Source organism: Pongo pygmaeus, chromosome 2, assembly GCF_028885625.2.
Source record: "Pongo pygmaeus isolate AG05252 chromosome 2, NHGRI_mPonPyg2-v2.0_pri, whole genome shotgun sequence".
Taxonomy (NCBI): domain Eukaryota; kingdom Metazoa; phylum Chordata; class Mammalia; order Primates; family Hominidae; genus Pongo; species Pongo pygmaeus.
Genome location: NC_085930.1, coordinates 185,259,724 through 185,331,812, shown reverse-complemented (window position 1 = coordinate 185,331,812; position 72,089 = coordinate 185,259,724). Strand labels below are relative to the sequence as shown.

The 72,089-nt window shown below is 35.5% G+C and overlaps 1 long non-coding RNA gene and 1 pseudogene across 1 annotated transcript; one reads left to right on the top strand and one right to left on the bottom strand.

The window, feature by feature from the left end:
• Positions 1–12,425: 12,425 nt before the first annotated feature.
• On the bottom strand, positions 12,426–38,560 carry LOC129033430 (uncharacterized). Its single transcript, XR_008501583.1, has 3 exons — positions 38,452–38,560; positions 17,641–17,759; positions 12,426–12,770 (listed from the first exon to the last, which is right to left on the bottom strand). It is a non-coding gene; the product is annotated as an uncharacterized LOC129033430 (long non-coding RNA).
• An 8,693-nt stretch (positions 38,561–47,253) lies between these two features.
• Positions 47,254–48,109, top strand: LOC129034214 (trimeric intracellular cation channel type B-like; annotated as a pseudogene).
• Positions 48,110–72,089: the final 23,980 nt, after the last annotated feature.

Here is a 72,089-nt window from a genome sequence, read left to right as displayed (position 1 = left end):
TTTCCTCCTTCCTTGGAGCATGTTTATTCTGTCATGAACTGCTATAATATGTTGAGTTGGTTGGTCTTCTGCCAGGAGGTGGAGCTTTCAAGAGAGCACTAGCTGCAATAGTAGAAGTGGGATATAAGTTTGCCCTAAGTTGGCCAGGATAAGTGTTGGGTTTCTCAGGCAAGGGTGGTGTCATTAAACCCCCAAGAGTTTATGTCTTTTGTGAATGGCTACTGGGGTGGGGAGAGCAATACCAACAGGTAGGGGAAGTGTTAGGTGGGTCTGAGCTCAGACTGTCCTTTGGTGGGGTTTGCTGCAGCCACTGTTGGGGATGTGAGCATAGTTCTGGGGCCAAATGGGTTATGTTCCATAGGGTTTTGTGGTGCGTTTGTTGTCAGGGAAGTGGGGGAAAGCGGTAATGATAGGCCTCACCCAGCTCCCACACAGTTGGTGAGGCTGGTCTAGCTCTAGCCATGCATAGAGCTTATCTCCAGGCAGCTTGTGTCTTGGACTCTGACCTAGCCCCAGGCTATATGTTTCCTCACGAAGAAAGCAAGCGTGGCTTCCAGGCCATGCCCCTTCCTGTCTTCCCACACTTTCTGGGGCTCCTGCTCTCCTTTCTGCAGCAGTTCCTGTTCGTCTCTCTATTCTGCCTGAAAGTTTACTCCCAGTGAAAATTATTACAAAGTTCAGTTGGAAGCTCCTTTCACCTTGTGACCCCTCCCAAATTCTGACAGTGACCTTCTCCAAGAGCCCCTCTGTGTGATACAGTCAGGGATGGCTTCCCTGAGCTCCAGCTGGAGAATGCGAGTGCCTAGAAGCCTCTTCCCACCGCTGCTTCTACCTTTACATTTCACACTAAATTCATTTCAGCTCTAGATAGAGTTTAAGGTTAAATCCTTCTCTCGTAATCTGGACTTTTGGGTTCCCCAGTGGAGATGTGTGTTCAGAGGCAGGTTATCCCCCTCACACTTTGGGAACTCACAATTTTTTGCCTTTCTCATGGAATTTGCAGTGGCGTACTCTTGTTTCGAAGGATCTGTGAATTCTTTCAGTTTTCCTGGCATGCTCCTGTGGTGGTTCCTGGAACAAAAGTCCATAGTGTAAGTCTCCAGAAACTGCTCTGTCCAGTCAAGTGGGAACTGCATATCTGCCCTCGTATTTGCCATCTTCCTCCTGCTACAAATGGATTATTTTCTTACGTCAGTAAATTCAGCCTAGCAATTTTATGCTCTAATTCTTTTAGTAAAAATCATCGATACTGTCTAATTTGTAATCTCAGTCTCAGAATTTTCTTTCCTAATGACTATTTTCCTTTTTGTTTCAACTCCACCTCTTAGGAGGGCCTCTGCATTTTTGAGTCATGGCCAGTCTCAAGAAAGGGGAAGTTCTTTCTTGTTTCTTTTTCTTCCCACTCTCAACCACTATTTATGTAAACATATTTTCTACTCCTGGTATTTGGTGGCATTGAAGAAGGGGACTTGTCTTCTTCCATTTGGTACAAAAAACAAGTGATATTTGCCTATCTGGCCTTTACAGTTTTCTTGGGCAACATCCAATTTGAGTTCATCAGTTTGTAAGGACCTGCACAGGACAGACTCATCTCCCTTCATCCCCTGCCAGTACTCCTTCTCCATGTCACGTCACCTTCCCAGGTTCAGTGCCCACATGTGGCTAAGTGAACATCAGGGCAAATCAAAGTTCCTTCTTCAACTACCTCCATGTTCCCTCTTGTATAGTCAAAGGATTCAACTGTGTGTTCCTCAGTGGGAAGTAGGTTAGAAAGTGCATCTCGACTATCAAGAAGAGTAACCTGTTTCACTGAGCGTTCTATGATACCATTTCATCACAAATAGGTTGGATACAACCCCATTTTTCAAGTTTAATGAAATGCTGCTTTTGTTGTTCATACTGGAAGGCTGCAACATTTAGACGGCAGAGAATGTAAAGAAAGAAAAGCATTTTGGTAACTTTTTGGTTTTTTTTAGATGGGGTTTCACTCTTGTTCCCCAGGCTGGAGTGCAATGGTGCTATCTTGACTCACCGCAACCTCTGCCTCCTAGGTTCAAGCGATTCTCCTGCCTCAGCCTTCCGAGTAGCTGGGATTACAGGGATGCGCCACCACACTCAGCTAATTTTTTTTTTTTTTTTTAGTAGAGATGGAGTGTCTCCATGTTGGTCAGGCTGGTCTTGAACTCCTAACCTCAGGTGACCCTCCCACCTCGGCCTCCCAAAGTGCTGGGATTACAGGTGTGAGCCACTGTGCCCAGCCGCACCACGTTATAAATGCTTAAGGAATCAGTGTATATCCAGCTATGTTCTTCATTCATGTAATCTAAAATTATACTAAAATTATTTTCGATTTCTTTAATAGATCATTACATTTCTCGGGTATAAATCATTGCTATGATTTTCACAAATCTGCACTTTACATTAGTTGAAAAGATATAGCCATCAGTTTTCCAGCTTCCTAACTACATATATTTTAAAGTTCATTCTGGGTGCCTGCCAAGTTATTTTCGAGATTCTGATTATTAGTTCACATTTGAATTTATATTACCCTTCAACCTGAACTTTGCCATAAGAAGCAGCTCTGATTTGGAGATGTGTGGTTTGTTAAGTCTCATTTTTTCTTCTTTAATATCTCAGAAAGATATTGCTTCCTACAAATTGGCAATCTTACTTTTGGAAAGAGATGCAAAGGATCCAAGGTCACCTTGAGGGCTTTAAAATAAGTTGTCTGATAATTTGCCAGGGGAAATTTCAAATACCCATGGTTCACACTGCTAAGTACATGACCTTTTCATCAGTTTTTGCTCCTGTAATTATGTTGTTGAATTCCTCATTTATAAATTATATATACTTATATCCCATGGTAGATACATATTTGTGTGTATGTGTGTCTGTGTGTGTAATTTATAGTAATATCCTTTCAAATTAGTAATGAAAGGAATTTTTAAGTAATTTCATCATCTCAGAAAAGGAGATTTTTAAACCTGATTTCAATATAATTCATTATTTGAATCAATTTAAAAATTATAAGATTTGTCTGCTCAGATGATCATTAGCATTTTTAGCAACAAAATACTTTAAGGTATGCACATTGTTTTCTTAAGACACAATGCTATTGCACACTTAATAGACTACTATATAATGTAAACATAACTTTTGTATGCACTGGGAAACAATAACAAAAGAAAAATATATTGTCGTCCTATATAAAGCAAATTGACAGAAGTGGGATTAGCTATTTGTGTACTTGCCACACAGGCATTTTCTCACTTCTGCCAGTCTTGAAGCCCATGACTTTAATGACTCCGTAACTGCAATCCCAGCATCAACCATCCTCAGCAAGCTGCACCTAATATCACTCACATCCCATAACAAAATGAGAAATTTGAATTGTATTGGTGCTTGGTAGTCATAGAAACTCTTAGTTCAGGTATTCTAATACTGGCTGTAAATCAGAATCCTATGTACAGTGTCTGAAAAATTATCTAAAACTGGGAAGTAAGGTAAAAAAATGGATGATACATCTTTTCAGTGTTATATAAGGGCAAAGACTACTGAAAATCATTTTGGGAAATAACCTAAATCAACCTAATAAACTTAGTTTTATTCTCTATTACTTCTGATTAAACTCTCAGATGTAGAAAAGTTACAGATTAGCTTGTAAACTTTTGTTTCAGAGAGATACAAATAATTTGTCCTGTGAAACACATAACCCTAGAGATGGTATTTCATGGCTATGGTGGACATTAACTAATTTACTAACCTGCTCAGTGACCCTGTCCTCCTATACATAGCCTAGCTTCTCAGATGCTCTTTGAATCAATAATACTATCATTAATATATAATGTTAATAAAACTCTTATTAATTAATAAGTTAAATAAAATTTTGGCATGTGTTTATATTATTTGCCTTAGAGTCATGACTTTTAAGGTATTGGACAATTATAGTTTAACAATCACTTTCAAACTATGCGGATATCTGAACCACGTCACAGGCTTCCAACATTTGCAGGACACTATCCATGAGCCCATAGATTTTCCAGAATAACATTAAGGAACACCCAGCAAAATGATGAAGTCTGTGATGCCGTGTTCTAATTTCTTTTACTCCTACCCAGTTCATGCCTCAGTCTTGTTAAAGGCTCCATCTAGCATTCCTTTCCTCATCTTCAGGACCCATTTAAATATAACCTGCTCTGAGTCTTGCTTTATTCCTAGCCACCTGTACTCCAGAAAAAGTTAATTTCACTCTTATTGCAATCTGATAGTATTTTACTTACTTTTCTATTGTATAGTAAATTTTGTTCTTTTTTTTTTTTTGTTTGTTTGTTTGTTTGTTTGTTTGAGATGGAGTCTTACTCTGTTGCCCAGGCTGGAGTGCAGTGGCTTGATCTCAGCTCACTGCAACCTCCGCCTCCTAGGTTCAAGTGATTCTCCTACCTCAGCCTTCCTAGTAACTGCGATAACAGGCATGTGCCACCACGCCCAGCTGATTTTTTTTTTTTTTTTTTTTTTTGAGACAGAGTCTCGCTCTGTTGCCCAGGCTGGAGTGCAGTGGCGTGGTGATCTCAGCTCACTGCAAACTCCACCTCCTGGGTTCATGCCATTCTCCTGCCTCAGCCTCCCAAGTAGCTGGGACTACAGGCACCCGCCACCATGCCCGCCTAATTTTTTTGTATTTTTAGTAGAGACGGGGTTTCACCATGTTAGCCAGGATGGTCTCAATCTCCTGACCTCATAATCTGCCCGCCTCGGCCTCCCAAAGTGCTGGGATTACAGGCATGAGCCACTGTGCCTGGCCGATTTTTGTATTTTTAGTAGAGACAAGGTTTCACCATGTAGGTCATGGTTGGCCAGGCGGGTCTCAAACTCCTGACCTCAGGTTATCCGCCTGCCTGGGCCTCTCAAAGTGCTGAGATTACAGGCGTGAGCCACTGTGCCCGACCTCATGTTTAGCACTGTCACTAAACAATCATTTACTTAGGTAGAAATCATGTCTTAGTCATTTCTTTTCAGCCAGCTCTTAACCCACTGGCAAGACAACGTATACAAAATGCAAGTATGCTGACAAAGTCACTCAAGGAACAAATAACAAAGGAACAAGTTGATAATCGAAAGGGTACACTCATAGTTACACTAAGGCAAATAAGTCAATCTGATAAAAAGAAAAGAGTGAGTCGTCTTGGAAAGGAGTAAGGTAGCGAATGATAAGATGGTGAATGGCCAAATCAGGAATGACCTTGCATACAGATCAGTAAAAATATTTTAATTAGAGGAACTGACTTCAGTGTCTTTATGCCAGGTTCCAAATGCTTTGCTTTTGTGAAAGTATAAAAATTTTATTTAAACAATTTGTTTCAATGGTCTAAAACTTCACCTAAATCAACGTACTATACATACAATTTTGCTAGCATTGCTTACAAACATTAAAACATGTGCAATTAAACAATAAATGTGCTCCTCATCACCTAGTGAGATTTAGTAAGAAAATAATTTTCAGCTACACTACAGTTTGAAGAGTAGGAAGAATTATATTTTTCAGTTTAACTCCTAATATGGAATAAAACATGAATTTTTTTTTCCATCTCTCTCGAGGGAATATTTCAGATTCACTGAAGAGCTATGAGATAAAAGAAACAGAAAAAGTTTTTTATAGAATTTTTTCAAAGGAAAAATTATTTTTGAAAGTAGAAGGTTTTTTCCCAAGTTCATGTGAACTGCATTTTTTTTTCTGTGTCTAAGTCCCGACCTGCTCCTGTGTTGTGCCTTGCTTTATTTCCCAGCTTTTTCTGGTTTCCTTTCATCTGTCTCCTTGTTAAGTTGTATCTTCTGTGCAGAATTAGACCTGAAGGTTTTAGTGTTTTTTTTCAGTTTTTCTTAAATCGAGTGTGGTTGCAATCAGAAAACTGTTTGGAGAGGTGAAAGGCAGCAAGAAAGGAGTATAGGGAAGGATGTGCTGAAAAGAAAGACCAAGGAGGAACAGAGTGAAGAAGGAAAACTCTGCTAGCAATTAACACAGGGTGGCCTTCTCTCATCAGGAGCTGAAGAAATATTTCATGAAGTAGAAGAAATGACTCATAAGCTACCTCTGAACTCTTTTTTATATATAGACTATACATATATTTTGTTGCATAAACACGTCTCAGTTAATGGAATAACTACATTTAGAGATTTGAACTCTGCTTTAGAAGCAATATTAACTTCACCCAAAACGTTTAGAAATAACTGGAAGAGAATGGATGAACTTCTGGAAAATTCTACAGTGAATTCCAATTAAAGAAATTTTCAAAATTCATTTGTCTAAATTGTTACAATGAACCAATAATTAGATATTAGTGTTCTAGACTAAATGTGCATCTTCATTTCTTAGTTTTCCTTCTCTAACTTATACCCAGTAATCCTCTTTTATTTAATCCAATCCTTTTGTTTGTTTGTTCATTTAATGAGAGAGGAAACTAATGCATCTAAGCTTTGCTTTGTTTGCAAAATTCAACTACTGAGCATCAACCTTCCCCATTTTCTTAAATTCTGATTGGCAGACCAGATTGCAATAATTCCTCCAGCCCTCCTCTTCAGAAAGTGGCAATTTAACTATTAATTAAAGATAAAGAATCTGATCCTTGTTTCACCTTGATAATCAGAGGCACTCTGCGAAGTCTATTAGAATTAGTTTTCAGTGGGCTGATTAGGATAATATTGAGACAGGAAATTTTAAAATGCTACACTTGGAAATGGGTCAGGAGACAGAAGAAAATATATTTCTATATTGAAGAAAACAAAAAAACAATTTAAATCAAGGCTTGTTTTTCCCGCACCTCCTGAATAATAACTTGGGACTTTCACCAGCAATTAAATACATTTAACTTTTTTTAACTTTTATGTTTGTGTTGGAAGCCTAATTCTGAAAAGCTATGTGAAAACTACCATTATACAAAAGCAATTTAATACCAGAAAGCAAACACAAAAACCGAGAAGAGTCAGGATGGTTAGAAAGTTGGTATATTATATAGAATCTTATATTTCTTCTCTCTCCCTGGGAAGATAGTTACTACCCATTGTAAAGGTTAACTGCTGAGATAGCAATTGCCTTTCAACTACCCCTGGTAGCTCTGTTCCTCATTATTATAGATAGATATAGTAGATCCTTTGATCAGGCTTAATGAAACATTTGGCTCCCCAAGATGCAGGCTGAACCTCCGTGACCAATGATAGTTTGTAATCGTCCTGGAACAAACTTAGTCTCCCCCATTATGGGCTTATTTATGAGAATAAGTTTGTGGTGAGTAATCCTAGCTGACTTTCTAGCATATGCAGCTCAGCCTGGCTCTTTTATTTCACTTGTTCTGTGTATAGTAACGTGTAGTGGTAAAATCTTATGATTTTGTGGGAATATGGACCCCCAAAAGAAAACCCACCACTTTTCCTGTATTTAAAAGTGAAGAAATCTTAAAGAAATAAAAAGAGATAGTTTTTATTTAGATGAGAGAAGTTTTAGGAATATAAAAAAGAATATTGAATTTACCATTGCTCTGATATGGAAATGACAAATTTTTCATACATTTTATATACCAACAAAAGAGAGAGAGAGTGAGAAAAAGAGAGACTGAAATTTGTGAGACTGCCTTTTACTTCAAAAATCACTATTTTTTTTAGTTAAGTAAAAAAAAAAGAAATTTGAAAAGCAAGAATGCTTGCATGATATTTATAATTTTAGTTCTACATGTATGTAACATTTAATTATCTAAAAGAATCACTTAAAATGTTCAGTTAAACTTTATGTCATACTGAAAATAATATAATTTTTAACAATGGTCTTCATAGATTTGAGACTGTAATCAGAAATATAACCTTTATGTATGCCAAGCATTTACTGTATATATATGCAAGAGTGCTTATGTTTTAATAGAAAGTAATTACATTAACTACAGATATTTGTCCTAAGATTTAAAAACATATATAGGTGACATTTCTTTGCTCAATCAGTTTCTGTTTTCGTTTTTGTTGGTTGTTCATTTGTCTTTGAGACAGGGTCTTACACTGTCACCCAGGCTGGAGGGCAGTAGCACCATCATGGTTCACTGCAGCCTCGACCTCCTGGGCTCAGATGATCCTCCTGCCTCAGCTTCCCCAGTAGCTAAGACTACAGGCACACACCTCAACACCCAGCTAATTTTTGTATTTTTTTGTAGAGATGAGGTTTCACCATGTTGCCCAGACTGGTCTCAGACTCCTGGGCTCAAGTGATCCCCCTACCTCGGCCTCCCCAAATGCTGAGATTACAGGTGTGAGTCACCGTGCCCGGTCAATCAGCTCTTTTAGAGTCTCTGATCTTCATGTATTTGCTTGATTGTCTCAGCAGCTTTTTCTTTTATTGTACGAATGCTTGCGCTAACGAATAATAAAACTACTTAAGTATTTATTGCTTGAGATGTAGCCAGTGGAAACTCCACAATGAATTTATCAATTTTGAAATAAATTTGTATCTTTATCATGATAGCAGATACATCAGCAAACAGCAGCATATTGTTCAACTGTATATTATCAAAGACTAACATCAATCAACTAAGAAAGCCATAGGCTGCTTTCAATAGTTGTTTTGCTCTCCTAGACCTTCATTGTTTTGGAAAGCAAATAAATATACAAATATGTGGCACAAATAGTGGCATTTGATTAATATAATTTGTTAGAAATTTTATGTTACCTTTCTTTTGTTTTAGTAGGGCAACTCTCCTTGCCGAATAGAAGTTGTGATTTGGTATAAATTTATATTAAAGAGCTAATGCCTATTGTGCCATAACTGTTGGAAAGCTGTGAGAATAGCAGGTGAGAGTAGCTGGTAGAGCTTTGAGCCACATTCTGAAAGATATGCACAGTGGTCATGCCATTCACCAAGAAACTTTGTTGAGTTGCTTTAATTATCTCCACAAAGTCCTTGCTGCCCAGTGAGAGGTGGTTAACCTGTCAACCCTCAACACCTAGGGTGAACTCTGCTTACTTTTCTTTCAGGATTTTTCTATTACAATTTTTTCCCCCAAAGACCCTGGAGTACTTTTTCTGACCAATCTTTAGTTGAATAAATATCCTAAGGTTTTTCTCCATAGGCTTATAACAGGATATTTATTTAGATTTATAAACAAAAAGAAAGAATTTTGAAGTCAATGTACATTTTTGTTCAAATGTAGTTATAACATTTTAAGACCTCTAAAGACAACCTTGTATAACACTATGAACACTCCATGGTACAAATTATTGTATTGCTAACCTATTAGCAATTATGGTACTGCTAATTATTGTATTGTACTGCTAACACAAATAGACTGCTTGTATGTGTTTGTGCATTTATACATACTTATTTTTATATACCATGAATAATACTGAAGTAATTGCTAAAAAAGATTTCACAATAAAATTATGTAATTCTAAATAACCAAAAAAAAAAAAATTACTGGCTACCAGAATATTTGTGGCTCCTTTCTCTGTCATTGATTTTGGTAAGAGTCCAGACAACATTTCATCAGTTGGTCTGTAATTTACTTTATAAAGCTCAAAAATGAGTTAAGGATAAGAGTGAGAGTTCTGATTAAAAAAGAATGGTAAAATAAAATATTGACAATTTGTAAAAAGAGCTGAGGATACCTGGGGATTCATATATTTTAATATCTTTTTTCTGCTAATTTTTCTATTTCTGTTTATATTTCTAAATTTCCATAATACAAAAGTATCATATTTCTCATTGACTAATTCTACACAATTTTAAGAGATAATTTTTTTGAGAGTTAGAAAAGCAACAGAGAAAATGTCTTCTCACTTTTGTATAGTGTTAGGCCTATGATCTATAAAAGTTTAGACATTGAAAAATACTTAAGTTTGAAAAATGAACAAAGTTAAAGTGTTCTGGGAGGGTGCAATGGAGGTGTCAAAAGACTAAATGGTGGATAAATCAGAAAATAGTTGAATGAATTTTAAACATCATAATATAAATATTAACATATCCTTTCATTGATTACTTGGATTGCCTCTATGGCAATGATGTTTGACCACAGCTGGTTTTTTCAGACACCACTAAAATCTTAACTTTGTCTCTAATAAAACTATTAAATATATCTAATTTCAAGTGTTGATTATAGTATTCAAACAAAAGCTTATACATAGTTTAGAGCAGAACCGGAAAAGACATCAAAATGAAAGTAGTTAAAAATTATTCTTGTATATTCCACAAAATAAAAAGTGACAAAACATTATTTATGTAAAATATACAAAGACAAAAAAGTAAAATAAAATCTTATGTAAAAACATTTATAAAAGAATAATTTTACTTATTTGAAAAGGTATTTGTTTTCTTTTAGAAAATTCACTCTATACTCAAATGATAATGCTGATATGGAATAAATATTCATCAAGAGAAAAATTGTGAAATCGCTTTATTTCACCAAATAATATTATTTTACTTGTGAAACTGAATAAGGAACACATTCATGTTAATTGCATAGCTTGCAATTTTGTACCCCACTTCCAGTAGCTTAGACACAACATTAACTTTCCAAAAAATTAACACATATATCTACTTTGATTTTCTCCAAAACACTGAGAGAACACTAATCAATTGTCTATAAATACCTTTGGAACATAGACTTGCTTGATAATTTTACTAGTACACTGTAGACCAGCTACAAAGAATTTGGATGTAAATGAAGTGCTGTATTGCCATGACCTAATCATATCAATTATAGGCAATTATAACATATTTATCTTGAACATTGAGAATTACTTACTAGAGTAATTGCCAAATACGAAATGTGTTTATTTGATGAACTAGGGCAGTAACAAGTACTACTTTGTAATCTAAATCTAGAATGTAAAGATCACATTGAATAAACCAGTCATAAAACTGACGTAAAGGATGCATTTACATCTAGGAACATGTTATCTTTGCATATTAAAATATTTTATATCTGGTAGGGAAAATTTTCTGCTTTTATTTTAAATACTCTGTTAATTTATTTAAATAAATTTCATTATTTAAAAAAAAGAGTAGTACTTTTCCAAGTTTCCATAATCAAAACAATGTAAAATAAACTTTGAAAAATCTGGTCCCACTCATATCTCATTCATCACATTTCTCCTCCCACTATGGAAAATTACTTTCTTCCCCTGTATATCTTTGCAGTGTTTCTTTATTGAGAATGCAAGTAAAGTAAATACAAGTATATATTCTTATTTCCCTTGGGTTCTTCCATACAAAATTAGCATACTATATATACTCTATTGTGACCTGTTTTACCTACTCAGCAGTTTCACATGGAGCTCTACTCATATAATTTTATAGAGAGTTTCATCACTTTTTTTTATAATTTTCTATTGTTGATGGACATTTCCCCTTCACATTGAGAAGAAAATCTGAATTCTTCAGCATGGTTTATAAATCCTACATAGTATGTATGTCCTTCCCTTATTTTTCTGATCTTATGTTATGCCAGTCTCTTCCACACCCATCAAACTTCCAGCATATCAGCATTCTTTCCATTTTGGGATTTTAATAAGCGACTTTAATCTTTATTTAATATATAAATTGCCTATGGTACTTATAAATATATAAGTAGATACACATCTTATTTTGATTCCTTTAAATATACTAATGAATACGTTATGAGCCATAATGTTGAATTTATAATGTTTCATGTTTATAATATTGAATTCGACATGCTGATTATTTAAGAATTGTATTAGTTTTCTATTGCTGCTGTAACAAATGGACACAAAGCTAGTGGCTTAAAACAATACAAAGGTATTATTTCATAATTCTGTAACTCCGAAGTCAGTCTGATATGAATCTCTTGGGTTGGAATCAAAGCGTCGGCAGGTTTGTGTTCCTTTCTGGAGAAACAACCTTCTTTTGTACTATGCCAAAAAACCTCCAACTTTATCCTAAGAACGATGCTCAGTGAATGAGTCCCTTTGCTCTCATCTTTCTCCTTACTACCTTTGCCCCATTCACTTACCTACTTAGCACTCACTTTCACACTGCAGATGGGAACCCATTCCTAGTATGGGCACCCCTCCTAGTCAGTCAGTGCCTTGGAAGCCGTCATTAAGAATTCTTTACCTTCAATTAGGAAGTCAACCTATAATCATCATGTTTTATTCAAACCTATGTATCACTGATTTTCACTATAGAGTGCAATTCCCTTTATAGCGGGAATAATCAGTCCTGGGCTTCAGATCACTTATAAAGGGAACTGAATCATATTCCATGAGGAGCCTCTTTCCTGATTCTGTGAATACTACTTCTTTCCATGTATTGTAAAAGGAATTACCAAATTATTTACCTGGAACAGTCTTCTATAGAACTTCGCAGAAGTGCAGAACAAATCAGTATGTTTATGCAAACACACACACACACACACACACACACACACACACAGAATGTGACTGCTATGATTTTATTAAGATTCAGTTCTCCTTAGTTTGAAGTTCAGCCCCACACTAAGGATATTTCTCTTAGAATTATGGACCTACAGGGCCAGAGTCCTTTTATACAAGAAAAAATGTTCAAAATAAGCCTGACAATAATAAATAATTAACCATCAATATCTTATTTTTGTTTGGTAGGTAAATATTGATTGAATATGATGGAGTTTGCTCTGCTCAATTGTAATTAATTTTTCTGTTGACTCTCCAGGCTTCTTCTTCACAATGAGAGCTTCAAAACGGAAAGGCACTTGCATGCCAGCATATTTGCCCAGCTGTGCGGTAATTGTCTTAAATGTGAACTGATGGAAGAAAAACAAACAATGAGAGACTTTGTCCTCAACCCAGACACTGACGATGAAACCATCCAAAGCAAAAATGACATTGAGAGTGAAAATAAAACCTAGCCCAACCTGAATGAGTGTTCTGTTTGTTTTTGAAATGAGATATTCTATCACAAAAACTGTTGAGGCTTACTCTGGTGTCTCCAGGTTAAGGCTTGAAATAAAATTTACAGAGAATTTCAAATGATTATTTAAAGAAATTTAACTTCTTCTATGGTCTAAATTGCTTTAATATTTACTATTTTTAATTTTTATTCTTTAGGTGAATAAATTTATACGTAATAAAAATGACTACATAATTTATATTAAATATGGAAATAAAGTAGCTGAGGTTTTTTAAGGTATACATTCTCAAAAGGTGATATGGTTTGGCTATGTCCTAACCCAAATTGCATCTTGAATTGTAGCTCCCATAATCCCCATGTGTCGTGGGAAGGACCTGGTGGGAGGTAATTGAATAATGAGGGTGTATTCTTTCCATGCTGTTCTCATGATACTGAATAAGTCTCATAAGATCTGATGGTTTTATAAAGGGCAATTTCCCTGCACATGCTCTCTTGCCTGCCATCATGTAAGACATGCCTTTATTCCTCCTTTGCCTTCTTCTGTGATTGTGAGGCCTCCCCAGCCATGTGGAACTGTGATTCCATTAAACCTCTTTTCCTTTATAAATTATACAGGCTCAGGTATTTCTTCAAAGCAGTATGAAAATGGACTAATACAAAAGGGGTGCTTAGGTCACAAAACTCAAATGACTGTTCATTTGATATCTCCAAGACTCACTTTAAGTGTTAATGCAGCAGTTTTCAACCCTGGCTGTGTATTAGAATTGACTTGGAGGTTGAAAACAAAACACATACACAAAACAAAACAAACAGGGCTGTCTGTACCCCTAACAACTCTGATTTAATAGATCTGCCATAGGGCCTAGGCATTGACCTTTTTAAGTACCCTCCCTCCACCCTTAATGATGGGTAGTATGGATGTAGAGTCACTGCTAAAGAGGGGAATCTTTTCCTAAGTTCATCCACATCTCAGCTGCTCTCCATGTTGCTCTAAACTCCTGTGCTTCTGCTTATTTAGTTGCTGGTTGTTGTTTTAAATTTCAGAATTACCACTTCTAATTGGCATTGCCAAGCTTCCCTTAGCAGAATGGTGATATACAGAAAGACCATTTTCCGTTTTTTTTTTAAATCCATCAAAACAAAGTGAGATTATTTGGAGTATCTAAAATGAATTACACTGTCAAATGAAAAAGGCAGGGTCTGTTTCCAGATGAAAGAGAATGTATAAACTACTCAGACAGAATATCTTTCTGGGCAAAGCCGAGTTCTAAACATTGCTTTTATGTGGTGACTCTATGCCCTTTCTGTACCAGAGACATAGCACTTTCCACATTTCTGGAGCATGAACATCTGTTCCCCCTTTGAAATTTCAATCTTTGTAATTAGTTTGCTCTTAGGATTTTGCAGGGATTTGCATCCTCCTGTCTCTCCTTAGGCATTCCATAGGATACAGTATTCTGCAGAGACATATTGCCCGTTACATAAATAACTCCTGAATATGACCATACATGAATACGGTAGTTATAAATAATATTGGGTGAGTAACAGAGACCTGAAATGTAGGTACTTAAATAGTCTCATTGTGTATTTCTTTCACTCATAAGTATATGGATAAATGCAATCCTGAAATGAAGTGATAGCTGTAAATTTTCCAGGGCCAAAAGAGCGTCTAGCTTTCTATACTACATTACTAGGGTATAGCCTTCAGTGCATGATCCATTACAAAGTTCCAGTTATATCCAGCAAGATAAAAGAAAAGAACATTTTCTGAAATCTGCCTGGTAGCACTTCTTATATCTAATTTTCATGAATTTGATCACATGACAACACCTATAGAAAGGCAAACTAGAAAATATAGTCTTTATTCCAGGTAATGAGGTGTTCAGCAAAAATAAAATGGGAGTGTTTTGAGGAGGAGAACAGGTGCTGAAGGTCAGTAGGTAAGGGTCTTTGCACCAGAGGATTCAGTATAACAATGTAAAGTAGGATTTGTAACTAAGGTAAGCAAAAGTGTAGAGTAGGTTTTGGTGCTGTAAAATCGGTCACCACAATGGGGTGAAAATATATGTGGTGGCTGCAATGGTACACTGCTTGTGCTCCTTTTGGGACCCAGAGACACTTTACACATTTCCCCAGCTGGTAGGAGCATTGGCTATAGATAGCTTGCAACTAAGTCCTTGGGATGTTTCTTTGGCTAAAAGGAGTTGCCTCACTGACAGTTATGTCCCATGCCCTATAGGGTAGCCAAAATCTGATAATTGTTCAATGCAGAGGGACAAAGACCTGCCACCTTGCTTTAATCCTGGACAACTCTGAAGCACTCTCTCAACTCCCGAGCTCCTGAGCAGGCCAAGGCTGTGGCTGCATCTCCATCTCAGTTCAGATTCTCCCTCTACATAATCCTGATTTCCATACTTCTTTACAGGTATTTTCCTCAAAAGCACTCATAAATATACCTTGTACATGCAGAACTCTTTCACAGAGACTGTTTTCCCACAAACCAAACCAAGGAGAGTTGATAGCAGAGGTTGTCTTAAGATACACACTTTTGAAAGGAATTGGAGCTGGATCATCAGCAGTTAGCAATGATCTCCTCATTCTTGACAAGGTAGAAAATTACTAGCCCCTAAATATGCTACAGTGCCACAATTGTTAAAGCTCTCCTCTGTGTAGAACTAGGATAGAATACCTATAGAAAGGAATGCAGTGGTGCCTGCAATGTATCACACTTTTAGGAAGTTTGGGAAAAATAGAAATTATGAAGATTATGAGATTATTATTGACATTCATTGGGTATTATCAGTGTGCTAGCGACAGACAACAAAAAGCTGAGGGCAACTGCTGGCAGATTTAAAGAGACATTTGAAAAGAAGAGGTTCTCATTAGCTGCATGTGAAAAGTTTTTTTATCTCTTGGAAAGGGAGAACAGAAAATCTGAGAACTAGGCTCAGAAATTAAATATCTAAGAGTAAAGGAAATCCAAGGACACTTGAATTTTCAACTGTATCAAGTCTTCTATCTCAAGGCCTGGCCCCTGATAGGCTGAGTCTTGGAATGGAGATACCTAGATAGATGGACTCAAGAATCTTGTAATCCCAGATATCTCAGAACTCTGGACCAGTAGAAATGTCTCAGTACCCTCTGCTAAAGGCCAGTGCCCTCCCTGGCTTGAAGACAATGCCGATGCTTCCTTAGGTTTCTGTTCTCTCTCCTTGTGGTATAGACCTCTCCTATCCTTACTTCCTCTCTTAGGGACAAAACCAATAACTGGGGTCCAATTACAACATAACCTGGAGGAGAAGTATTGGTCATTCAAGGAAGGAAGTGAAATACATGCCAAGTTTGCTAAATGTCCTAGAAAACATATATGACAAGAGCCAAGAAGAAAGAATGGGGCTGGATTATGAAAGTTCCATATTGAGGGATGTGAAGCATAAAGTTGGATAGGAAAGAGAGATTGTTCAAATGAGCAATGCCTCCTGATACAAGAATTAATAACTTTAGTTTCAAGGGAGATTGGAAAATAGTGCTAGCATGCTACTAAGGATGGCTCTTGGAAGCTTGACAAAGGGTGTGGTCCAAATAAAGTAAAGTAGAAATGCTGTATTGTTAAGTCAGATAGAGAAGAAGAGAATAAAAGGCTCAGAGAAGTATTCAGCCTGGAGTGGATACATTATTAAGGCAGGAAAACTCATCACTGGTCTCTAGTCTCTTGAAGGACCTAAAGGACACTTCATTTACCAAAGTGATAAGAAGTACACTGGCGATCAGGGTACTGGCATTGTTGAGACAACTCTTTGCTCTAGAATATGGTTGCTTGTGGGAGATGCTGTTACAGAACTGGCTCCCTGATAGCAGTGGTGGTGAGAGGCTCTAGAATTAATAGAGACCATGTTGTGGTGCTTAATCATTAGAGGCAAGGCAGTCTGTAATGGATGGCATAGTGATACTGGGAGGGCAAGCTGATTTGTGGAAAGCTTTGGAGATAATTAATAGAGTATGGTATTCTTAGAGCAATATAAGTTGGGCAGTCAACAAGGGTATCAGATGATCAACACCGAGAGTAGTTGCTCTAATAGGAATCCACAATATCTTTTCCCGTTTCTTGACCTAATATAGTTTTGTAAATCAGAAACTTCTATCTGAAGGAGAGGCAGAGTCCCATTGAGAAAGGACCTGAAAATACCACAAAAAGGTTATGAAGAAATAACCCCTCTAGACCTTCTGCAAAAGGTTCTATGACCACTTATGCAGGTAACCACAATAGGGGTCAAAACTAATGCATGCAGGATTTAAGTTGGCAATAATACTGGGGATTTGAGGCATCATCATGACCCACCTCTCACCCCTACCATTTGAATGGGGGTAGTTGGGACACAGGTAATAAATCAAGTCCTGACCATGCCTGGCTCTTAGTGAGTGTTCTGTGTCTCTGAATGTATATACAGGTCATTTTGCTGGTCTTCACATGTATAACTCAGTGGAAATAATTGGTAGTTGAAAGAAATCCCCAAAATACTTCACTAGCCTATATGACCTGTCATAGTGTGTTGGGCCAAGAAGAAACTTCTGAAACTGTTCCTCTCCTCGGAAAGATAGTACAAAAGCAGTATTAACTTCTAGAGAAAATAGAAGACATTAGCTCTGTTCTAAATTATCTACGGGATTCAGGGGTTTGGTCCTCATTATATCCCCATTTATTTCAAAATCTAGCTTCTACAGAGAAGATGGATCCTGGCAGATGACAGTGGAATATCACAAACCTGATCCAGTAGTAATCTTAATTGTAGCTGCTCTGCCAATTATGGTGTCTTTGTGAGAGCAGCTTAACTCAGTCTCAGGCATGCATCCATGATCAGGTGAAAGCATTCTCTTTTCATCCCTTTTAAGAGAAAAGATCAAAACCAGTTCTCATTTATGTGGGACAAATATAAGAACACATTTAACATTGTGCTCCAAGGCTATGCTAATTCTTCCGCCTTCTGCCTTAGTAAAATCAGAAGGGGCCTGGACCATCTGGACATTTCACAGAAGATAAAATTTGTCCACTATTTTGATGACATTAACTTAATTAAACCAGATGAGCAAGACATGGCAAATATATTGGAGGCCTTCATAAGACAAATATATTCCAGAACAGAGGTATAACACCTGTAAACTTTCAAGGCCCTAAAATTTTTAGAATGGTCTGTGCCATGTCAGGAATACCTCTCCAAAATGAAGAACAGAACACTTTGGTTGTTACCACTTTTGGCTAGTATTCATAAGGCTACTATGAACATTACTGTATCTGTTTGAGTCCCTGCTTTCAGTTCTTTTGGGTACATACCCAGAAGTGGAATTACTAGTACAGCCAAACTTTCACTTTCATTTTGCTTTTCAAAGTAATCACATTTCTTGGTTTTAAAAGTCAAACAGTTCTATACTGTTTCTAACGAAGAACGGCAGTTACCTGTCCTACCTCTCTTTGACCCGATTCCTTCCTCAGTGTCATCCACTTTAAACTCTTCAGCTGTTTGTTTTATTTACCATATTTATAAATTTCATTCTGATTTGCTGATTTTTTTACATTAGAGATTATACTTATTTCTCACTATAGAAGATAAAGACTTAACTCCTATATACCATAATGGTAAAGTGTTTGAAAACATAGCTACGGTAAGTTCTCCCATCCCTCAACAAAGTTATTTAAAGAAAAGAGAAAAAGCTAAAACATTTGAGAAATTTAATGCCAATAAAATAAAATCTGCAAAATGAGAAAATGAATCAGAGGGAGCATAAGTAAAGAAGACAGGCAAAAGAAATTCTACACACATATATTTAGACTCTAAAAAAACTAAAAATAACCAAAGAGAATTAATATTGAACATGATAATTTAAGACTATAATTCCCAATGTTGTGAAGTAAAAGAGGACATATTTTACTAGAACTAGCCAAAAGCAAGCTGAATAAGCTATGTTTAAATCGCAGAAAGTGGCCATCAAAGCAGAGAATATGAAAGGAAATATGACCATTTCATCATAATAATTAGGTCAACGTTCTTAGAAGACTTACAAATCTCAAACATGTATACACTGAACAAGAGTGCTTCAAGGTATACATGGCAAAACAGAACAGAATAGAGGAACAAGTTCGCAATTATATTCGAAGACTTTACTGCAACTATCCCAATAATGGATAGAAAAGATATAGATAATAATAGAGAAAACTTGAACACCATCAATCAAATTGGCCTTATCAACACTTTTAGAACACTCTCTTCAACAAAAAGAGAATATACATTGTTTTTCAGTGTACCTAAAATATTTTTTTAAATACCATATCCTGAGTGAAACGACAAATCACCTTAAATCACTTTAAAATGATCACTTTAATCATTTTAAAATAATATAACTCATACTAAGCATGTTCTTGAATCATAATGAATTCAAACTAGAAAGCATTAACATAAAGGTATTTAGAAATTTTATAAATATGTGGAACTTTTACAATATAGTTCTAAATAAATAATTAGTCAAAGAGAAAATCTCAAGAAAAATTTTGAAAATAAGTATCAAAATTTATAGCCTTGAATTTTATATTAGAAAATAAAAAGGAATTAAAGTAGAAATCTGAGCTTTGGCATTAAGAAACAAACATAAAAAATAAATAAAACCCAAATAAGCAGAAGTAATGAAATAATATAAGAGTATGAATCAATAAAATTCAATGCACACACACACACACAAAATCAGAAAATCAATAAAATGAAAACCTAGTTTTTGGAAAATGTCAATAAAAATGACAAGCCTTTCAGCAGACTGACCAAGAAAATAAAGAAAATATGAATTTTTCAATACTGGGAACAACATTAAAGCTTCATAGACAGTAAAAAAAAAGATAATAAAAATTGAAATAAAAAAACTTACAAAAAGTACTATGCCTCCAAATTCAACAACTCAGAAGATATGCAATTCCTTGAAGGACACAAACTAACCAAGCATATTTTAATCTAATAGATTAACATAAATAAAGATTTATTTATTAAAGAAATTGGATTCACAGTTTAAAAACCTTCCAACAAAGACAACTTCAGGCCCAAATCATTTTAATAGTAAATTCTAATAAATATTTCAGGAAGAAATAATACTAAGTCTGTACAAACTCTTCACAAAATGAAACAAGATCAACACCGCTCAATGCATACTATGAAGCTAGCCATACCCTAATACCAAAACCAAGTAAAAAGAAAAACGTTACAACTTACACCAAAAGCAATGGCAACAAAAGCCAAAATTAACAAATGGGATCTAATTAAACTAAAGAGCTTCTGCACAGCAAAAGAAACTACCATCAGAGTGAACAGGCAACCTACAAAATGGGAGAAAATTTTCGCAACCTACTTAGCTGACAAAGGGCTAATATCTAGAATCTACAATGAACTCAAACAAATTTACAAGAAAAAAACAAACAACCCCATCAAAAAGTGGGCAAAGGATATGAACAGACACTTCTCAAAAGAAGACATTTATGCCGCCAAAAGACACATGAAAAAATGCTCATTATCACTGGCCATCAGAGAAACGCAAATCAAAGCCACAATGAGATACCATCTCACACCAGTTAGAATGGCAATCATTAAAAAGTCAGGAAACAACAGGTGCTGGAGAGGATGTGGAGAAATAGGAACACTTTGACACTGTTGGTGGGACTGTAAACTAGTTCAACCATTGTGGAAGTCAGTGTGGCGATTCCTCAGGGATCTAGAACTAGAAATACCATTTGACCCAGCCATCCCATCACTGGGTATATACCCAAAGGACTATAAATCATGCTGCTATAAAGACACATGCACACGTATGTTTATTGCGGCACTATTCACAATAGCAAAGACTTGGAACCAACCCAAATGTCCAACAATGATAGACTGGATTAAGAAAATGTGGCACATATACACCATGGAATACTATGCAGCCATAAAAAATGATGAGTTCATGTTCTTTGTGGGACATGGATGAAATTGGAAATCATCATTCTCAGTAAACTTTCACAAGGACAAAAAACCAAACACTGCATGTTCTCACTCATAGATGGGAATTGAACAATGAGAACACATGGACACAGGAAGAGGAACATGACACTCTGGGGACTGTTGTGGGGTGGGGGAGGGGGGAGGGATAGCATTAGGAGATATACCTAATGCTAAATGGCGAGTTAATGGGTGCAGCACACCAGCATGGCACACATATACGTATGTAACTAACCTGCACATTGTGCACATGTACCCTAAAACTTAGAGTATAATAATAATAAAAAAAATAATAATTAAAAAAAAGAAACAAAGTTATAAGAAAATATGTTACAAGTAACAACAAAAAAATATTACCAATAACAAAAACTACAAACTCAAATTCCTCATAAAAATAGTATTATAAGTAACAGGAAACAACAGAAACAAGAAAACCATTACAAGTAACAAAAACTATAAACCACAATTCCTCATAAACATAGACATAGTAAACAAAATATGTAAGACATATTAGTAAATCATATCTTTAAAAAGGATAATATACTATAATCAAGTGTGGTTTATACCAGGAATGCAAGACTGGTTTAGCATTTAAAGCCCAATCACCATAATTCACCACAGTAACAGATGAATAAAAGGAAAATCACTAAGAAGAAAAGGAAAATTATTTAACTTGACAAATTTAATTTATAGAAACGTACATGTGGCCATATATTTTTCATCTAAGATCAGAAACTAGACAAAGATTTCCTCTCTCAATGCTCATATAGAAAATCATAATGGAAGTCCTAGTCAGTGCAATAAAGTCAATTTTTTTGTTTGTTTGTTTGCTTTTTTAAAAAAAGCATTCAGATTGGAAGGGAAAAAAAATCTATCTTCAGTCAGAGAAAACATGATTGTCTATATAGATGCTCCAGAGACTACACAAAACTTCCAAAACCAACAAAGAAATTTAACAAGATCACAAAATAAAAGGTAAATATTCAAAAGTCAATTTTATTTATATGCATCAGTTATGACATGCTGAGATTCAAAATTTTTAAAGTAGCACTTCCAATACTACAAAAAATATCAAATACTTTCAAAAACTACAAAACATTGATAAGATAAGTTCAAGAAAAGCGGTTTTAATTGTTTTAATGGAGAGGTAAACTATGTTCATGGTATGTAAGAATTAATACTGTTAAGATGTAATTTTCTTCTAAAATTGATCTATAGATAAGACACCATCTTAGTGAAAATCCCAGCAGATATTTTTTTTGATGCATCAGCAAGCTGATTCTAACATTTAAATACAAATGCAAAGGAGTTAGAATAACTCAAACAATTTGTAAAAATAAGAACCAAGTTGCAGACTCACACTACTTGATTCTAAGATGTACCCAAAACTATGGTAATAAGACACTGTGTTGTTGGTGAGAGGAACATATAGACATATATCAATGAAACAAAAAAGAGTTCAGAGACAACTGACTTGACAAAGCTGCAAAAGTAATTCAAAGATAAAAAGATAGTCTTTTATACAAATGACTCTAAAACAATTGGTCCTATAAATGCAAAACAGAAAGTAAACCTCAATAGATAGTTTATATTTTATTCAAAAATTAACTGGAAATGGACATCAACCTAAAGGTAAAATGTAAAATTATAAAATTTCAAGAATAAATCACATGCACAATGTTTCACAAATCATATTTTTGTGCTTTTCCTTCCAAAGTGTTTCAATGTGTTCACCATGTCTTTTAGTTTGTGTGTTTCCTGAGGATATGGAAACTTACTATATAAATCTCTCTTCTTCCGTTGTCCTGTCTTATATAATATGTTGATACTCAACACATATTTTATACTTGGTAGATTAATTTACTGCATACTATGAATCTCACAAAAATATTCCACACTTATTTTTACAGATGTAAATTTTCTTTCAATTTAGGAATATTATGAAGTGTAAAGAAGAGGTGAGCTGTTACATTAGTGACCATTTAGCAAGAGAGTCAAAGGCAAGAAGTTAGGCGTTAGTGAAGTATAATTTTAGCTCACAGTGTGAGTGTTAATTAAATGTTACTGCTAATATTACAGCTATAACAGTACAAGCACTTGTGAAGTATAGAAACAAAGTAATTATAGAAGTAAAATTAGTGAATTAAAACAGGCAGTTAGTGAAGGATCCTGTTAACACACCATTATATTTTTAAAGAACTAAAATTGAATGTGTGAAATTAAGAATGCAATACCATTTACAATAGCCACAAAAAGAATAGAATACCTAGGAGTACAGCTAACCAGGGAGGTGAAGGATCTCTACAGTAAGAATTACAAAACACTGCTGAAAGAAATCAGAGATAACACAAACAAATGGAAACACATTCCATGCTCATGGATTGGAAGACATATTATTAAAATGGCCATGCTGCCCAAAACAATTTATACATTCAATGCTATTACTATCAAGTTATCAATGTCATTTTTTCATAGAATTAGAAAAAAAACTATTCTAAAATACATATAAAACCAAAAAGAGTCTGCATAGCTGGAGCAATTCTAAGCAAAAAGAACAAAGCCAGAGTAATCACATTACCATATGTCAAACTATACTGCAAGGCTATGGTAACCAAACAGCATGGTACTGGTACAAAAACAGACACATAGACCAATGGAACAGGTTAGAGAACCCAGAAATAAAGTCACACAGACACAACTATCTGATGTTTGACAGTCAACAATGTCAAGCAATGGGGAAAGACCTCCCTATTCAACAAATAGTGCTGGGGTAACTGGCTAGTCAGCCATGCAGAATATTGAAACTGGACCCCTTCTTTTCACAATACACAAATTTCAACTCAACTGGATTGAAGGCTTAAATGTAAGACCTAAAACAATAAAATCTCTAGAAGAAAACCTAGGAAATATTCTGGAAATTGGTCTTGAAAATGAATTAATGACTACATCTTCAATAGCAATTTCAACAAAAACAAAAATAGACAAGTAGGACCTAATTAAACTATGGAGCTTCTGTACAGCAAAAGAAACTATCAACAGAGTAAATAGACAGTCTACAGAATGAGAGAAAATGTTTGCAAAGTATGCATCTAACAAAGATCTAATATCTAGAATCTGTAAGAAACTTAAACAAGTCAACAAGCAAAAAACAAACTCCATTAAAAAAAATGAGGAAAGGTCATGAACAGACACATCTCAAAAGAAGGCATCCACCCAGCCAACAAACATGAAAAAATGTTCAATGTCACTGATGATTAGAGCAATGCAAATCAAAACCACAATAAGATAGCATCTCACACCACTCAGAATGGCTATTATTAAAAAGTGAAAAAAAAAAAACAGGAGAGCTTGGTGAGGTTGTGGAGAAAGAGAAATGGTTACAAACTGATGGTAGAAATGTAAATTAATTCAGCCTCTGTGAAAAACAGTTTGGAGATATCTTAAATAATACAGAACTACCATTCAACCTAGTAATGAAATTTCATTACTAGGTATAGACTTAAAGGAAAATAAATCTTTCTACCAAAAAACACAAGCACTTGTGTATTCATCGCAACACTATTTACAATAGCAAAGATATGAAATCAACCTAGGTGCTCATCAACAGTGGACTGGATAAAGAAAATGTGGTACATATACAACATGAAATACTATGCGGCCATAAAAATGAATGAGATAATGTCCTTTGTGGCAACATGAATGGGGCTGGAGGTCATTATCCAAAGTGAATTAACACAAGAACAAAAAATCAAACACCACATGTTCTTACTTATAAGTGGGAGTTAAACATCAAATGCACATGGACACAAAGTGGGGAAGAGTAGACATTGGTGCCTACTTGGTGGTGGAGGGTGGGAAGGTGGTAAGGATCAAACCACTACCTATAGAGAATTGTGCTTACTACTTGGGTGATGAAATCATTTTTACACCAGACCCCAGTGACATGTAATTTACCACATAACAAACCTGCCCATGTATCCCCAAAACCTAAAATGTAAGTTGAAAAAAATAAATAAATAAATGTAGTGAGTCCAAGACAATGGAGCAAAAAATTCTTGATATTCAAGTTAACTGATATGAACTTTATAATCAAAGAGAGCTTTGAGAACAAAAGAAGAATATAATATTCAATACTGTATGTATTTGCCTTCTTATAGACAATTACTAATCATACCTATTTTTAAAAATATTCCAAGACTAGATGATTTTGCAATTTTTGAGTCAAGGTTATTTTTTAAGTATTTTTGTTGTTGTTGATCTTCTTCTGATGGAATGGGTTTAATGTGCAGAATGTGGCTTCCATTTCTATTAATCTTACATGTTTGATGAAATTTAAGGAGATAATGTACACTTTGAAATAATGAACACCTCCCTAAAGTAGAAAGTAAGGTAGATCTAGAGAATTTTACCAATAGGTAAGAATTAGATGATAAAACTCAGAAAGATGTATTTGTTTTACTAACTGAATGTGAAAATATGATAATTATGTAAATTATTTCTGAATTCTATTTTGTCCACTTTTTCACTGTGCATAAAAATATTTCCAGTGTCTTAATATTTCAGGTAGCAGTCAGAGTTAGGCATATCTTAGGTATGTGGAAGCAATATTTATTTTCACACTTGAAATTTGCTTGCCCTAACCTATTTGGAAATTCAATAGCCTCTCTTAAAAGTACAAGGATGCCAGTGTAAAAGCTCATTATTACTTGATGCCAAGATTAAGATCCCCTATTATATTAGTCTGTTCTCATGCTGCTATAAGGACATACAGGAGACAGGATAATTTATGAAAAAAAAAAAAAAGAGGTTTAATTGACTCACAGTTCAGCATGGACAGGGTGGCCTCAGGAAACTTACAGTCATGCTGGAGGGGAAGCAAACATGGCCTTCTTCACAAAGCAGCAGGAAGGAGAAGAATGAGAACCCAGTAAAGGGGGAAGCCCCTTATAAAACAGTCAGAGCTCATGAGAACGTATGAGAATAATCAGGGGGCAAACTACCCCCATGATTCAATTATCTCCCACCAGGTACCTCCCATGACACATGGGGATTATGGGAACTAAAATTCAAGATGAGAGTTGGGTGGAGACACAGCCAAACCATATTACCTGTACTTTAAAGTAAGACAGAATAACACTAATGATGAGGAATAACATCAATGATGAGCACTTCTCTTAGTGACATGTAGGATGTTAAAATCTACAAAATATTCCATCACTTTCTCTCCTTTGTTCATTCTCTCTGTATCATGCCCTTTCTTGCATCATTCTAAAATGAATTTGAGAAAACTATACAAATAACTGTAATACAAAATTATCATGATAAACAGTTGATGGAATGCAATAGAAGGAAAAGTAGAATAGATTTACTAATAAGAGATGGCGTAGGACTAACACATTTTAATGTGTGTCACAATGACCACAAATACTAACGAGATATCTTTTTCATCAGTGTCTGTAGGGCATGCACATCTTCCACATATTCGCTCAAAGTGAAGCTGACTGATGTGTTTGTAGGAATGATATATTCATATCATTCAATTGGCTCAGAGAAGAATAAAGGTATATGTAAAGAAGGGAGAAGGTAGGGGGAAAATCTTATAATTTTCAGTGTTTCAGACTGTCATAATTTTTTAAGAAATAAAATATTTACATCATTTTCAGGACAGCCTTTTGAAATGTTCTGAGGATTACAGAAGCCTATGAGCATTTGAAACATTTTTTGGGGAAACATGTCTTAAGATGTTATATAAACTACACAGAAATATATCTATGCATTTACAGTCAACTGATTTTCAACAAAAGGTACCAAGAAAATACATTAGAGAAAGGACAGCCTGTTCATAAATGGTGCTAGGAAAACTGGATATCCCATGTTTATTGTGTCCCTATTCACAATAGCCAAGATATGAAATCAACCTAAGTGTTCATCAATAGATGAATGGATAAAGAAAATGTATATTTACACAACTGATTATTACTCAGCCATAAGGAAGCATTAAATCCTGTCATTTGCAACTATTTGGATGGAACTAGAGGACATTATATTAAGTGAAATAACCTAATTATGTTAAGTGAAATAAGCCAGGCACAGTAAGAAAAATATTACATGTTCTCACTTTTATGTGGGAGCTAAAAAATTGATTTCATAAACATAGAGAGTATGATAGTCAGCAAAGGATTGGAAGGAGAGTGGAGAGGGGGATAAAGAAAAGTTTGTTAGTAGGTATAAAAGTACAGTTACACAGAAGGAATAAGATCTAGTACACAGTAGCACAATATGGTAACCACAGTAACAATAATTTATTGTATATTTCAAAATTACTAGAAAAGTGGAATGCTAATCTTGCAAAGAAATAATAAATATTTTAGGTAATGGATATACTGATTCCCCTGATTTAACCATCACATATTGTATGCTGGTATCAAAATATCACACGTACTTTACAAATATGTGCAACTATTATGTATCTATAAAAATAAAAAATAAAATCTTAAAAGATATGAGATAAATTAAATTTAGAAATCAGTTTTAGAAGCTGGAATTCTATAAAGATCACAAATCGAACAAATACTTTGAGTCTGATCCCATCTCTAGATTATGAGCCCCTAAAGGGCAGGCATGTTATCTAATTAATCTCATGATTCCTAATCATCCTTAGCACCATGTTTTACACAATAATTTTCAGAAAAATGTTGGTTTAATTAAAAGGAAATAAGCTTTTTGTTTAGTTTAGTTTACACTTTCACAAATGCAAACTGAATACTACATACTCATATTTAAAAGTTTTTCGATTTTTCTTGAAGAGAGAAGTGCTTTTTGCAGCCTCAGTTATGGGGCCACGGGGAGAAAAATAAAAAAAAAGAACTTCAACAATTAATTACACATATGTGTGTGTGTTTGTGTCTATGTAAATGTTAAATATTTTTGTTTTACTGTACCTATGATAGCAGATAGTGCTTCTTACCTCCCCAATATCCATTCTCCCCATCTTCTAAAAGGAACTAAATATTAAATTCTTTGAGAGTCAGAAGTTGTCCAGAAAAACTACATCCCCAGAATGCCTTGCAAATTCTAGTCACCGTGCCAAATAATTCTACAAACAAGATGAAAATGTAAGCATTATGGATGAACTAATGATAGTTTTAAAAAAAAGAAGGGGGGAGTCAGCCACCATACATCTTCTGTTCTTCCCCTGCTTCTTGCCTTCTGGTGAACTTGCAGCCATGTTGCATGTTTGAAGGCAGAAGCCTCACACTAAGCATGGGGAATATCCTGAGTCCCTGACACAGGACTGGATCCACAATTGTAGACCACGTTTGTTTACCTCTGGACTTCTTTTGTGCAAAGGAGTTCCAAAAATATTTGAATAAGGGAATACAAGAGCTTGTTTATAACTCACTGCTGATTGCATCTTGTGTGTTGTATTAGTCACTTGCCCAGAAGAGAATTAGGAGTCTATAAATATATAAAAATATACAACAAATAGTTTAACAGGGGAAGGAAAAATAATAGTGTGGGGAAAAATGGATACTCACATGAGGTTAGTTCAGTGAGAAAAAAATGCTAGGCTCTATAGACTTTGCTAGAAGAGGCTTACAATTGTGAGTTTGAGTTTTATAGGATTCAGTACTCAAGTGGAAACATGATCATAGTCTTGTGATCAAAGGAAATCAATTAAAGCCTACCTCTCCCTAATATTCTGGGTCTAGAATGTAATGGGTTAAAAGGAGACTAATGACACAGAAGAATATGTTATGGAGATAGGTAGTTGTGTGTTTGGATAAGAAAACGAAATTATTCTCAGCAAAAGAGTAACTATAATGGTGATGTTCAGTTTAGGATCACACACTTTATACTATACTGTGTCAGGGAAGTGAAAACAATTCTGAAGTTACTTAGTAGTGTATGAAATCTCATTCAGCACCCAAACAATAGAGTCTAGGTTAAGGCTTTGTTGGAAACTTACTTCTAAAAGTAATTAAGTCATCATGATACCCACTTACATATTAGGGTGAGGGAACAACTTTACCTAGAAACTCATGGACTCTTCTCTACACATATGACTTTGATAATACCAAGTAAGTTTTTGTCATGAATAATTTTCAGACTTTTGAGGTATAATAAACCAACAAAACTAGTTGGGCTTTTACTAGAGGGCAGGAGGACTCTGTGAGTAATGCTTACTCTATTTTTGGAAAATTTGATAACAAAGACCTGATAAAATTCAAGTCAGAGACTTAAGAATAAATAAGAATGTATCTCTTCTCTCTGGAACCTTCTTACCTTGAAAACAAATGCCAGGGCAGACCTGAATCTAGAGACACTTTGCTGTATACACCATGTGGCTTACGATTAGGATATGTGTAGAGCTGGGTTTACCAAAGACGGAGAATAAACATTTCTCATTTTCAATGCTATTTTATCAATCTTTGAAAATAAATAGATCAATGAAAAATAGGATCTATTTCCTAGAACTTGAATGCTAATAAGAGTATATTTCCACTAGAAAAAAAAATCCTCTGGTAGATCAAGTTGAGCATTAGCTATTGCTATTGCTATTCCTCTGAGATTTCTTTCAGGAAGACCTAGTTTTATGATCAATACAATTGCTTCAAAACTTTTAATTATTTATCTTTTGGTCACGTGTCTAGACCCAGCAGTTTTTGTCTCTCCTTAGTGGGCCATAACTCCTTCCCTTGCCCCTTCCTTTTCTGTTCTCTGCTTTCCTTTTCTTTCTTTTCTTTTTCTTCCTTTTCCTTTCTATTTTTTTTTCGTTTTTATTTCCAGACAATGCTTGATAATTTCCTAAGGTTTACAAACGATGATGGTTTATTATTCTAATTCTCCTGTACCCCCTGTTCTCTCATAGGCAAAAAGCACATGAGCAAGTGATTCCTCTCAACAATCATTTCGTTGACTAGAAAGGCTATTATTGTCAGAAGAGTTGCCAGCAAATGAAGTAAGGTAGAAAAACATATATGAGTGAAAATTTGGGTGACCCCTTTACCAGAAATTTCATATATAGATAGAATTCTACGTTTCTGGAAAAAAGTTAAAAATCACTGTTTTTCCTGCATTTCAAAGTCCCACCTTACACATAGACTTCTATGGTTAAGAAAGATACTTGTTCCTTTTTTTCCCCTTGTTTTACTTGTTTTTACAATTTAGCATGATACATCGAACTAATTAAACTTATTTCAGTTCCAGCAGCTAATCCAAATGAGAGAAATCTTTATGAAAAAAAATATGTAAAGCAATTTGTATTTGACATAGCCTCTTATTTCTGAATTCACATTTGAGTGATACCTAAGACAAGATCACTTGTGTTTTTCTCTACTTTTTAATGAGTGCTCTACACTATTTGTAGTACACAGGATTGCACTGTTATCCAATTAGGAAAGTATACAGGATACAAGGCTTATCATTATTCTGCACATAATTGAGTCATGCCATCATAGGTGTTTTATTTTCCTCAGAGATGCTTATTATCATGCATAGCTTTTGCTTTTTGGCAGAACTGAGGATGTCCTTTGGGGGTTGAACCTCAGAGTAACTTGACATCCTCATTAACCTTTATGGCAACTAAGGTATTGAGCATCCTCAGACTGAAGAGTAGTCTCAAAATTTTTATTATTCCTTTTCCCCTCAATTCATTGCATACAATCTCATATTGTTGCAGATCAGAAAAAAAAAGAGCAGAAACCAAAATAAATCATTGAGATTTTTGAATGTATGTTTAGTGTATGTCTAAACAGAAATAGCAAATGCTTTTTTTCTTCTCCTAAATGAAGAGGCAGACAGCCTATCAAAGCATACCTTTAGTACTTCACATAACCATTTAGTTTTGTTATTTCAGAGAACTTGAAGCCTGAAACATATTTTAATGATTGTTAAGATTACCCATCTTATTTTATAAATGAAGTTCTGAAGGCTTAGAGAGAGTAAAAGACTCACCAAAGTTGGCAGATGAAAATTAAAGCCACAGGGTTTTGGTTTTTTTTTAAAGCCAACTGTGTTTGATGCATGTTAAAGGATGTTTAAGTGTTTAAAATGTGAGACTATAATATAGCTTAAAGAGAGTGATCCAAATTTCATTTCTTTCCAGATTATTCTCCAGATTACTGTAATTCATCTTTCTAATATGTACATTTGAACGTGATGTTTCTCTTTTAAAATGCTTTGCTAGCTCTTCTTCACCTACATTCATGTTTCACAAATTTGGATGATCATCAGAATCCTCCAGCACCCACTACGTCATGCTCCTTATTCAGCAAAAAAGCACTTATTGTACTATACTCCTTTTTTTTTTTAAGAATATATGTTTGTTCTCCCAGTGGTTCTTGAAAACCTTGACAACCATCTCTTACATATTATTACATTTCCTAAAACATATAATTGTGTTTTTCACATGGTAAACTGCTCACTGAACATGTTTTTGTTGTTGTTGTTGTTGTTTTTGAGACGGAGTGTCGCCCAGGCTGGAGTGGATGGCGCGATCTCGGCTCACTGCAACCTCCGCCTCCCAGGTTCAAGGAATTCTCCTGCCTCAGCCTCCCGAGTACCTGGGACTATAGGCGCCTGCCACCACGCCCGGCTAATTTTTGCGTATTTAGTAGAGACGGGGTTTCACCATATTGGTCAGGTTGATCCGGAACTCCTGACCTCAGGCGATCCACCCACCTTGGCCTCCCAAAGTGCTTGGATTACAGGCGTGAGCCACCACACCCGGACTGAACATGTATTTTTATTGCAAGACCATCGTGGATACCATTTTCTTCTTCCAGAATTGTGTGTTTAAAATCTCTGATTATTTTTTTCCTACCAAAATATATCATACTTCCTTTGGGCTGGAAATGTGCTCTTACAAGTCTCTTTTTCTGAGATATCCTCTATTGTTTACCCACCTACCAGACAGTGTGGAGGGGGATGCCATTCATTAGGGCCAAAAGGGGACTTGGAGTCTGTGGTAGGGAATTGGGAAATGGCCATGGCTTTCAGGGATAAAGGTAGCCTTGAAATGAAGCGCTTGATGAACTGTTTGACTTAGGAAAAATCTTTGTAAAATCTCTTCACGACGCAAAGTGTTTAAAATATATTTTATAATTGTAGAATAGAGAAATGTGCATGGATGGGCTGGGAATGGTGGCTCACGCCTGTAATCCCAACACTTTGGGAGATCGAGGAGGGTGGATCACCTGAGGTTAGGAGTTTGAGACCAGCCTGGTCAAAATGATGAAACCTTGTCTCTACTAAAAATAGAAAAATTAGCTGGGCATGGTGGTGTGCATCTGTAATCCCAGCTACTTGGGAGGCTGAGGGAGGAGAATCACTTGAACCTGGGAAGCGGAGGTTGCAGTGAGCCAAGATCGTGCCACTGCCCCTCAGCCTGGGCAAAAGAGTGAGACTTCATCTCAAAAAAAAAAAAAAGAGAAAGAAAAAAATTTTGCATATATGTATCTACATCCATCTCTTCATCACACCCATTGAACTTGAAGATCTGGGTGTTACAGTTTCAGAGCAGGGTTACATTTATGAAAACATAGGCCTGTCTTCAAAGCAATATTAAAGTCACTCAAATCCTTTGTTTTCATTCCTAAAGAACATTAAAATGGAATAAAGAGACATACCCCAATTTTACAAGATCTTTATTACTTTTTTCCTCAATTTTTTAGTTGTTCCCTAAACTTACTGGAGCATCTCATTCCACAGAAACCTTCACATTCTTGCCATTGCTGATTTTTCCTATACAATTTTATTTTCTTAATGACCTTTGTCTCTACCAGAACTTCTAATTATGGCCAAACCGTGCACTCACAGCAACCATAGTGCTAACTCATGAAGCTCCCAGCTGCTCAGTTCTGGAAGGAGTGAACTCTACCTTCCATGCTTACTGATTTTCTCACTATAATTAACCTATCTCCCTCCCTCTGGTTGAATTCTACAGGAGTTTAGTGTAGATGATTATACTCACATGTTAGTAATTTTATAAAATTATATACATCCATATGTAATTTACCAATTATTAGTAGTTATAATTTTAAATGTTTAGTGTACAAAATATGGCAAATAAAATATACAAATTAAACAACCTCCATTTATACTACCAGATGTTAAACACAAGTAACAGATCATTGTATCTTTTCTGATTATAGATAGCTATAGATTTCAGTATATACAACTTACTAACAGAATTTGAATCTTATTATACACATACGTTTCTCTTCCCACTTATTCTATAATGATACTTTCTATTGAAACTTTACATGCTTTCATAAAAGTGCGATTTTTAATACTTATGTTTAATCAGATGAATACACCATAATGCCTTTAAACATTCTCGAGTACGTGGACATTTAGGTGAAAAATAAATATTGAAGTGAACTTTACAAGTTTCCATTTTATAGAAAGAAAAATCTTGTTTTAGTACCTGAGGAGATTCACAACTCCTTTTGAAAACTCTTCAGAATCATCAAAGAACCAAAGATACTTTCAACTCCCCCCCCAGAAAATGTTTGTTGTAAAATGAAACTGGCTTGGGTTCAGTTAAACATTCTTTTTAAGTTACCTACAGAGTAAGTCAAAGTGTCACTTGCTCTATTCTAGTGATAGAAATAGCTGTTTGTTACATTTCTAATTTTTTTAAATTAAAATTTAAGTTCAGCTGCAAATTTCTTTTTCAAATTTTGTTTTTATGATTACCATAAGTATATGCTCATCAGAAGATATTTTAAGCTCACTTCAATCAATCAATTACTTCATCAATCTAATGCAGACAGTACTTATTTTTCATGGTAATTTTATTCAGTATTTTGCAGCCCAGACATACTAAAAATGTGTTTTTTTTAAACAAATGAAATCGGAACAGTCAGAAAGAGGCTGAATCTGATGGAATTTTTAAGTAAATGCCCACTTTGGTATGCAATTTATTTATTCAATAAGAGGGCAATTGACAAATAAAGAGAAAAACGACATGTTTTAATCATATTCTATATTCATAGCTTAGCCTTGTGACAAAAGGTACTAAACAACGTAGAATAATACTTTCCCTTCTCTGAGCCTCTAACAAAAGAAGCTTTAAAAGTTGCAGACATTAACCCTTCTGGTAACCTTGTAAAACCACACTTTGTAGTTAAAGAAGCAAAGCAACTGAGAGGTTAAAGTCATAGCGTAAAGTGCATATAACAACTTAGCAAGCATAGTCAAGATGAATCTCTTTGTTTTACTGTTATACCTATTGGATGCCTTCCTTGCAAAAGGGAAAATACTACTATTATGACCGTGATGACACTGACGGTGATGAGAAAAATGATGATCACTACTCGAACTGCTAACAATGATAATCCTCATGATAATAGTAATCAGAACAAAGGAGTATCGTAATTATAAAAATTTGAGGAAATTCAAAAACTTTCATCCAAAGAAATGAAAAAACAAAAATGTCATTTGAAATAAAACTTTAGGACAAAATGTGCTTTAAAAAAACTTATATTTTTAAAATTAGGTTATGTTGATTATTATCCTCAGGGTTAAATAAATGTGGGCAACAAGATATAAAATTGTATCACTCTTAGTAGGGCAATTTCATTTGTTCTATCTTTACTAATAAGTTATAATAGGGATTGATACATTTTTTTCAGAACTTTGGAAGGAGCGTATAGATTGAACTAAATGAAATTATTGTCTTTATAGGTCAAAGGGTCAAATATCAGCAATTACATGATTTACTTGATAAAACTAAACCTATTTGGTTTCTCTCTTAAAACAGTTTCTTTAGGTCTTCTTCTCTTTTTCTATTTGCCTTCCCTACTAATCTCTTCAGGGCTATCTAACCTTCCCCTGAGTCTACTTATTTTTATCTTCTAAGGTATCCTTACTTCATGTTTGTAGCCAAGAGGGAAACATTTTTAACATTTCCTAGATTGTTGTTTGTTGGAATAGAAGCTCTAGGTTTCAGGTCTTCTTCCATTAAAATGGTACATAGATAGAATTAGGGGAATGAAAATTCATCTCTATCCTTTTGGGTTTTTTTCAGCTGGGTTTGAGAATTAAATTACCAAGAGACAAATAAACAGAAGAAAAACATACAAATTTATTTATCATAAATTTTGTGTGGCATGGAAGCCTACATAAAGAAATGAAGATTCAAGACACAGAGTTGAACACATACATATTGAATTGGACAGAGTATTAAGTTGTGAGAACATAACTAAATTATGTAGTGAGGCTAAATGAAGGTAAGACTTATTTTAACAAGGTCTGTATAGAATTCTGTCAGTCTTAACTTTCTGTCCTTGATGATAAAAATGCTACATTCCTTCTAGTATAGGAAGGTCATCTTTCACATGAAAATTCCATATTTTGCTGTTAAGAAACTGAAGAAAGGTCAGAGTAATTTTCTTGTACCTGCTGTTTTCCAAGCTGCCTTTAACTCAAAATAGTCAATCTGACAAAGTAGTGTATTTTGAATGGCATGTTCTTAACTCCTTTAAAACAGAAACTACACATTAAAAAGAATCATATATAATGATCAAACTGAATTTATCCCAGGAATGCAGGATTAATTTAACATCCAAACACTAACCAATGTTGTACACTATATAAACAAAGGAACAAAAACAATATGATTGTACAGACAGATACACAAAAAGCATGTGACAGATTCTAACACTTTTTATAATTAAAAAACAAAAAAGGACCCAATAAACTAGAAGAGAGATAAATTTCCCTACCTAATAAAGGCCATTTACAAAAAAAAAAAAAAATTGGATGTTTTCACCTAAAATTTGAAAAAAGATAGTGATTTCTGTTCTTGCCATTGTATTCAACATTGTATTAGAGCTTCCAGCCTCAGCAATTAAGCAAGAAAAGTAAATAAAAGCCATCAGGTTGGAAAGGAAGAAGTAAAATGATCTCTCTTTACAGATGGCATAATGATGTATATAGAAAATAATAATCAATCCACTGAAAATATTAGAACTAATAAATGTGTTCAGAAAGATCACTGCCTCAAAGTAAATATCTAAAAAATTAGTTGTATTTTTGTATACCAACAATAAAAAATTTGATAAAATTAAGAAAACAATTGTTTTATTTGCATAAAATAGAATAAAATATCTAAGAATAAATTTAACAAAGAAGTGTAAGACTTGTACACTGAAAACTATAAAACATTTTTGAAAGAGATTAAATAACACCTAAACAAATGGAAAGACATCACATGTTCATAGATGGAAATACTTAATTTTGTTAAGATGACAATAGTTTCCAAATTAATCTATAAATTCATTGAAAATCTTATCAAATTACTATACAACTGGAATAGAGAAATTAATCAGCTGGTCCTAAAATTCATATGGAAAATCAAAATCCCAGAATAGCCAAAACAATTTTGAATATGAACAAATTTGAAGAACTCACACTTTCTTATTTCAAAGATCTATAGATAAATGACATAGAATTGAGAGTCTATTTCATACTATTATAAAAATCCATATTACGATGAATTGAATTGTTTTTCAATAAAAAAAGTTCATAAAACAATTAAATTGGCTTTTCAACAAATTGTACTGAGACAATTGGAAATTCACATGCAGAATTTTAAACTTAGATTTTGCATTAGTCCATTCCTGCACTGCTGTAAATATATGACCTGAGACTGGGTAATTTATAAAGAAAGAAACTTCAATTGACTCACAGGTCCACGTGGCTGGGGAGGCCTCAGGTAACTTACAATTATAGCAGAAGGCAAGGGGGAAGCAAGGCACATCTAAAAGGCGGCAGCAGAGAGAGAGAGAACGGGGAAGCTCCAGACATTTATCAAACAACCAGATCTCATGAGAACTCACTCACTATCATGAGAAGAGCATGTGAAAACCTCCCCCATGATCCAAACACTTCCCACCAGGTTCCTCCCTCGACATGTGGGGATTAAAATTTGAAATACAATTCAAGATGAGATTTGGGTAGGAACACAGCCAAACATCAGGTTTCTACCTCACCTCATATGTAAAAATTCACTCCAAATGGATCCAAAACCTAAGTGTATGAGCTTACACTAAAGTACACAACTCTTAGATGGAAACACAAAAGTTAATTATTGGTACTTTGAATCAGGCAATAATTACTTAGATATGAAACGGAAAGTATAAGCAGCAAAAGAACAAATAGGTAAATTGGACTTCATCAAAATTAAAATAAAAACTTTCATAATTTAAAGAACACTATAAAGAAAATGTAAAAACAACTCACAGAATGGGATAAAATATTTTCAAATCAAATACAGTTTTGCTTTATTGAATGAGGAGAATACAGTCTGAGAAATGTGTAATTAGGTGATTTTGTCCTGCAAACACAATAGAACGTACTTACACAAATCTTGATGGTATAGCCTACTACACACTTAGGCTATATGGTATAGCTTATTGCTCCTAGGCTACAAACCTGTACAGCATGCTACTGTGCTGAATACTGTAGGCAATTGTAACGCAATGATAAGTATTTATGTAACTAAACATATCTAAATGCAAGAATGGTATAGTAAAAATAAGATATAAAACATTAAAAAATGGTACACCGGTATAGGACACTTACCATGAATGGAGGTTACTGGACTGGAAATTGCTCTAGTGAGTCAGTGAGTGGGGAGTGAATAGGAAGGCCTAGGACCTTCCTATATGTTACTGTAGACTTGATAAGCACCCTACACAGGCTATACTAAGTTTATTAAACTATTTTATTTCTTCAATAATAGATTAACCCGAGGTTACCATAATTTTTTATATTATAAAATTTTTAATTTTTAAAACTTTTTGACTTTTGTAATAACACTTATCTTAAAACACAAATATATTGTATAGTTGTATGAAACAATTTCCTTCCTTGTATTTTTATTTTTTAATTTTGTTATTTTTAAAATTATTTATTTATTTTTATATTTAAACAATTTTGTGAGAAACTAAGATATTAGTACACACTTTAGCTTAGGCCTACACAAGGTCAGGATGATCAATATCATTGTTTTCCACCTCTACATCTTGTCCCACTGGAAGGTATACAGGGCAATAACACACATGAAGTTGTCATCTTCTGTGATGATAATGCCTTCTTCTGGGATACCTCCTGAAGGATACTCCTAGAGTTCTTTTACAGTAAATTTTTTTTAATAAGTAGAAGAAATACTCTCTAAAATAATGATAAAACATATAGTATAGTAAATGCATAAACCAGCAACACAGTCGTTTATCACTATCAAGTATTATGCACTATATATAATTTTATGTGCTGTACATTTATACTAGCAGTCCCCAAACTTTTTGGGACCAGGGACCAATTTAGTGGAAGAAAATTTTTCCATGGATGGAGGTGGAGGTGGGGATTGGGGTGGGGATGATTTCAGGATGAAACTGTTCCACCTCAGATCACCAGGTATTAGTTACATTCTCATAAGGAGTGCACAACCCAGCTCCCTCATATACGCAGTTCACCATAGCGTTCATGCTTCCATGAGAAACTAATGCCACTGCTGATCTGATGGAAGACGGGAGCACAGGTGGTAATACTCACCCCGCTGCTCACCTCCTGCTGTGCAGCCTAGTTTCTAACAGGCCATGAATCTACACCCGTCTGCAGCCCAAGGCTTGGAGACCCCTGTTTTATATAATTGGCAGTGAACAGCATCACCACAAACTGGTGAGCAATGCATCCATCTATGATGTTACAATGGTTGCTATGTCACTAGGTGATAGGAATTTTTCAGTTCCATTATAGTCTTATAGGACCACCATCATATGTACAACCCATTGTTGACCAAAAAGTCATGTGGGACATAACTGTGACTATAAGTGTAGTATCCAGAATATATAACAAATTCTTACAACTCCACAATAAAAAGACAAATAATCCAATTAAGAAATGGGCAAAGAAATTGAACAGACATTTCTTCAAACAAGATATACAAATGGTCAATAAGCACATGAGAAGATCAACATTATCACTTGTTAGAGAAATTCAGTCAAGATGACAATGAAATACCACTTTACAGTTTTTAGTGTACCTATAAGCAATATATTGTACAATGATAAGTACCAGCAAGGATGTAATGGTATCTGAACCCTCATACATTAGCTGTGAGAATACTCAATGTTGCAACCATTTGAAAAACCTTGTTGCAATTCTTCAAAATGTTAAACTTAGAGTTACCATATGCAATGTTCTGAATGTTATGTCCTTCAAAATGCATGTGTTGAAATCTAATCACCACTATGATGGCATTAGCAAGGAGTTGAGGAGGGGATTTTGGCTGGTCATGAGGGCTCAGCACTCATGAATGGGATTACTGACCTTGTAAAAGAAGCCCCAGGGTTCTTGCACCTTTCACCATGTGAGGACTCATAGAAAAATCACTGTCTATGAACCAGAAAACAGGCTTTCACCAGATACCTAATGTGCCGGCACCTTGATACTGGACTTCCTAGACTCCTCAACTGTGAGAAATAACTTTCTCTTGTTTATAAACTACTCGGTGAATGATATTTTGTTACAGCACCCCGAATGAACTACGATACCACAGGACAAAGCAATTCCAGTGCTAGGTATATAAACTCAAGTGAAATGAAAACATATTTTCAAAAAAAAATTTTAGATAAATGTTTACAGCAGCATCGTTCATGTTAAGCAACGATGGAAGACAATACAAATATCTAGGAACTGATGAAGGAATGAATAAAATGTGGAATCTCTATACAACAAAATATTATTAAGGAAAAAAATAGAACCAAAGCAAAACAAAACAAAATAAAAAACAGAATGAAGTTTTAATATATGCTAAAACATGAATGAACCTTGAAAACATCATTCTATATTAAAGAAACCTGACACACACAAAAAATCACATATTTGTGATTGAATTTCTATGAAATGGCCAGAATATACAAACTTATAGAGAAAGAATGTAGACAGGTAGTTGTCTAGGGCTGAGGGTTGGGAGGAATAGTGAGAGACTGCTAATGGGTACCTAGTTTGTTTTGGGGGTGACAAATATTTTGAAATTAATTTGTTATGATTATAACACAACTCTGTGAGTATACTAAAAATCATTTAACTATACCTTTAAATAGATGAACCATGTGATATATGAATTATGTATCAATAAAACTGTTTAAAATATTTAAATTAAAAGCAGAGTTTAATCACTTTTCTCTGAATTGCGACTCTACTCTTTATTAAGAGAAGCAATCTATGAAACAGGCTAACACTATCAAGAATGTCAAGGAGCCTGAAAAAGCCACAGTTTGAAAGGATAGACTCTAAGAGCTCTCGTCCTAAAGTCTTCCCAGCTTGATAAAATAATATTTACTTTTAATAATGCATTACACTTCAGCTTCATGGTATGTAATGGAACAGCAAAGCCAGATCCTTGATATCCTTTGACCCTACGTGATCCATGTTTGACCATGAAGTTGCACCAATTTACATGGCTGGGATAATACATCCCATTCAGTCTCAGTTATGTCAACTAGGCTTTAGTGTGCTCATGACCTGAAGCTGCCAGGTTCTATTCTTATTTTTCTGTCTGTGCATGACACAAAAAATATCAAGAAGCCTCACATTTGCCTCTTCTGCTTGCTTTATCATATTAATATGATTTCATAAGGCTTTCTGCTGCTTAAATACATAGAGATAGAAATAATCCTTTTTCCATTTATGGTTTTGTGAAGTCTGTGACTAAGCAAATTTAGAAACTCAGTCATTTCAGTTCAGAATTTAGTCAAACCAGCTGCTTGGTCAATTAAAATCACCTAATGTCTTAGTGATATATAAACAGTCTAAGTGTGTTGAAACACTGAACATAGGCATTATAAATCAGAATCCATTTTCCCTAAATGATAGCTTAATGTTTTCTAACTCCTGTATGATTTTGCTGACAATCACATTAATTCTTTGTATAATGCTGCATCTTGTTTATGCACTTTTGCCAGCTGAATTTGCACTAGGCTCCACAACCATTAAATGTTGTAGATTTCTTAGCTATGGGAACAAAAAACTGGTGTTTGGAGATGCAAGGTCTAATTGCCAATATGTTTGCATATGATCTTACTTCCTTGCAGATAGTCTTTTGTTTTCATTTCTATGCATCTGCAGGGATTGTATGCTTATTTTAGAGTAACTAAAATTTAGTTAAGACCAATACAATTTTTAAGCAATTTAATTGTAATTATCAAAACGTTTCTGAAAGGAAAGTAAACTGGTTACCTTAATTTCAAATATATCTTCTTTCATTAGATAGATTTAATTACTCCTATTGTGACTTTTGTTAAACTACAGGAAATCCAGAACTCTAAAGAGCTTCTTGCGTATTGTTTTAAATTATGAAAATTATTGTTATCCATATTAAATTATTTGTATTCACTGAATACTTGAGAAAGAAAAAAAAGAAATTCCAAGGGACACTATTAGAACTATATTGTAGCATTTGCCATCAGTTTGTGGTTGCAATGCTTCCTCATTGCAGACATCTGTAAATTCCCTGATCACTGCTTCTAATTCCCTCAGCATTTTAGTACCTTATTTACTTTATTCTCTGAATGTTACTCTGGTTACAATTCTTATTTATTTCGATATCCCATAAGTTTTTTTTTTTTTTTTTTTACCACATCCTGGTTTATTTTATTTTTTCTTTTTCTTTTTCTTTTTTTGATTGAGACGGAGTCTTACTGTCACCCAGGCTGGAATGCAGTGGCACAATCTTGGCTCATTGCAACTGGTTTCTTGGTGCTCTTTCCACCTGATCCCATTTGCCACACTTCTTTAGTCTCCAGTACTACGGAGAAACCACAGACACTGTGAATATCAGTAATACACCTCTTTCATCATCTCCATCTCAACAATCTACCCTCTGAAAACCATTACAGTATACTCCCTCTTCTGCCCAAACTATCACAATTATTTGACCTCATCACTACATAAATTAAATGTCCTTTGATTCTACAAGCCTGTAGCTATTCCTCACTGCTCTATATCTTTCAATCCCTTCCTAACCAATTTAGTTTCTGTAGTCCAGCCTGTAGTCGACTAATTCCCTTGGATGTATTTTCAGCTCCGTTTGCTTCTCTCTCCTGATATATATATATATCTGGTTAACCCACAAGCCTGATTAAGTCAAATTATCTGTCTATTACATGCCTGCATTTTGACATCGGACTTGGGTGGGGAAAACACAAAGCTTTACTGATTCTATGCTTCTAAAAAAATATGACGGTTAACCTTGCATTTAAAGGTGCTTAGAAATACATCTACATTTCACTTATCTAAAAATGTTCCCACACTTAAAGACAACTATTTAATGCCTTTCCCTCACACTTCTAACATTCCCTCTTTTTCCTCCGTGATCACCCTGTCTTGTAGTTCATTAAGAAAATAAAATCGGGCCGGGCGCGGTGGCTCACGCCTGGAATCTCAGCACTTTGGGAGGCCGAGGCGGGTGGATCACGAGGTCAGAAGATCGAGACCATCCTGGCTAACATGGTGAAACCCCGTCTCTACTAAAAATACAAAAAAAAATTAGCTGGGCGTGGTGGCGGGCGCCTGTAGTCCCAAATACTCGGGAGGCTGAGGCAGGAGAATGGCGTGAACCCAGGAGGCGAAGCTTGCAGTGAGCCGAGGTCGTGCCACTGTACTCCAGCCTGGGCAACAGAACAAGACTCCATCTCAAAAAAAAGGAAGAAAATAAAATCCATTAGAAGAAAGCTTTCTCATGTTTCCTCCACTACAAATCACACTATATTAACCCACTTGTATCTATACCAATGTGCTTGGTTTTTTAAAAATAATTTCTGCTTTTATTTTAGATTCGAGGGTGCATGTGCAGGTTTGTTACCTGGGTATATTGTGTGATGCTGAGGTTTGGGGTGCAAATGATCCCTTCATCCAGATAGTGAGCTAGTACCCAACAGTGAGTTTTTCAGCCCTTGCCTTCCCACTCCCTCCCCGCTTTAGTAGTCCCCAGTGTCTATTGTTGCCATCTTTATGTTCCTGAGTACCCAATGTTTAAATCCCTCATATAAGTGAGAACATGAGGTATTTGGTTTTGTATTCCTGTGTTAATTCGCTTAGGATAACGGCCTCCAGCTGCATTCATTTTACTACAAAGAACATAATTTCATTCTTTTTTATGGCCGCATGTTCCATGGGGCATATGTACCGCATTTCCTTTATCCAATCCATTGTTGATGGTCACCTAAGTTGATTCAATGCCCTTGCTGTTGTAGACAGTGCTGTGATAAACATGAGTGCATGTGTCTTTTTGGTAGAGCAATTGATTTCCTTTTGGATATATACCCAGTAATGGGATTTCAGGGTTGAATGCATTCTGTTTTAAGTTCTTTTAAGTTCTGTTTTAAGTTCTTAAAAAAAAAAAAAAAAATTTAGAGATGGAGGTCTTACTCCATTGCCCAGTTTGGGCAATCACAGCTCACTGCAGCCTTGAAATCTAGGACTGAAGTGATCCTCCTGCCTCAGCCTCCCAAGCAGCTAGGACTACAGGCACATGTCACCACACCCATCTGATGTTTTAAGTTCTCTGAGAAACCTCCAAACTGCTTTCCACAGCAGCTGAATTAATTTCCATTCTTACAGTGGTTGAATTGAATTAATTCACATTCTTATAAGCATTCCCTTTTTCTCTACAGCCTCATCACCGTTATTTTTTAACTTTTTAATATTAGCTATTCTCACTGGTATGAAATGGTATCTCATTGTGGTTGTGATTTACATTTCTCTGATGATTAGTGATGTTCAGCACTTTTTCTTATGGTTTTTGGCTGCTTGTATTTTTATTTTATTTTATTTTTTTATTTTTGAGACAGAATTTTGCTCTTGTTGCACAGGCTGGAGTGCAATGTTGCGATCTTGGCTCAATGCAACCTCCATCTCCCCGATTCAAGTGATTCTCCTGCCTCAGCCTCCCAAGTAGCTGGGATTACAGGCATGCACCACCACACCTGGCTAATTTTGTATTTTTAGTAGAAATAGGGTTTTTCCACGTTAGTAAGGCTGGTTTCGAACTCCCGACCTCAGGTGATTCGCCCGCCTTCGCCTCTGCCTCCCAAAGTACTGGGATTACAAGCGTGAGCCACCACACCTATGTCTTCTTTTGAGAAAGGTCTGTTCTATCTTTTGCCCACTTTTTAATGGTGTTATTTGTTTTTTGCTGTTGAATAGTTTAAGTTCCTTAAACTATTCTGAATATCAGACCTTTGTCAGATACACAGTTTGCAAATATTTTCTCTCATTCTGTAGATTGTCTGTTTAATGTGTTGATAGTTTCTTTTGTTGTGCAGAAGGTCTTTAGTGTAATTAGGTCTCACTTGTCATTTTGTTGTTGTTACAATTGCTTTTGAGGACTTAGCCATAAATTTATTTCCAAAGCCAATATCCAGAATGGAGTTTCCTAGGTTTTCTTCTGGGATTCATATAATTTGAGGTCTTACATTCAAATCTTTAATCAATCTTGAGTTAATTTTTGTATATGGTGAAAAGTAAGTATTCAGTTTCATTATTTTACACATGAGGAGCCAGCTAACCCAGCACCATTTATTGAATATGGAGTCCTTTTCCTATTGTCTATTTTTGTCAACTTTGTCAAAGATGAGGTGGCTTTGGGTGAAGATTAATTTCTGCTACATTGTTACGTGTGTGTGTTTTTGTACCAGTATTACGCTGTTTTGATTATTGTAGCTTTATAGTATAGCTTGAAGTCAGGTAATGTGATGTCTCTGGCTGTGTTCATTTTGATTGGGATTGCTTTGGCTATTCAGGCTCATTTTTGGTTGCTGCTTGTATGTCTTCTTTTGAGAAGTGTCTGTTCATACATTTTGCCCACTTTTTAATGGGGTTATTTGTTTTTTGGTTCCATACAAATTTTAGAACAGTGTTTTCTAATTCTATGAAAATGTGATGTACATAGTTTGATAAGAATAACATTAAATTTGTAGATTGCTTTCCAATTGCAGTCTACAGATTCAATTCTATTCCTATAAAAATATGAATACTCTCTCTCTGTTTGGGTATTATGGCTATCTTAATGGTATTTATTCCTTCAATTCATGAACATGGAATGTTTTTCCATTTGTCTGAGATGTGGAAAAAGCTTCAGTAAAATGTAAAAACTTTTCATGATAAAAACCCTTAACAAACTAGGTATCAAAGGAACATATTTCAGACTAAAAAGAGCAATTTATGACAAACCCACAGGCAACATCATATTGAATGGGCAAAACTTGAACATTAATTCCCCTTGAGAACTGGCATAAGACAAGAATGCCCACTCTCACCACTCCTATTCAATGTAGTAGTGGAAGTCCTAGCCAGAGCAATCAGGCAAGACTACAAAATAAAAGGTATCCAAACAGGAAAAGAAGAAGTAAAACTCTCTCTCTTCACTGATCATATGATTCTATATTTAGGAAACTCTAAAGATTCCATCAGGGGCTTGAATTTGGTAAACATTCTGAATACAGTTAACGTATAAAAAGCAGTGGCTGAGTGCAGTGGCTCATGCCTGTAATCCCAGCACTTTGAGAAGCTGAGGGGGGTGGATCATGAGTCAAGAGTTGGAGACCAGCCTGGCCAATATAGTGAAACCCTGTCTCTACTAGGGGTAAATACAAATATTAGCTGGGTGTGGTGGCTCATGCCTATAGTCCTAGCTACTCAGGAGGCTGAGGCAGAAGAATTGCTTGAACCCCGGAGGCAGAGGTTGCAGTGAGCCAAGATCATGCCACTGCATTCCAGCCTAGGTGACAGAGTGAGACTAATTCTCAAAAAAAAAAAAAGAAATCAGTAGCATTTCTATACTATACCTCAATAATGTTCAAGCTGACAGCTAAGTCAAGAACACAATCTCATTTAAAATAGCCACAAAAATAATTACGAAAGCATCTAACTAAAGATGTGAAAGATCTCTACAAAGAGAATTGCAAAACATTGCTGAAAGAAGTCATAGATGCCATGTGATTGTTACTTTGGATGTTTGTTCTCCTAACTATGGTCAAGCCTTCTACTTATGCACTAAACCCTAACCTATCTTGTCTATGCAAGATTTTGCCTCTGCAATTATCCTCTCCTTATCTTTCTATCACAAAAAGTTGTCTTCCTGTCTGATCAATCCAATCAACATGCAAATATAGTGCAATATCTTCTGCCTGTTAAGAATTCCATTTGCCATCTCCGCACACATTTTTGTCTGACTGACATCCTTTTCTGTGCTCAGTGCTCAATGTGTGGTATAGTGAAAGAATGAAATTAATAAAGCCTGATTTAATTTCTGGTTTTCTACCTTTTAGCTTTATTATCTTAATCAAGGCACTCAAATCTTTGAGCCTCAATTTATTAATCTATTAAATGGAATTAATGTTACCTCTAAACATATCAAAGCAATTTTGAGGTATTGTCTTAAAGCACTCGAAGCACTTAAATGTGTTAACATTTATTGTTTGCCATAAATCTATGAGATAGGTTCCATTATCATCCCTAATTTATGGAAGAGGATATCAAGGAACTAAGAGGTTAAGTTGTGTAAAATATTACATTAAGTAAAGCACAAAACTATCATGCTGGAACTTAGACATGATGCAGAAAATCAGGCTTTCCTCTAGTGGAAAATGCTGTTATAGTTCCCCCAAAATTCATTCTGTTCTTTCTTTAAACATTAATAGAGTTGTAGCAGGCACAAATCTGCCCAAGACCATTACATTTCCTAGCTTTCATTACAGCTAGATATGACTAAATTCTTACCAATGAAATATGTGTGGAAGTAATATGTGCTACCTTTGGTAATCATCCTTAAGATAGTGGTCAATATCTTCTTTTTCATTTTCTGTCCTTCCTTCCAATTGACCAGTACCCAAAAATGGCAGCTATTCAGCTTCAGCTGTGTGACCATAATGCTGTAGGGCGGGAGTCAGTAAACTATGGTCCATGAGCCAAATATATTTCATCTTCTGTTTTTGAATATAAAATTTTATTGAAACAGAGGCACATCCATGTGTTTACCTATTGCCCATAGCCACCTTTCCACCAAGAAAGCAGACCTGTCATTGTTGACATAATTGCTACACGGTTCATTTTTCCTTTTTAATTTCTTAGTATTTAAAATTTTGAGATTTTACAACTACTTACTTTTAAAATTTATTGTATTCCATAATTTTTAAGTCAATTTAGACTATGGGAATATGGGATATCCTCCTACCACCACGAGTGACACCTCTTAACATACTCATTTAATTTTCTTATTGAAAAACTTGCTTTACCGTGCATGAGAAGAACCCATCACCACTGCTTGGGACACCACCATTCTCGGTCATCGTCATGAGTTCTCAGTAGGATGACCTGGCTCTGGCCTTCTCCCACATATCTCAGTCGCTGTTTTTGACATCGCCTACTATCTAGTGTCAGTGATGACACTAAAGCATAAGCCAGCAGCAGCAGCAGCGGCAGTGGCATGGAAGAATCCTATTTCAAGCTGAATTACTGCCATGCTCCACTGCTTTGGTGGGGGAATTTTAGTCTATGTACTGCTTACAGAGCATCCACTGAGATTTCTTACAAACAACACTAACATATTACTGACATCTTCCACCTGGCATATTATATTTTTTTGCCCAAGGTTGTTCACTTCTACCTGTTGAACTCCTGGCTGAGAGAATGAAGAAAGTGACTAGAATTTGGAAAATAGCAGTTAAAGTCCAACATGCTAATAGATAATATGAAAAATGAGGCTGGATTCTCATGATAGCTATCGGATGGGCACAAGGTGCAGGTCCTACCATTATCACGAATTTTGAGTAGTTGGTAAAAGGAAACAGAAGGTAATAGATGTTTGAAGATGTCTTATCCTTCCTAGATAACTGTGCTGGGGTCAGTTATCCTCATATTCCAGCACACCAAGCATCTGGCAATATCAAAGCATAATCTGATATTCCTTTATAACATCTTTATTATGGTCACAAAGATAGCCATAATGATTACAGAGACTTCTAGCATGACATTTGTTTCTTTTGAGGATACATTGAGTTGGATACTGTTTGGCTGGCAACAATAGTTTTCATGTGAAAAGAAAAGAAAAACAAAATTACCTTTCAATGACCCTGGTTCATTGGCCTCAAATCTTACAGCTGATGCTTCAGATAATGTTAAAAAGAAACGTAGTAAGAAGACTGAGTAAATTTACTTGATGAGTTCTGGGAGGCAAAATAATAACAATAATAATAGTCTCTCAGACTGTGATTATATTTTATGTAAATAATATGAAATACATATTATATATAAGGAGTGAAGATGACAAAAAGAAAGGCATTTTTTTTTCTATTTCAGGGAGACTACTTCTTTCTGGATTGTAAATTTTGAGTGTTTTGAGTGTATCATATGAATTCGTTTTTCGGATGTTAAAAAAATCTGTTGTACTTCTTTGAATAGTTTTACATTGATAAAAGAAGGATAGTTTTTAAAAAAAAGTTAGAAAAAGTAAATCTACCATTGCAAAGTAACACAAATTTCAAACTTGAAAAAATTAGGTATTTTTATACATTAAAAAAACAGTTTGCTCTTTAGTTAGCAGAATTAAGCTTTTGCTTTGCTTTGCCATAATTCCTAGGCATAGAGAACAATTCCTGTATTATTTTGAACACTCAAAAGAGTACATTTTTTGAAAACACTTTATATTATAAATAAAAATAAATTGATAAATTTTATTTCACATAATAAACACTGTATTTTTGCCCAGATTAAATGGAAAAGTCTTAAAATTTTATTTAATTTTTGTCTATCAATACTTTTCAGTGAGAACAGAATGGTAGTATAAATCTCAATCTGAAATCTATCTCATGCCCTTGTTTATAAAACTACTGTTTTTTTTTCCTCAGAGGAAAATCAAGGGTGTAATTTTTAATAAATTGCTAATCCCATGTCTTGTAATTTCATTTTAGGAGCTTAGCTTGTATTTTTCTCTCTCTCCTTGAAACTCATTTAAGTGTTAAGAGAGATTCCTCTCAGCATTTCACATGTTCTTCTTTCTGATCTTAGTTGGTCTGAATATATAGTGGTAGTTATCCTAACGATTTAACAAAAAATGCTATCTCAATTTTAAAATTTCCACCTATGTTTTCTTTCTAGGTGCTGGTTTTTCAATTTTCTAGTTTAATATCTCTTACTAGTTTATATACGGTTATATTTTAATCTACATCTGCATATGTCATTAATTTTATTTTAATTGAAAACTAGTTACTCCCATGTGAAAAGGTTTGGTGCTAATGAGAATTGTCCTTGGGCATTTGATAGTAACCAGCTAACCAACAAGAAATAGAGAAACCAAAACCTCTTACCATTGTCCATGTGAATGAATGATAACATTAAATCTAGTTTCTCACTGGCAAAATAAAAAGCAAACAAAAAAAGAAAAAAAAACACTTTGCTTTGCTTTGCATGGAGTTACATTACACACGAATTTTCAGAAATTCATTCATAACATATTGCAAGTATCCACAATAAATCACTACCTCTCCCTCAATGTGAATAAAATAAGTAGCTTTTTAGTGCTTGGTTTGAAAAATGTGTTTATATGAAATGGTCAACATTGCAAGACACAATAAAATTGATTCAATGATATTTTAGTAGTTATTTTAGTAATATGTTTTTCTGTAGTGATTTGAAATCTATAAAAAAATAGTTTATATTCATGGGAAACTAGATAAGTAAACAAAATGACTTATTATATTATTATTTATAAGACTTTTTCTTATAATTCACTGATACCTAGGTGGCCAAAATTTTCTGACAACTACAAAAAAAGTTTTCATTTGATATTATAGTTCAATGAGAAACCGTCCATCATTTCTTTATTTTTTAAAAAACTACCTGCTTCTGTAGATCCATCTGGATATTTTTGTTTTTGATCATAAACTTTGATTTGAATACATGTAAGATGATATGTCTAAGGTATCCATATTTATACTTAAGCTGTCATACATTTAGTACATACTATGTGACAGGCATTGAAAGCCAAATTTTATATTATCTGTCATCCTCACCACAGTCTTTAGGGTAGATATTATTGTTCTTAATTCATTAATGTCTTAATGTTTCTTTGTTTAAAATAATATAGTAAGTTTAGAATTAGAATTCCTTCTTAGATATGCTTGGCTCCCGAGGTATGACCTTCCATGAAGATACTCTGCCTCTTTACTGCCCGTCACACTAAATAATACACAAAAATAAAGTTGTGCATTATCCCAAGAGTGGGATTGACCTTATTATTGTGAATAATGCCAATATTTCTTAACATCTACCGTAAAATAATGTTTTTACTACACTTATTATTCTCCCTGTAAAACCATTGCTACTTCATTTTTGTTGCAGGAAATATTTCCTTCTTTCCATTTGCTTTTATTTTTACATTAAATAAGTATATAAATCCTAAGCTCCTTTAGTTGTAACAATGCAAACACACTCATGTAACCAGCACCAGATTAAAATATGGAACATTACCAGTACACATACATATATAGTAGGTTATTTTTGTGCCTGGATTCTTTCACTCAATAATTTGTTTGTAAAGTTCATCCATATTTTATGTGTAGCAATAGCTTTGTTCATACTTGTGACTATATAATATTTCATTATTGAAATGAAACACAGTTTACCCATTATACTCTTGAAGGGCATTTGAGTTGCCAGAAATTTTGGACTATCATGAAGAACAATCTTGAATTTTTTTTGCATATATGAATACATTTATTTTTCCCATATATACCTAAGAGTAGAATTGCTGAATCATTTGGTATGCTTTAGCAGAAACTGAAAATCACTTCTCCAGTCTTGTAGTAATTTATATTCCCACCAGCATTGTATGTGTTCTCTTAACTTACCAGAATTTGAAATTGTCTGTCTTTCTGGTGTTTATGTATGATATTGTGCTTTTAATTTTTATTTTCCTCATAGCTGATGACTATATTTTCTTATGTTTATTACCCATTTAGATGCCTTCTTTTAAGAAGTGCCTTTTCAAATTTTCTGTCTCTTATTTTTATTGTGTCATCCTTTCTCTTATTGACTTGGAAGAATCCTTCTTATACTCAAGTACAAGTGCTTTCATGTGTATTCATATTACATGCAATTTTTTCCCACTCTTTGGCTTCATTTTTCATATATTAATGACATCTTTTGATAAACAAATGTCTTTAATTTTAATGTAGTCTAAGTTATTTTTTGAGTACTATTTTGTATCTAGAAGACAAACCCTGTCTCACATTTTAATTTTACGAAAAAATACTACTGTTTTGAAAGTGTTCCTGCAAAACATCTAATCTTAAAGATTCATCAATAAAAAGCTTTATCTATAAAAATATTTAACAATAAAAATATATTATTCCATAGAGATATTGTCATTAATACCCAACACTTTTCAAGAGCCTTAATTCATTGAAAAATATCATTTTTGAAAAAAATAGGCATTCCTGAAATTAAGAATGAAGAAAAGTAGAGTATTGGTCAATTTTAAGGAAAGGATATGTTTTATACTTGAGAACGCAGCACTATTTAGACCTCTCATCAGCAAAACTGGGTACATTTTCTTGATTTAAGAGTTAATTATACTGAAGCTAATTTATTAAGCCTCATAATAAGTGATGCATCAAAAGCTATACTATATGCCCTCTGAAAATCCAAATAAGCAATAAACTTTTTCTTCTAATGTACTTCTATTTAAAGTTTTCATATGATAGTTTGATTGTCTGAGCTCTGTCGATTATGCCTGTTTACATAACTAAACTTTAAGTAGAAATACAATCTCTCTTGATATACTGATTAAACATAGGAGCTGCTTAAAAAGAAAGGATGATCATCATAAACTTCCTGGAAACTGTTTGACTTGGACCCAATCATGCTGAAAAGTAACATCTCTGCTTCCAAAGTGTTCAGTCATTTTCAAAACTTAAATTGGTTTTACACTTATGCTTGGAAAATTTAAAGTTGTTGCTGAAAAACACATTCAGAGATAGTAGTGACTACCGTGACTTACAGCCAGTATCTCATTATACCACTTGAGCTTAAAACACTACATAATAGATTAAAAACCATTTGCTCAAGTAAATAAGGTTGAGTATAATCTATTTTTTTTAAAAGAAATGCTGCACATTTTTATATTACACTCTTTAGTTCATGGACTGTGGTGTTTTAACCTTGAAGAATCTTTTATTCTAATATGGTTTCAGTCTGAATAGAGTGGTCATATTATTTTCCAAGATGATGCGGTTAATATACAATTTAAGTATCATCAAAAATATATAGTGTTTTGTTAACCATATTTAAAATTAACTTTCATTTCTGAATTTATCATTTAACACTTTTTGAGGTAGACAAATTGTCTATAGTCTTCAGAAGAGTTAAGCATGAGGGGGAAAAAAAAACCCTGAAGTGTTTATACTTGTTAAAAGATTTCTTTACAGAAAACTAATGTTAGAATGAAAAAATTGATTCCTATTATTATGATAATTTTTTGGTGTTGTTGAGTGGCTGGTATTGCTGCTACTGTTTTAATATGGGTGTCCTTGTCAGTTGCAAGCATCAGAATTGGGAAGGAAATGACATGCTGTGTCTGCAGACATGGGCTGACTTAGGCTACAGTCATATCCCTGTTCACATTTGATGCCAGTGAGGAGGAAAGCTCTCCTGCTGGCAGTGAGAATGAGAAACCAATGAATTGAAAAGTTGGGAGAAAAATTTTTACAATTAAAAAGGCTTCCTAGAATAAGGCATGGGAACACCAAAAGAGGCCAAAACCAAGAGATCAGTAAGAGGAACATAGAAACAAAATATGGAGTCCTTCTTAAGGGCACATCAAGAGCTGTAATAGAAGGCAGGTGTGCTAGTACATACCTGTAGTACCAGCAACTTGGGAGGCTGAGGTGGGAGAATCTATCGAACCCAGGAAATAGACGCTGCAGTGAGATGTGATTGTGCTGCTGCCCTCCAGCCTGAGTGACAGAGTGAGGCCCCATCTCTAAAAATAAAAACAAATAAATAAATAAATAATCAGAGACATAATGGATGGGACAAAAAATGCTGTGAGTCACTATTGTCCTGAGTTTAAATCATCTTGCCATTTTCTACAATTGAGATTTTGGACACATGCTGACACTGTGAGTACAGTAGTAACAGCATCTACCCTTGCCTCAAAAGTTTGTTGCAAGGTTTAAGCATAGTTATTTCTGGTAAATACTTAACAGTACCTTGCACATAATGAGTGGTCAGTAATATTTATTCTTGTCAATACAATTCCATGTCTCTACTCACTGCTGGTCTTTAGTCTAGTTCATCATTTGTGGGAAGACTTTCATCTACATGCCTTAAAGCTTCCAAGTGGTTTTGGGTTTTGACAATCCTCAAGTCAAATGATGCCAACACTGAAGTTCTTATCATAAATTTTTTCTTTCTTTTTTCCCCCTTTTTTGTCCCCTTCACTCTCCTATCTGTCTCCTGCTTGTTTTGCCTCCCTGGCTGCTCTTCATTTGCCCTCTTATTTATCTTTTTTTTTTTTTTTGAGACAGAGTCTCACTCCGTCACCCAGGCTGGAGTGCAGTGGCGCGATCTCAGCTCACTGCAACCTCTGCCTCCCAGGTTCACGCCATTCTCCTGCCTCAGCTTCCCCAGTAGCTGGGACTACAGGTGCCCACTACCACGCCCGGTTAATTTTTTTTGTATTTTTAGTAGAGACGGGGTTTCACCGTGTTAGCCAGGATGTTCTCGATCTCCTGACCTCGTGATCCGCCTCGGCCTCCCAAAGTGCTGGGATTACAGGCATGAGCCACCGTGCCCAGCCCCTCTTACTTATCTTTAAACACATATTGATTGGCCCTGGGTATATAGAGTAATATAATTCATTTCATGGAGAAGTCATAGTTTAGTTGGCAGCAACAATGTGTAAAGAAATATTTATAACTCACTGAAATATGTAGTAAATATTATTGACTGATTAAATTTCAGTTTACTCATCTGTGTAAACTTGACAAGTGAAAAAAAAACTACCTCATAAATTTATATTTTCTAGGCAGCAGGGTTATAATGAGCAATTTCTATAGATTCCAAAGCATAACATAAGCTTGCAGAACACATTGCATTAGATTCCTAGGGCTGTCATAGCAAAATATCACAAGCCTCATGGCATAAAAAAACAGAAATTTATTTTCTTACACTTCTGAAGGCTAGAAGTTTGAAAGCAATAGTCAGCAGGCCTATTTTCCCGATGAAAACTCTAGGAAGGAATCCCTTCTTGCCTCTTCCTCGCTCCTGGCAATCCTTGCCGTTCCTTGGCTTGTGGATGCACGATTCCATCCTTTGCCTTTGTCTTTATATGTATTTCTATTCTGTGTGCTCTCTCTTCTTTTTATAAAGACACCAGTCTTTGGACTTTGGTATTGCCCAATCCAGTATAACCTCACTTACACTTAAATTACATCTGCAAAGACCCTATTTCCAAATAAGATCAGTTTCTGGGGTTCTGGGTAGACAATAATTTGGGGGCACAGCATTCAAATTACTATACACATTTCAGCCCATCTCCCTGTGTACACGCAGGGTATCTTCCCTATCATACCTGTATAGATAATATAAGTAGAAGTAGAAAAGACCTCTGTAAGCCAATGGGTCAGCTAGGATGTATACCAAGACCTTTTTAATTCACTTTTTTTCTTTGACTATATATATATTATTTCCTAAAGAAAGGAGGGGAGATTATGTGTCTAGCGACAGTAATAACCTCTAAAGTCAAGATGCAAAGATTATCTAAAAGGTTTGATTTTATGCCTTTCTCTTAGCTTCTGAGAGAAAAATATGAAAAAACTCTGTTGTATGTATTTAGGGTCTCCTGACTTTCAGAAGAAGATCACTGGAAAACCACAAACACAAACAAAAATAAATGTAACTTTAGGAAGAGAGTTTTTGAATGAAAGAAATGCAACTATTTGGTTTTGGAATTTAGAGATATTAATGTGAATTTTTATTCAGTAAATATAACTAATGTCCATTTTGAGCCAACTTCTGGTTGGAGAAGTAGAAAAAACGAAAAACAGATTGAAAAAAAGATTTGAAAGAGGAATGAGAAAATGTGTAATAAGAAGAAAGTTGATAGAAAAAAAACAGACATACAAAGAAAGCCAGATATAAAGAGACAGAGCCAATAAGATGAAGAGATTGCCAAAGAGAAAAGTAGGCTTTTTTCTAAGACTTCTGCAATAACTTTTTCCCTAGTTCCAGAGGTCCCCATCATCTAACTGCACTTTCTTTCACAACTCTCAGCACACTGGAGAGCATAGATGCCACACCAAGTTTCCACATGTCTGATAAATACAACTTTTGCATTTTACCTAGGCCGCTTGCTTAATAGCAACTCGTATTTCTTTTATCATTATTATTATTATTATTATTATTATTATTATTATACTTTAGGTTTTATGGTACATGTGCGCAATGTGCAGGTAAGTTACATATGTATACATGTGACATGCTGGTGCGCTGCACCCACTAACTCGTCATCTAGCATTAGGTATATCTCCTAATGCTATCCCTCCCCCCTCCCCCCACCCCACAACAGTCCCCGAAGCGTGATGTTCACCTTCCTGTGTCCATGTGTTCTCATTGTTCAATTCCCACCTATGAGTGAGAATATGCGGTGTTTGGTTTTTTGTTCTTGCGACAGTTTACTGAGAATGATGATTTCCAATTTCATCCATGTGCCTACAAAGGACATGAACTCATCCTTTTTTATGGCTGCATAGTATTCCATGGTGTATATGTGCCACATTTTCTTAATCCAGTCTATCATTGTTGGACATTTGGGTTGGTTCCAAGTCTTTGCTATTGTGAATAATGCTGCAATAAACATATGTGTGCATGTGTCTTTATAGCAGCATGATTTATAGTCCTTTGGGTATATACCCAGTAATGGCATGGCTGGGTCGAATGGAATTTCTAGTTCTAGATCCCTGAGGAATCGCCACACTGACTTCCACAATGGTTGAACTAGTTTACAGTCCCACCAACAGTGTAAAAGTGTTCCTATTTCTCCACATCCTCTCCAGCACCTGTTGTTTCCTGACTTTTTAATGATTGCCAATCTAACTGGTGTGAGATGGTATCTCATTGTGGTTTTGATTTGCATTTCTCTGATGGCCAGTGACGGTGAGCATTTTTTCATGTGTTTTTCGGCTGCATAAATGTCTTCTTTTGAGAAGTGTCTGTTCATGTCCTTCACCCACTTTTTGATGGGGTTGTTTGTTTTTTTCTTGTAAATTTGTTGGAGTTCATTGTAGATTCTGGATATTAGCCCTTTGTCAGATGAGTAGGTTGCGAAAATTTTCTCCCATTTTGTAGGTTGCCTGTTCACTCTGATGGTAGTTTCTTTTGCTGTGCAGAAGCTCTTTAGTTTAATTAGATCCCATTTGTCAATTTTGGCTTTTGTTGCCATTGCTTTTGGTGTTTTAGACATGAAGTCCTTGCCCATGCCTATGTCCTGAATGGTAATGCCTAGGTTTTCTTCTAGGGTTTTTATGGTTTTAGATCTAACATTTAAGTCTTTAATCCATCTTGAATTGATTTTTGTATAAGGTGTAAGGAAGGGATCAAGTTTCAGCTTTCTACATATGGCTAGCCAGTTTTCCCAGCACCATTTATTAAATAGGGAATCCTTTCCCCATTTCTTGTTTTTCTCAGGTTTGTCAAAGATCAGATAGTTGTAGATATGTGGCATTATTTCTGAGGGCTCTGTTCTGTTCCATTGATCTATATCTCTGTTTTGGTACCAGTACCATGCTGTTTTGGTTACTGTAGCCTTGTAGTATAGTTTGAAGTCAGGTAGTGTGATGCCTCCAGCTTTGTTCTTTTGGCTTAGGATTGACTTAGTGATGCGGGCTCTTTTTTGGTTCCATATGAACTTTAAAGTAGTTTTTTCCAATTCTGTGAAGAAAGTCATTGGTAGCTTGATGGGGATGGCATTGAATCTGTAAATTACCTTGGGAAGGATGGCCATTTTCACGATATTGATTCTTCCTACCCATGAGCATGGAATGTTCTTCCATTTGTTTGTATCCTCTTTTATTTCCTTGAGCAGTGGTTTGTAGTTCTCCTTGAAGAGGTCCTTCACATCCCTTGTAAGTTGGATTCCTAGGTATTTTATTCTCTTTGAAGCAATTGTGAATGGGAGTTCACTCATGATTTGGCTCTCTGTTTGTCTGTTATTGATGTATAAGAATGCTTGTGATTTTTGCGCATTGATTTTGTATCCTGAGACTTTGCTGAAGTTGCTTATCAGCTTAAGGAGATTTTGGGCTGAGACAATGGGGTTTTCTAGATATACAATCATATCATCTGCAAACAAGGACAATTTGACTTCCTCTTTTCCTAATCGAATACCCTTGATTTCCTTCTCCTGCCTAATTGCCCTGGCCAGAACTTCCAACACTATGTTGAATAGAAGTGGTGAGAGAGGGCATCCTTGTCTTGTGCCAGTTTTCAAAGGGAATGCTTCCAGTTTTTGCCCATTCAGTATGATATTGGCTGTGGGTTTGTCATAGATAGCTCTTATTATTTTGAGATACGTCCCATCAATACCCAATTTCTTGAGAGTTTTTAGCATGAAGCGTTGTTGAATTTTGTCAAAGGCCTTTTCTGCATCTATTGAGATAATCATGTGGTTTTTGTCTTTGGTTCTGTTTATATGCTGGATTACATTTATTGATTTGCGTATATTGAACCAGACTTGCATCCCAGGGATGAAGCCCACTTGATCATGGTGGATAAGCTTTTTGATGTGCTGCTGGATTCTGTTTGCCAGTATTTTATTGAGGATTTTTGCATCAATGCTCATCAAGGATATTGGTCTAAAATTCTCTTTTTTTGTTGTGTCTCTGCCAGGCTTTGGTATCAGGATGATGCTGGCCTCATAAAATGAGTTAGGGAGGATTCCCTCTTTTTCTATTGACTGGAATAGTTTCAGAAGGAAAGGTACCAGTTCCTCCTTGTACCTCTGGTAGAATTCGGCTGTGAACCCATCTGGTCCTGGACTTTTTTTGGTTGGTAAGCTATTGATTATTGCCACAATTTCAGCTCCTGTTTTTGGTCTATTCAGAGATTCAACTTCTTCCTGGTTTAGTCTTGGGAGGGTGTATGTGTTGAGGAATTTATCCATTTCTTCTAGATTTTCTAGTTTATTTGTGTAGAGGTGTCTGTAGTATTCTCTGATGGTAGTTTGTATTTCTGTGGGATCGGTGGTGATATCCCCTTTATCATTTTTTATTGCATCTATTTGATTCTTCTCTCTTTTTTTCTTTATTAATCTTGCTAATGGTCTATCAATTTTGTTGATCCTTTCAAAAAACCAGCTCCTGGATTCATTAATTTTGTGAAGGGTTTTTTGTGTCTCTATTTCCTTCAGTTCTGCTCTGACTTTAGTTATTTCTTGCCTTCTGCTAGCTTTTGAATGTGTTTGCTCTTGCTTTTCTAGTTCTTTTAGTTGTCATGTTAGGGTGTCAATTTTGGATCTTTCCTGCTTTCTCTTGTGGGCATTTAGTGCTATAAATTTCCCTCTACACACTGCTTTGAATGCATCCCAGAGATTCTGGTATGTTGTGTCTTTGTTCTCGTTGGTTTCAAAGAACATCTTTATTTCTGCCTTCATTTCGTTATGTACCCAGTAGTCATTCAGGAGCAGGTTGTTCAGTTTCCATGTAGTTGAGCGGTTTTGAGTGAGATTCTTAATCCTGAGTTCTAGCTTGATTGCACTGTGATCTGAGAGATAGTTTGTTATAATTTCTGTTCTTTTACATTTATTGAGGAGAGCTTTACTTCCAAGTATGTGGTCAATTTTGGAATAGGTGTGGTGTGGTGCTGAAAAAAGTGTATATTCTGTTGATTTGGGGTGGAGAGTTCTGTAGATGTCTATTAGGTCCGCTTGGTGCAGAGCTGAGTTCAATTCCTGGGTATCCTCGTTGACTTTCTGTCTCGTTGATCTGTCTAATGTTGACAGTGGGGTGTTAAAGTCTCCCATTATTAATGTGTGGGAGTCTAAGTCTCTTTGTAGGTCACTCAGGACTTGCTTTATGAATCTGGGTGCTCCTGTATTGGGTGCATATATATTTAGGATAGTTAGCTCTTCTTGTTGAATTAATCCCTTTACCATTATGTAATGGCCTTCTTTGTCTCTTTTGATCTTTGTTGGTTTAAAGTCTGTTTTATCAGAGACTAGGATTGCAACCCCTGCCTTTTTTTGTTTTCCATTTGCTTGGTAGATCTTCCTCCATTCTTTTATTTTGAGCCTATGTGTGTCTCTGCACGTGAGATGGGTTTCCTGAATACGGCACACTGATGGGTCTTGAGTCTTTATCCAATTTGCCAGTCTGTGTCTTTTAATTGGAGCATTTAGTCCATTTACATTTAAAGTTAATATTGTTATGTGTGAATTTGATCCTGTCATTATGATGTTAGCTGGTTATTTTGCTCATTAGTTGATGCAGTCTCTTCCTAGTCTCGATGGTGTTTACATTTTGGCATGATTTTGCAGTGGCTGGTACCGGTTGTGCCTTTCCATGTTTAGTGCCTCCTTCAGGAGCTCTTTTAGGGCAGGCCTGGTGGTGACAAAATCTCTCAGCATTTGCTTGTCTGTAAAGGATTTTATTTCTCCTTCACTTATGAAGCTTAGTTTGGCTGGATATGAAATTCTGGGTTGAAAATTCTTTTCTTTGAGAATGTTGAATATTGGCCCTCACTCTCTTCTGGCTTGTAGGGTTTCTGCCGAGAGATCCCCTGTTAGTATGATGGGCTTCCCTTTGATGGTAACCCAACCTTTCTCTCTGGCTGCCCTTAACATTTTTTCCTTCATTTCAACTTTGGTGAATCTGACAATTATGTGTCTTGGAGTTGCTCTTCTCGAGGAGTATCTTTGTGGCGTTCTCTGTATTTCCTGAATCTGAATGTTGTCCTGCCTTGCTAGATTGGGGAAGTTCTCCTGGATAATATCCTGCAGAGTGTTTTCCAACTTGTTTCCATTCTCCCCGTCACTTTCAGGTATACCAATCAGACGTAGATTTGGTCTTTTCACTTAGTCCCACATTTCTTGGAGGCTTTGCTCGTTTCTTTTTATTCTTTTTTCTCTAAACTTCCCTTCTCGCTTCATTTCATTCATTTAATCTTCCAGGGCTGATACCCTTTCTTCCATGTGATCGCATCGGCTCCTGAGGCTTCTGCATTCTTCATGTAGTTCTCAAGCCTTGGTTTTCAGCTCCATCAGCTCCTTTAAGTGCTTCTCTGTATTGGTTATTCTAGTTATACATTATTCTAAATTTTTTTCAAAGTTTTCAACTTCTTTGCCTTTGGTTTGAATATCCTCCCGTAGCTCGGAGTAATTTGATCGTCTGATGCCTTCTTCTCTCAGCTCGTCAAAGTCATTCTCCGTCCAGCTTTGTTCCGTTGCTGGTGAGGAACTGCATTCCTTTGGAGGAGGAGAGGTACTCTGCTTTTTAGAGTTTCCAGTTTTTCTGCTCTGTTTTTTCCCCATCTTTGTGGTTTTATCTACTTTTGGTCTTTGATGATGGTGATGTACAGATGGGTTTTTGGTGTGGATGTCCTTTCTGTTAGTTTTCCTTCTAACAGACAGGACCCTCAGCTGCAGGTCTGTTGGAGTACCTGGCCGGCCGTGTGAGGTGTCAGTCTGCCCCTGCTGGGGGGTGCCTCCCACTTAGGCTGCTCGCGGGTCAGGGGTCAGGGACCCACTTGAGGAGGCAGTCTGCCCGTTCTCAGATCTCCAGCTGCGTGCTGGGAGAACCACTGCTCTCCTCAAAGCTGTCAGACAGGGACATTTAAGTCTGCAGAGGTTACTGCTGTCTTTTTGTTTGTCTGTGCCCTACCCCCAGAGGTGGAGCCTACAGAAGCAGGCAGGCCTCCTTGAGCTGTGGTGGGCTCTACCCAGTTCAAGCTTCCAGGCTGCTTTGTTTACCTAAGCAAGCCTGGGCAATGGCGGGCGCCCCTCCCCCAGCCTGGCTTCCGACTTGCTGTTTGATCTCAGACTGCTGTGCTAGCAATCAGCGAGACTCCGTGGGCGTAGGACCCTCTGAGCCAGGTGCGGGCTATACTCTCCTGGGGCACCGTTTCCTAAGCCCGTCGGAAAAGCACAGTATTCGGGTGGGAGTGGCCCGATTTTCCAGGTGCCGTCTGTCACCCCTGGAAAGGGAACTCCCTGACCCCTTGCACTTCCCGAGTGAGGCAATGCCTCGCCCCTGCTTCGGCTGGCGCACGGTGCACTCACCCACTGACCTGCGCCCACTGTCTGGCACTCCCTAGTGAGATGAACACGGTACCTCAGATGGAAATGCAGAAATCACCCGTCTTCTGCGTCGCTCACGCTAGGAGCTGTAGACGGGAGCTGTTCCTATTCGGCCATCTTGGCTCAGGAGTTGCAACTCGTATTTCTCTTAGAGTTCCTTAACTGTGTCCACAACATCTTTGGGTCATTTATCGAGAGTCAGTTTTGTACAGCTAGAATTTTTTCTACAATGTTTGTATTTTTCTCTGTTATTCTTCATCAGAAGAAGTAAGGAATTCCTAGTGAAACGTTTAGAAAATTTCCCTTGAGACAAATTGGGTTTTCAGATGGTACATGTTCCTACATCTTGTGTAATGTAATCATGATTTTTACTTCCTATAAAGTATGTAATGCCCTTCTTTTCCAGAATGAAGAACAGTGCCTCTGATATTAATTATGTGAATCATTTCATTTAACTAAACATTCTCTCAATATTTGTTGATCTCTACTTTGTGCCAGACACTTCAGAGATACTCCTTCTTCCCCCCATCTGCACATGACATAAAAAAGTATATATGCTGCTCAGTTTTTTTACTGTATTATGATTCTTTGATTAAACGCCATAGCATCTGCATTCATGATTGCCTGATTTTAGCAATAAATTACATAATCCAATAAGATCCTTCATAGAGCTCAAAGGAGAGGTACAAAACGGCATTATCATTTTTACTGAAACTTAATGTAATCTTTAGAGAAAGATATTTTTATATCACCTCTGCATTGCAAAACAGAGCATTTACACATTGATGCAGTCTCTCATAACAGCTAACCTCAAGGTTAAACAATATGCTGATGATAAAGAAATAGCAGAAACAGCTATGGACCACTGCTTGAAAGAAAATGTTATACTTCACAGGAAATGAACTGTTGACCCATGTTCTCATTGAGAACAGCCAGGGATCAATTGCCAACTTCTAATTATGCTTCTATGGGTATTTTTCTAAGAAAGGAGAAATCATCACTGAGTGACTAAAGTTCAGAGGAATCAAGTATTAATACTTTTAGTACTGGCAACACATAAATTCAAAAATGCTTGGAATTAGAATGTTAGTTAAAGCTCACAAGTTTAAATGCTTGCCTATGCTTTATTATATCACAACTTTAAAAAATTACCAGATGCCCCACTGTTATTGCTGTTTAATTTCAAACACATGAGCAGAGATTAACAAAAGTCATTATATAGTATTCCTGAGTATTAGTCACTGTTGTCCAAAGAAACACCTTTATCATGAGTAAAATGTAGTATTTCATTTTGATGAAAAATAATTAAGACTAAATATAGATTAAAGTGGGCTGCTGAGTTGGGCAATGTCCATTTTGTTAGCATCCTCTATAATACCCCTTGGCTATATAATCTCTGATCCAGCCCTTTGAACTATATTGACCCTGTAATTAGGTTGAGAAATGAGGTGATTCTGCTCTTTGTTCCCTTAACATATGGATTTTCAGTATCAGGACATTCATCAAATTTCACCACCATTGTTTCCTTATTTTCTTTTCTGAAAAAGCACAGTCCCTATTAATGAAAGCCCATCCTTGCTGCTATTATCACAATCTAAGAATAGTCTTATTGCTATTATCCCATAGCAAGTGTTCAATAAATGTTTTCTAGATGAAATAATATACCAATAAATAACACAATAGTTACTAAAGAGGACGTCATCATTGTCCAGCGAGCTATTTTTTTGTATATCTATTTATTAAAACCTGGTCTTGCCTCAGGTAACATTTTACTTTTTAAAAAAATGCCTTTTTAAAAATCTACAAAGGTCATGCACTGTCATTAAAAGAATACACAGTAACTGATAGTGTAGAAGCATAGCGGGTATTCATGCTTCATTTTCTTAGATCAGCAATAAATTTGCCTTGGAATGAGATCACCATATTATCTCATTAAAGTGTAAGGAAATCAGGAAAGGAGCTTTTTACACTGATTAACTATTAACTTAAAATTTTCTTTTAGGCCGGGTGTGTGGCTCACGCCTGTAATCCCACCACTTTGGGAGGCCTAGGTGGGTGGATCTCATGAGGTCAGGAGTTCAAGACCAGCCTGGCCAACATGGTGAAACCCCATCTCTACCAAAAATACAAAAATTACCCTGGCGTGGTGGCACGCGCCTGTAATCCCAGCCACTTTGGAGGCTGAGGCAGGAGAATTGCTTGAACCTGGGAAGTGGAGGTTGCAGTGAGCAGAGATTGTGCCACTGCACACCAGCCTGGACAACAAAGTGAGACTGTGTCTCAAAAAAATATTTTGTATTAGAAAATGTTAGTTTTTAGATGGAATACGATATCAAATTTTGTCTTTATACCAGGTCAAAAAAATGGCGTTCTAATTAATACACTGAGTAATGTTTAAAAATCAATTATTTTTGTTTACAAGTTTTTTATTTGTTTGTTTCTAGCTTTTTATCTTTCAATTATTCAAAGTCTCCCTCCCCTGTTGTCTTGGCTCACTGGAGTACTTTAAATTATGAGAAAACCTTTGAATAATAAAATCTTTGAAAATTGTATTGGTCATTGTGGTAGATAACCTTCTAAAATGGCTCTTGATGATTTCTCTCTCCTAGCATCTATGCCCTTGTATAATCCTTTCCCTTTGAGTGTGGGCTGGACCTAGTAACCTGCTTCTATCAAATAGAATAGAGCAAAAGTAAGTAGGTGTAGCTTTCAAGATTTATTTATAAAAGACTGAGAGTTTCATATTCCTCTCTCTCTTCTCTTTCTTCTGCTCTGATGAAACAATCTGGTGTGACCTAAGTGTTAAAGAACTGAGGGAAGTCTCTGGCCAATTGCCAAAGGAAAGTTGAGGCATTCAATTCAACAACCCTTGAGGGACTCAATTATACCAAAAACCATGTGAGAGAGCATAGGAGTGGGTCCTTCTCCAGTTGAGTCTTCAGATGAAACTACAGCTTCAGTCAGCACCTTGATTGCAGCCTTGTGAGAAACCCTAAAGCAAATGACTCATGCCAGACTCAACTTGGAGAAATTATGAAATAATACGTTATATTCTTTTAAGTTGCTAAGTTTTGTGCTAGTTTACCGTGCAGCTCTATAGAATGAATACAACTATACTCCATGCATAGATGTCAGATAATAAACAGAATCAAAGATAATTTAAAATATTTTCATAAAACTTAAAGATTCCAAAATTACATTAAATTTCCATGCCCCTGAAATCATCACTGCTGACCTGCAGATTGAGAGACATGGAGATAAATGGGAAAGATTTATCAAGAGATATAATTTGTTGCTTAACTGGATTAGTGCAATCTATTAATCAAAATATACTCCTCTACCTGATAAGAATATGGACTTTACTTTGTATTATAGTTCCTGTTCATTCTTAAACTTTACAAAACTCACACTGACATATTTAGTAGAAGAATGCATACTTGCTTCACATTAGCTAACTGTGGTGTCGTTTAAAATTGTTAAATATTTCCAATTTTCTCTTTCTGGGGCTCATGATAGAATTGTACTTTCAGTTTAATCAATTAAATGTGTGTTGTTTCCTGGAAGAAGATGCTTAATAGCCAGTATGAAACTTGCACCAATTTCTTCAAACTGACTGTGGAAACGTGTTTGAGATGGAGCCTCTGATAACATAGTTTCCTGAGTAACTACAATGAGTAACAGCCATTGTCAACTCCCAATGGACAAAGTAAAACATAAATTAATTTTGTGATAAAACGCTACAATTTTGTTTTGTTACTGCAGCATAACCAGGCTTAACCTGAATGATTTCTGGCCTGACATAAGTCAAAATACGGGCTCGTGCCCATAATCCCAGCACTCTGGGAGGCCGAGACAGGCAGATCACTTGAGGTCAGGAGTTTGAGACCAGCCTGGCCAACATGGCAAAATCCTGTTTCTACTAAAAAATACAAAAATTAGCCAGGCATGGAAGTGCTTGCCTGTAATCCCAATTACCCGGGAGGCTGAGGTAGAAGAATCACCTGAACCTGGGAGGCAGAGGTTGCAGAGATCCGAGATGGCACCACTGCATTCCAGCCTGGGTGACAGAGTAAGACTCCATCTCAAATAATAACAACAATAATAATAAAAATAAACGTATCGACTATATATGATAGCAATTTTATTATCTCAAGAACTTAGTCATGTTTCAATAATTTTCCCATATTTTAATCTACATCATTTCTAACTCTGCTAAACATCTCCTTTGCAAACAAATATTCAGTCACATCCCCCATCTGGAAACATAACAAAAGAAAACCACAACTATATTTCCACCTTCAGTTGTAGTCCCATCCCTCCTTTTACTTTTACTACAAAACTCTTTAAAGTAGCCTATTCCACTGTTTCAATTTCCCTCCATTCTTTCTTTCTGAATCTGCTTCAGTCTTGCAAAATTATTCTTGTCGATATTTCCTTATCTTTTCCCCTACAACCTGCTTCTTTCTCAATATTTCCCATCTCAGTTGATGGCAGCCCAATTTTTCTTTTCATGTGTAGGCCAAATAATTGAATGCCATTGTTGATTGCTGTATTTTGTACCTGCTCCATGCCCAATCCATCAGAGAATTGTGTTAGTTCTATCTTTAATATATGTACAAATCCCAATCTCTTTTCCATTGCTTCTCATGTTGCTACGTGAGTCCAAGCTGTTCTTACCTCTTGCTTACATTTTCGCAATAGCCTACTAATTAATATTCCTGATTCTGTCATGCCTCCTACAGTCTACTTTCAGTTAAATAGCCAGAGTAACCTTTTGGAAAAGTGAGCCTGATCATATTTTGTTGTTGTTGTTTTATTTTTTGTTTTTTTATGTGTGTGACAGGTCTTGCTCTGTCACCCAGGCTGGAGTCCAGTTGCCCCATCTTGGCGCAGGACAACTTCTGCCTCCAAGGGTTAGGCGATCCTCCCACCTCAGCCTCCTGAGTAGCTGGGACTACTGGCACACGACACCCTGACCAGCTAATTTTTTTATTTTTTGGAGTAGAGACAGGGTTTTGCCATGTTGCCCAGGCTTTCTTGAACTCCTGGGCTTCAGGCAATCCTCTCACCTTGGCCCCCTAAAGTGCTGGGACTACAGGCATAAGCCACCACACTCATTTAAGCCTGATCATGTTTTCCTCTGCACAAAACCCTCTAATGGCTTCTGATATTATTCACAGTAAAGGGCTAAGTCCACAATAGCCTTTAAAACTCTCCGTAGTTGACACTTTTGTACCTATTACATTTTCCCTCTGTTCTCTCCCTTGTTTATTCCATTTTAGCTATACTGGCCTCATTTCTGTCCCAAAAACATGCCAGACACTCTAATGTCTCAGGGTATTTTATATTATCTTTTTCTGAAATGTCCTTCCATGGTATCTGCATGGGTTTGTCTTCATTAATTGTATTTCTTTAATGTAAAATACCATCTTCTCACATCAACAATTTCCATTCCTTTTCCCAGCTTTGATTTTCTCCATAGCACTTACCGTTACCCAAATTCTTATATATATTTTTACTATTGATTTTATTTAATGCCTGTCTCTAACAGTAGAATATAAGCCCCATGAGTTCAGGGACTTTATATGTTTCTTTTGCTATATTCCTATTACTAGAAGGATGCATATTATTGAATAATTTAATGAAGAACTTGGCTCCTACCTTCAAAATATGAAGTAGTTATCTCTAAGAATCATGGTGCATGCCTCTCTCAGGAAGCTATATTTTTGTTTGCATTTGTCATCTTTCCCCTAGAAAATGGCTGAGATAACTATTTTCTTCAAAGCATCTGTTTATGAACTTAAGAAAAAAGAGTTAGCATTTATTGCCCAATCACAGACCAATGCCATTCTTCTATCTCTACTCTTAGTTGCTTGTAATTTCAGAACCCATATGGAATAAAAAAGGAAGGTCAATATAGATACTCCTCATCAAATATGTGATTCAGGTATTCACAAATATACAGTTCACCCAGCCAACCTGTACCCAGTGGATTGCAGTATTTGTTCAGAACAGATGTGTGAGTTGACAATGTGCTATTAAAATGTTGATAATTTAAGTCTCTTATCAAATAACTGCATTGCTTTGTGAACCTAACCTAACAGTGTGGCGCATGATGTGGTAAATGATAAGGGCAAGGCAAGAAGGAACGTGTGGGTAAGCAATAGAAGAATGATGCCAAGAGCAGGCAGTAAATTTTACTTGGAGTTATCTACTTGAGAAAAGAAAAAACAGTAGTAGGTATTAGTTTGAAACCATTTTCAGAGGTGAAGAGAGTAAGGGACAAAGAGATGATCAATTGTTTCATTTAATAAATCAGTAAATTGCAACAGTCTGAGCTCAAACATGATAACTGGTGCTTACATTGTCTTAGTTTTCAAAATGAAATTGTCAATATTAAAACATTTAATATATACAGGAGAGCCTTCAGTTGATCTGCTATGTATTCTCTGCCTTTTTATTCAAGACACTAATAGAAGGTACTAGAACTAAGGATAGATAAATTAGGCCTGAATACAACTCTGACATCGACTTTAATATTAAGGTATAAATTAAAAATTTGTGATAATAACAAAGAAAAACAATGGCAGATAAACTTCATCAATTTTGATTATTTCAACCCCAATTTCTTTTTTCTTTCTCTGTATTGTAACTTCCAGCCTGAGTCTCCCAAAACATAATTTATATATTTATTATCCTTTCCAAGCATCTTCTAATTTTACAGCCAATGACAGCAACTCAATTACTATTGTCAAGAAAATAATAAAAACAATAGGAAAACTTAAATAATAATGAATTAATACGTAAATAAAAACAGTGACTGTGGTCACTTTTCTGCTTTCATTAACTGTTTCTCGTCAGTTTTCTTCTGGTATCATCTGGCCTGTTCTAAATGGTAAACTATCAAAGCAATAATAATATTATTACTTTAAAAAGCCTCATTCTGAAACTTATCAAGGGCTATTTGGTAAAATATAATTCCTTTTCATTTGTGTTTTCTCTTCCCTTAGAAGATTTATTATATTGCATTTTATACTCACCTCAAGAAAACAAAGAACTATTCTCCAGCAATTTCTGAGTTTCTTTTACCCTTCATAATGTTTATTGACTGGCATATGTTTCCCAACTCTGTGAGCCAATAGTACAATAAATTTAAGTTATCAGTAAACTAAACGAGACATTAATGGTAAAATTATTTTGACTCAGGTTATAATATTTCTCACATGCTTCTGATTTGCTATCATCATAAAACTCATTTATGTGGATTATAAAAGTGGCTCTTCTGATGAATTATGTAATGCTCCACTTACTAGTCAAGAAAAAAGCCATTTTGTATTCATTTTATTTGCTCCCTTCAATTGAAATTTTTCTTCTTAACATTGTTATTGAATCTTATAAAATGTTTGTTAAAAATCCATATTTGGCATAAAATACATATATAAATTATAATTCTGAGAGTATATTTCAGTACCTTGAGATCTGATCTCTGCTATATATTGTCTAAATATTCCTAATTTTTTCTCTCAAATAAAACACTTTTAAAGAATACTTACAGCCCCTCTCACAATCACATTTTTGTTGTTGTTATTGTTGTTGCTACTATTTTCTGTCCCCACTTTTGATAGGAAGAGTGATGGCATGACATAGAGACATAATGGGTTGCTGCACTAGTAACTCAACGAGGCTGTCATCTGAGCCTGCGGGGTTTTCATGGAAAAGTTTTCCTGAAGTCATGCTAAGGTACCCCCAAATTATTTCAATATGAATTTTCTGTATTCTCAGTAAGAACTGCAGATTTGTCTCACAGAACCCATCTTTAGTAAAACTGAAACCCTCTTGCTAAAATTTGACACACTCTTGAATAGAAAGATGCCTCTGATTAGACAACAATGTAAGGCTCAGTATAGATCTGTTTCTGTCAATTCACAGAAACTGTATCTAATGTAGTGTTACAGTAGTGATATGGTTTGGGTCTGTGTCCACATCCAAATCTCATGTCGAATTGTACTCCTCATGTATCAAGGGAGGGACCTAGTGGGATTGGATAACAGGGGCGGTTCCCTTTATGCTATTCTCATGATAGTCAGTAAGTTCTCAAGAGATTGGGTTGTTTGATAAGTGTCTGGTGCTCTCCCTTCTCTCTCCTGCCACCGTGTGAGATGTGCCTTGCTTCCCCTTCGCCTTCTGCCAGATTGTAAGTTTTCTGAGGCCTCCCCAGCCATGTAGAACTGTGAATTTTAGACTTTTGGGTTAATTCTGGAATGAGTTAAGACTTTGACTATTGGGAAGGCATAATTGTGTTTTGAAATGTCAGAGGGACACGAGATTTGGGAGGAGCCGGTGCTTAATCATATGGTTTGGCTCTGTGTCCCCACCCAAATTTCATCTTGACTTGTAATCCCCATGTGTTGAGGGAGGGACCTAGTGGGAGGTGACTGGATGATGAGGATGCTTTCCTTTATGCCATTCTTTTGATAGTGAGTGAGTTCTCATGATATCTGATGGTTTAAAAGTGTGGCAATTTTCTTTTCTCTCTCTCTCCTGCCAGCATGTAAGACATGCCTTGCTTCCCCTTCAGCTTCCACCATGATTTTATGTTTCCTGAGGCCTTCACAGCCATTTGGAAATGTGAGTCAATTAAGTCTTTTTTTTAATAAATTACTCAGTCTCAGGCATTCTTCATAGCAGTGTAAAAGTGGACTAATACAAGTAGAAACCTGCGAAAAAGGTTTTTACAGTTAGTATGAAGTATGTTAGGTCAAAAACAGAATGATAATTTTTTTCACTTATCAAGGATCATCCATTTTTGGAGAGTATCAATGAAAAAAAAGAGTTACCTAAAAAGTAAACTATTGCTAAAACATGTTATAAGTTTAAGTAATTGCAGAAAATCAGTTAAAGAATGGTTGATGTTAATACTCTTAATAAATTTATAGTGATTCAAGACTAAATAAACAAATTTGACCTATTTGTTATACTTTGGTAATTTTATCAATATCACTTTATCTGTGACATATATAATATTGAGTTCTTTGATTGATGTTAAACAAACAATAACAAAACTTTTGACAAAATCTTAAAACCTAGCAAAAAGAGTTCAGAATGGTAATTTATTTGAAAACTCTCCAATGAGTCATATTTGAGAAAACCAGAAATATAATTTAATAAGTGAAAACTTTGGGAATCTGACACCTGCCTTTGGGTAGTTAACATGCTATTATCTGTAAAAAGGGCCAGACATTTGTTTCTGTAGATCAAATCTTGTACTAAATGTTTTGCTCTTTCAACTCTTCTATTGACAGTAATGTGCCCTACAATAGTCTCAGCTTACTGCCTGGAATGTTCCAAGCTTTGGTGCTGGAAGAGAGAGTCTATGCTGATCCCAGTGGATGCCAGGAGTTAAGACAGAGTTGAGAGTACAGGGAGAGCAAAGTGTCTAGATTTTTCAGGACCAAGTAACTAAGACAAGAAAACCACAAGGAAAAAGAATGCTGGCAATCTACAGAGCATCCCTATTCAGTATTCAGAAGAGTATTGATTACTGCATATGGCATATGTATGAGGAAACTGCCCAAGTACAGAAAAATAACGAACTGAAAAGATCAAAAGGAATAGTGCTCAGGATTGCACAGTGACAAATATAGAACCAGCCAGACCAGAAAAACTCATAATTTATGGAGCATTAAGAAGAACACTCAGAAATACCATTCCTCACTAGTGGTAAGTAATTATCCTAAGTCAAACACTGCTTCCAATTTGTCAAACAAAAAATAAAACAAGATTTATAAGTGTCAAACTCTATCCAAGTAACTTATCCACCTGTCATGCATGCAATTAAAGATTACCCTGTATGCAAAGAAGCAGTAAAATCACAGCTCAGAAGGAGAGAATAATCAATACCTTAATCAATAATTTGAGAATTGATAGAGAGCTGAAACATGCTAAAATTAGCAGACAAGGATATTAAAGCAATTATATTAACTGTATTCCATATGTTCAAAAAGTTAAGAAAACAAATAAGATCTCCAAAAAAAAAAGATCCAATTTGAACTCTTAGAAATGAATATTATATTGTTTAAAATTAAAAAAATACACTGATGGAATAAATGACAAACTAAACATTGCAAAAGAAAAGATTAATAAACTTGGAGACATAACAACAGAAGTAAACAAAACGTAACATAGAGAAAAATAATTTTTAAGAATGAAAAGAGCATGAATGAATTGTAGGAAAACCTCAATGACCTAATATACACACAATCAAAGACCCTGAAAGTGGGAAATGGTACATAAATAAATAAATATATATCAAAATTGTCCAATTTTGAAATAAAGTCCAATAGATAAAAAAACTCAATGACCCCAAAGCGCAAGAAAAATGAAAAAAAAAGACCCAAGCCACACTGTACTCAAATTGCTCAAAACCAGTGATAAAGAGATAATCTTAAAAGCAGCCAGATGGCAAGAAAGTGGGTGGTGATGATATTATCACAAATTGGTAGCAACAGTCAATAGAAATTTACTACAGATAAAGAAGGCTTGGATCCTTTTCCCAATGAAAACAGACTAAAAATTCTTTTCTAGTGCACAATGAACATTTACTAACATAGAACATATTCTTGGCTGCAGAAGAAGTATCAATGAATGTAAAAGACATTACATAATATAATGTATTTTCTCTGATAAAAATAGGATGAAATTAGAAATAAATAAGAAAAACACATTTTGAAAATTGCCAAACATGTATTTGGAAACTAAATAGAACACATCTAAACAAAAAAATAGAAAGTATAATGGACTGAATTAAAATAAAAATAAAGTACATCAAAATTTGTAGGAT